The sequence below is a fragment of the Odocoileus virginianus genome, chromosome 4 (assembly GCF_023699985.2).
Source record: "Odocoileus virginianus isolate 20LAN1187 ecotype Illinois chromosome 4, Ovbor_1.2, whole genome shotgun sequence".
Taxonomy (NCBI): Eukaryota; Metazoa; Chordata; class Mammalia; order Artiodactyla; family Cervidae; genus Odocoileus; species Odocoileus virginianus.
In genome coordinates this window covers 54,053,579-54,125,667 of record NC_069677.1, presented here as the reverse complement: position 1 = coordinate 54,125,667, position 72,089 = coordinate 54,053,579, and the positions used below count along the sequence as shown (strand labels likewise).

The 72,089-nt window shown below is 38.6% G+C and overlaps 1 long non-coding RNA gene across 1 annotated transcript; it reads right to left on the bottom strand.

Annotated features, from left to right (window-relative positions):
* Positions 1–26,049: 26,049 nt before the first annotated feature.
* Positions 26,050–42,474, bottom strand: LOC110125654 (uncharacterized). The gene is made up of 2 exons (XR_002310139.2): positions 42,378–42,474; positions 26,050–26,217 (listed from the first exon to the last, which is right to left on the bottom strand). It is a non-coding gene; the product is annotated as an uncharacterized lncRNA (long non-coding RNA).
* Between the last annotated feature and the right edge of the window lie 29,615 nt (positions 42,475–72,089).

Below are 72,089 nucleotides of genomic sequence, written 5' to 3'. Positions count from 1 at the left end.
GCAGGTTATAACAGAATCCATGCTGCCGTATTCTGTCACGAAGCTCTGTGGGGACATCTGTGTGGAGACTGAAGCTGTCCCTTTTGAGAGTCTGACACCGACCTCTCCCCAGTATCCCAGTCAGTTTTGCATTGGGCAGATAGTTTGTCCACTTTACTAGGCTGATTTGTGAGGCAATACCTTTCACTTCATACCTGGGTCTCCAACCTTGAAATGTCATTACAAGATAGGACTCTGCACCTTCCAATTGTCTGATGACCAAAGAAAGACGACACTTTACATGTATTTCTCTTTCTCAGGTTTCCCTGGCCTCCCTTGGCCAGACAAAGAGGAAGAGGGGTTACACGGCAGAAACTCAGATGTAGAGTTGTACCAGATACCAGTACAAGATGTAAATAAACTGTGCGTTTTGAGTGAAGTGAGAATGATGGATATCACAGCATCAGGTCAGGGCAAGTCTCATAATATGAATGCTTAACAAAGTTGGAAGCTAATATTCTATGGTGTTTAACTGTGAGACCTGGGATTTCCCTGTGGTCCAGTGGTTAAGACTCCACACTTCCAATGCAGCGGCCAGGATTCAATCCCTCTCAGGGAACTAGATCCCGCATGCTGCAACTAAAAAAAAAAGGTCCTGAGTGCCTCAACTAAGATCCAGCTCAGCCAAAAAAAAATAAAAGAGTGTGACTCAATTGGGTTCAAATCCTGGCACAGACAATTATTAAGCATGAGAAACTGCTTAATAAGATACTTAACCGGCAAGATACTTAACCATTCTGAGCCTCAGTCTTCTTATCCAAAAATAGGGTGAGTGGTGCCTAACTCATTGGGTTGTTATAAGATATGAATGAGATTATTTGAAACTCTGTACAACTGCCTGGCACTTAGGCAGTGCTCAGTGAAGAGGGGTCTGAGGCTGGGAACCCAGGAAGTGCAGTTGGGCACAGGATACCTGAGATGGTCGATGGAATTAGCTGTAGGGAGACGGAAACTTGAGAGACTTGGTGTCGATCTAAAAAGACTCAGCTCAAGGAGCCAGGACAGAATATCCAGGGGCGCAAAGAGGGGAAGGAGGAAACACAACATTGAAGAAACCCAGAGGAAGTAGTGGTAAGCAGGGATAAACGAGAAAAGAGAATGAGTGGAGAGAGACCAGAGAAATGGGCTTAGCAATAAAGAGATGGTTAGAGGGGAGGGGAAGTATTTAAGCCAGAGGGCAGAGGGTCAGGAAGTACATACTAAGAGACTTTGTGTTCTCAGGGATGGATCAAGAGAACTCTGAAAGGTCAAGCAGCAAAATGTATTGATTCTTAAGTGTGTTGTGAGTCTTTGTTTATATCTGCTGCTGTTGTTCAAATCTCAAACTCTAGAAGAACAAGCAGACCCTGGTTGCCAGGATATATTATTCCTACTGCCTCCAAATCCAATTCTGGCAAGCGCAGTCACTCCCCATGGTATTTCTGTTAGCGTTCATACAGCACTCATTAGGACTTGAAATCTTTTCAGCCTTGTCAAATTCCATTATATGGCACAGCAAATCTTAACTTGTAGATTGTAGTGTTTCTTTTCACATCTCCTCAGTTTTAAAATCAACTGCTAAAAGTAGTATTAATCTTTTTGTGTTCTTATATTGAATTTTTCTCCAAAATGAGAAAATTTTCACTTTATCAGTTATTTAGCAATTTAAAAAGCAAACTGTCCTTGTAAACTAAAATAAAATAGAAATGACAATGGATTTTTAAAACTCATTTCCTATACCTTTGTAAAATATTTCAACTAGTTCATTGTCTGCTATATATTTTACATCAGAAGTGTTCAAGTATCACTTTTGGTCTGCTAAAAGAGCAAGTCAATAAAAATACTGATAATATTTAATACCACAAATATCTAGAAATTTCAAAATCACTTTCTTTGAGGGGAAAAAAAAACTGGAGTGAAACTAGAGTTGGTCCTAATTGTATGCAAGTGATAATACTATGAGACCGCCTAATTACACCACTTGAACAATGTTAATTTCCCAGAATGCATTTAGCTCCATATAGCTACTATTATTTCTTCCCATATTACCTAAAATTAAGTCTGCCATGGTAAATAAGAGTACCCTCGAGTAACTTTCTCTTTGAAATGTTTGTTTTACAAATATTAGACAATGAATCTTAAAATACTATATTGTCATTAATAGAAGAGTATGTTCTTCAGTACAAATCATAAACTGAAGCAACTTCAGAGTTTCCAAATCTATAACAAATAAAAGCATAAATTTAAACTTTTTTGCAATATATTTAATACCACTTAGAAAAAAAATCTATCAAATTCTCTGAACACAAATGTATTTCATGAGGGAGAGACACATATGACTCTCAAATTTCTAGCTTGGGTGAATGGGGCAAAAGGTGGAGCCATTCATCAAGCCCGAGAAAAGGGATGGGAATTGACTGACTTCCTCTTTTGATTACTTGGGTCCAAAAGTGGTGCTCCAATAAATATCATTTTGTGTTTTCCAGCCTACTCATTTGCTTTTATTTAAAAGTGTCTTGTTATAAACAGAGCAAGATTTAAATATTCTGAAGAAATACTGGTGAGAGGGCAGTTGAAATTGTTATAGGATTGCTAAATATAACTGTAGAGTCATCTGGTTTAGAATTGGGTCAAGTATCCAACTTTGTCAAGGAAAGAAATCATTTTTTTCTACATTCAACAGATAAGACTTTTTTAAATTTATTTTTTTATTGAAGATAATTGCTTTACAGAATTTTGCTGTTTTCTGTCAAACCTCAGCGTGAATCAGCCATAGGTGTACAAATGTCCCCTCCCTTTTGAACCTCCCTCCCATCTCCCTCCCCTTCCCACCCTTCTAGGTTGATACAGAGCTTCTGTTTGAGGGTCCTGAGCCACACAGCAAATTCCCATTGGCTCTCTATTTTACACACGGGAATGTAAGTTTCCACGTTACTCTTCCCATACATCTCCCCCTCTCCTTCCCTCTCCCCATGTCCGTAAGTCTGTTCACTGTGTCTGTTTACACTCAACACACAGATTTTGAGTGCGCTGTGTATCAGCACCACTGAGAACTGGGGATGTAGCAGGAGGAGTAAAGACACAACTCCTGCTCTCCCTGTATTTACAATCCACTCCCAAAACAGAAACGATGAGTAGACACTAAGATAAAGTGATCTCTGAAAGTTACGCATGCTGTGAAGAATGTAAAACTAGTAGACAGCACAGTAAAAGAGTGACTGGAATGAGGATGATATGTCTTCCTGAAGGGCTGGCATTTGACCTGAGCCTTGAATGATGCAGTCAGCTGTGAGGAGAAACAGAGGAAGAACTTTTAGCCATGGATCCCAGAGTTCGTCTACTGAAGCGGTGATCTGGTTGGAAGAAGTTTGAGAGGACCTTTTTGGGAAGTGACATTTGCATAGAAAAAAATACTGTTTACTTATAGTGCATTTTTATTTGAGATGGAGGAAGCTGATACAAACAAACAAACACCCACCTCTCTTCACACCTAGAGTGGTACTTTGGGTTACCAACAGTTCCAAGCAGAGCAAAGACCACAAGAAAAAGGCACAAAAGCAGAAACTAGTCTGGCTCTCCCAGGAGCTGGGACAGGTAAAGAAGCAGAGGCATGAGGAATAAGAGATGAGCTCAGAAAGCAGTTGCGGGGGAGGGCCACATCACGCCTGGCCCCGCAGACACTAGTAAGAGGATTAGAGGGTCTGAGCAGGGAAGTGATTGATGGGGGTGTATATTCTGTTTTATATATTAAATCCTCAAGTCGTCATCTGGTACAGTTACTGTTTTTAGAACACACTGCGAGAAAAAAAGTACATTTAGAAGAGAAAAGGCAAAATATTCGTTGTTTTATTTTCTATGTTTTTATGTAAAATGCTTGCCTTCCTCGTGTGAATATCATCTAAGAGATAAGCCATATTACTGCTTATCATTAACACCTTCCAAATTTGCGTAAAGGGCTAGTGACCAGAAGGAGAAGTATAGCATTGTCTCAAAATGGTATTTACTGACTGAAAAGTGTACTTACATTTTGGAGAAGTGTTCTGTTTGTTGCCTTAGTGATAATAATACACTTAAGATTTGTGGAACTCCTTGTTAAAGATAACTGGCATAGATCTAAGGCAAGTTAAAAAAAAAACAACAGACAAACCCTATGAATGGTGAAACCATGTATTTGCCTTAATTCAGTAACGGTACCAAATATCTGATGATGTTGAAGCATTTTCTTTGGGTCAGTGTAGGAAGACTCCATTTTAAAATTATTCCTTGACTTTTTCTACAAATATGGGGAAATCTCTCATCTGCTGTAGCAATTTCTGATTATATGTATAACTAGAGAGATGAATGGCCTAAGAACATCATGATGATTTTCTTAAACAATATTGTGAAAATATATGGAAGTGACATTTGCACAAAAATGACTATATTGTCACTTCCCAAATGTCACTTTCCAATATATTGGGGGAAAAAAGTTTTATTTTTTTAAGTTGCAGAATCTATAACAATAAAAATGGGATCATTAATAGCAAAAAATTTATTTTCTCTCTTGAAAACCCAAACCTAAGGACTTTAGGGTGGAAAAAATGTTTTTAAGCTCTGGTTAATGCCATGCACTTGAGTCAATTAACTGATTAACTGGACCATTGATTCGGGCTTCCCTGGTGGTTAAAATGGTAAAGAATCTGCCTGCGATGCAGGAGACCAGAGTTTGATCCCTGGGTCGGGAAGATGTCCTGGAGAAGGGAATGGCTACCCACTCCAATATTCTTGCCTGGAGAATCCCATGGACAGAGGAGCCTGGTGGGCTACGGTCCACGGGGTCACAAAGAGTTAGACATGACTGAACCACTAAGTACTGCCAGCAGCACATTGATTCATTGATTCATTCTACAAACAGTTACGTATCTACTGCTATTTTGGATGATATCCAGGAAAAAAATCATTAAAGGTATCATTTGTATAATCAGATTGTTCGCAGCCAACCTGATGAAGCAAAACAGAAACATATAAAATGTGTACGTGCAGGAGAATTAATATGAAACAACAGAAGAAGAGATATCCCTAGGCCGTGCAGGTTTTGCGTACCAGATAGCCCTATAGATCATTTGGGCAGTTGGAGCCTTTAGAAAGCCGAATTCATTCTACTGGGCTTTTTCCTGTCTGGACATTTTCTCAAAGCATGCAGACAGGTTTCTTCAACAGTATACACATGACTGAGGTCAGATTGGGGTTAAAGTTTACATTTGAATGGCAGAAAAGATACAGGTCCCAAGTCAGTTTCACCATAACAGTTCTATATCCTTAAAAGGGAATGCTTTTTCACCCATAATCAAAAAGATCTTTCATATATTCCATACTCTATTATTTTCTTTAGTGAACAGACACTTTAAATTGCATATTTATGAAGCTTCTGAAAGAAGCCTTTCAGAAATCCATCATTAGTCTTCTCTCCTTCAAAGGACTAGATCCTCCCTCAGTGTTCTTTAATGCAGACTCAGGAGGCAGACATAGACAAGCACTAAGATTTATTTAAAGGAAAATTTAAATAAAGTTCTCACCAGTAAGCTCAAATAGGGACTTCCCAGGTGGCGCAGTGGTAAAGAATCCGCCTGCCAATGCAGGAAATGCAAGAGAGGTGGGTTCAATCCCCGGGTTGGGAAGATCTCCTCGAGTAGGAAATGGTAACCCACTCCAGTATTCTTGCCAGAGAACTCCGTGGACAGGGGAAGTGGAGGGCTACGGTCCATGGGCTCACAGAGTCAGACACAACTGAGTGTGTGCGTGTGCACGCACACACACACACACACATGCACACACACACACACAAGCTCAGATAGATTTGAATTGCCTGAGAGTGACTTGATGGTTTTCTCATATGAAATTGAGAAAACATCAGAGAAAAAAAATTTAAGTTGCGGCATCTTAAGGCTACATAATTTATTGTCAAGCTGTAACTTTGGATCATTTCCCCTCTCTTTTCCTCTACTCCCCTCATCTCTCCTTCCTGAACAATTTAGTTCGAAAGCCGTTAGGCGGAACAGAGTGAGGTAGGCATTTGTGCCAGTCTGGGGGAGATGCAGTGGTCAAGATCGGGGTACCAGAACCCCAGTGGATTGAGACAGCATAGGTGTAGGAAGGCAGTCAGGCGTGGGGTGTAGAAGTTTAAGGAAAGTGAGGCGGGTGTCCATAGGACTAGTTGTCCCTGCATGGCCCAATGAGGATCAGTATGGGTGCCAAAATAAATAGAAAAGGCAAAGAACAACTATAACCCACTGAATAATACAGAAAACTGTGAGTCCATTCAGATACAAATAAGTGAATAAAGTGAGGGTTCGCTATGGAATAAAACAGCAACCCAGTTTCAAAGTACCAGCCCACAAAATACTACAAGGAAAACTATAGCAGAGAAGTTTTGCAGACTCCACCTTAATTTAGTGGCTAAAGTGAACTTCTTTATTAAAGAAAAACTGAAACTGATCAAAATTGTGTGCTGATAGATTACAACAAAAAGAACACAGCATTTCACGTGTGATATTTCTGCCAAAGATATACAACTTGAACCTAATCATGAGGAAACATCAGACAAACCCAAACATTCTAAGAGACAGAAGAACATTCTATCAAATAGCCGGCCTTTAAATTTCAAGGTCATGATGGTCGAAGAAAGACAGGAGTGTGTTCCAGGAAAAGGAGACTTAAAAAGACCTGACAACTAACTGTATCCTGTGATTCAAACCTAGATCCTATTGCTATAAAGACCATTATTGGGACAATTGGTGAAATTTAAATGAACTCTGAGGATTAAATGTTAGTGATGTTTTTGTAGTAATTTCTTGACTCCAATGGTTTTATTAGAGTTGTACAGCAAAGGTGCTTGTTTGTAAGAAATATACATCACGGTGTTCTGGAATAATGGGACACCAGCTTGGCAACTTGTTCCAAACAGTTCAGGAAAATAAAAAGTTTCTTGTACTGTTACCTTCAACTTTTCTGTCCTTGATTGTTTTAAAATCATAATTTTGAATTTACTTTGACAGTCAATGGCAGTCCTTCAGAATGGATCATGCGTATTATTGCTTATATATCACATTGTTTAGATAGATAATCCAAGGGGCATTGTAAAGCATTTTATATGATCATTCGATGATGAGGACAGCACTGAGCGTCATTGGAGTTTTACTAGTATTCATGGTCAGGAAGCATATTCTCGCTCCGTTTTAAAAAAGAAACATCTTGGTGATAAAGTGTACTGTTAAATAGAAAATAAGATAATTTGTTTTAGCATTATAAATTTATTTTCAGTATTGAATTGAAAATATGTGATTTTCTTTCAGAGGCAGTTTTATGTTCACAAAAGGTCATTTTTACTCATTGAAGAAATCAGAGCCAAATAAGACATATATTGCAACCTTGGCTAACTTACCACCCCAACCCAATTTTATAAATTAATTTTATAATTTCTTTTATAATTTCAAAATTATTCTTGCTTTTGCCCTTTAAAAAGACATAGAAATTGAATTAAATTGGACCAGTGATAAAAGTATCTACCTAAAAAGATTCAAATAGAAATTATAACCCCAAATCAAAAGTAGTAAGAACAACTAACATTAATCAAATGGTCCCAACTGAAAGGATTTTTCCCTCTAGATAGACAGGTACACACATATGTGGATACAAATATACATCATATATAATATTTATAATATAATAAATCTCACAACACTGTGTGTAATATACTATTATTAGACCTACATCATAAATAAATAAATTGAAGTCTAGGAGTTGCATAAAGTCATATGTTATATAAGTTGAAAGGCATGTCATGTAAAAATGTGTCTCAACTATCCATGCTCACACATATCTTCACTATCCAGGCTTCTCAGATGTTAATAGTATGGCTGTCTTTGGAATTGCATAGGACCCAGAGCAGTTATGCCTCTAAACCGCTATACCCAACTAATCCCAGGTATTAGTATTCCTAAGGAATTCAGTTAAGCGCCCTATCTAAAGAAACTCAGAGTGGAAAGAGGTAATACAAGAACAACGCCAAGCCTCTTATAGGTGGACAAATGAAATAACTCATTTGAGGGATGGTGGGAATTGTGGGTTGATTGTATTTGTGTCTTTTTGACACAAATGCACTGACATATCATTTTTCCCCAATTAATAGCCACCTTGATTCACTGCCCTAAACAAACAGAAGCTCCAAAGGAAGGGACCCAATATAATCTTCACGTTCCCCCACCCACTCCAATCCCCATAGTCATCTGCATTTACAATGACGGTGGAAGGAGGTCACATTTAGGGAAACTGATTATCTTTATAATTTCAAGCCCAATCTATTTTGGAAATTTTATATATCAGTTTAATTTGAAGTAAGCTAAGAATGCTAATAGAATTCCATGTTATGGCCTGCATTTAGCAATACATAAAGCAGTAATTGCTGGTTTATTTCTTAATAAACTTTCATGGGTATTTCCTATTTTAAATATAAATGTACTGTGATAAAAGTATTCTTGAGTAAAGTTTAGAATAATTTTATTTTGCTAATCTAGTCAGGAGAAGAGTAGTTGCCTACTATGGACTGAATGTGTCCTCCTCAATTCATGTGTTGAAGTCCTAAACTCCAGGTGCCACTATTTGGATATAGGGCTTCTAGGAAGCAGTGAAAGGAAGGAGTTCTAACTGAATGGAATTGTTGGTCTGATGAGAAGAGGAAGAGCTGTCTTTGTTTTCAAAACCAGATGCACATTGAGGAAGGGCCATGTGAACACAGTGAGAAGACAGCCGTCTGCTAACCTGATCCCAACCGTGCAGCCTGATCTTGAACTTCTAGCCTCCAGAACGGTGAGAATATTTCTGTTTCTCATTTCTGCTCTTTAAGCCATGTAGTCTATGATATTTTGTTATGGAGGTTGGCTTACCCAAAATATTTCCTAAATTGACCTTCATTTTAAAGAGAGGACTTCTATGTGATTGCATTTAATTCCTAGTTTCACTTTCAGAAGCTACTGAACTCATTACTTCTTTTACAAAAATCTCCATTTCTTTATTCTCTTTCACAAGAAGAAACTTAGTTAGATTTCTTTCCCTTTGACAGAGTTGCCACACATTGCTATTAGAATCATATCTGATGCAAAATATCTTCATACCGCCACTGTTCAGAAGCTATGCAGTATTTCAGGAGGATGATTTTTAAGCTTACGAAACAGGAGTTACATCTGTTCCAGTAAGTGAATCAGCAAGATGCTAATGAGGTTAGAGAGGGGACTGGTCTGGTCACAACTAAAGGAAGGATTGGCTAAGTTCCTTTCAGACCCAGAACATCTTGGAATCTGATTCTCAGACTTTGTGTGCAAAATTTGGGAAGTGGGTCATTTCTTTCAGATTAAGTTACTTTGCCAATTCAGTAGTTATTACTCAAGTGTAATGAAAGTGACACAAAAACTCATGAGACTCCAAAATTAGGCAATTGACTAGCCTATGGGCTAATAGCATAGACTTCCTTTAGGGATGGTAGTTAGGAGGAAACACTCTGGTGCCAGATGCCACAGTTAGCATCCCAGCTTAGAGTCCCACTTCTTGTTACTAACCTGAGGCAACTTCACTGAGCTTCTGTTTCCTCACCTGCAAAGTGGGGATGGTAGTGCCTACTGCTGCTGCTAAGTTGCTTCAGTCATGTCCGACTCTGTGCGACCCCATAGACGGCAGCCCACCAGGCTCCCCGTCCCTGGGATTCTCCAGGCAAGAACACTGGAGTGGGTTGCCATTTCCTTCTCCAATGCAGGAAAGTGAAAAGTGAAAATGAAGTCGCTCAGTCATGTCTGACTCTTCACGACCCCGTGGACTGCAGCCTACCAGGCTCCTCCATCCAGGGGATTTTCCAGGCAAGAGTACTGGAGTGGGGTGCCATTGCCTTTTCCGATATTGCCACTACTGAAGAATAGATGAGTAAATTCACGTGACACCATTGGAAAAGTCCCTTGCACATACCACTCAAGAAGTGTGAGCTAATTCAAGTAGTAGAAACAACTCTGAATGTGAGTGCCTACATACATAGAACATGCATGAAGCAATTCCATTTTACACATTATACATGAGTGGCTTTGTAAGTTTATGTAAATGCAGAAAAGTATGCTCTTTACTTCTATAGCTAAAGAGCTCGTTCCTGTTATTTAAACAATGTTTAAAGACAATGTTAAGGTAAGATACTCTGCTGGCTGGCCTCCATTTGTCCCTCCAGATCCATCCTCCACCCTTTCCTGCTTACTAAGTCCTAGAGATTAACCTCTCCTCTCTTCTACACCTGGACTCCTGCCTTCAGCGTTCTGTGGGTTTGGTCAATAACAAGCATTGATAGGAGATTTGAGGTTGGAAGGAGAAAACGATCAGAGTCCGTGGCAACTCTGTTTCCAAGGTTTCAGTTGTGAAGGTCTTCCTCCAGGTGAGGGGCAGCCCCTTTGCACTTCTAACACCTGGTCGGTAAGCCTTCCTTCTCCTGCCCCTTCCAATTTAGGGGTGCTAACACTCCCCCATTGTTTCTAGTCCCTGAGTAAAGGTGCTCACAATCTCTCATTCCCTTGTCTTTTTGTTAAATGTTATGTTAAATATTATTCAGTTATTTTTTTCCATCTGCTATGGATTTTGACTGAAAATAGATACTTTTGGTTTACTTATATGTTTGTTGAATTTGATGGTATTCTTGGAGGTCACCTTTGATTGTCTTATTTCTAAGTTACATATTTCATATCACAATATACTACTTAGAATTATAAAGTGAATCAACTGGAAATTATCATAATGCTCAGATAGTTTAACTTCTCCAATGTAAGAATTCTTTCTGTGTATTGTAAGAATTTTTTAAATCTGTAATTATATAATGTATTAATATCATTCAAGAATAAATCTGAAAATAGTAGTTCAAAAAGATACATGCACCCCAATATTTATAGCAGCATTAATTACAATAATGAAGATTTGGAAACAACTTAAGTGTCCATCAATGTATAAATGGGCAAAGAAGATATAGTGTATACATACAATGGAATACTACTCAGTTATAAAAGAAGAGCAACATTTCTGTCATTTGGAACAGGAATGGACCTAGGTGGTATCATACTAAGTGAAATAAGTCAGACAAAGGCAAATACCCTATGTTACTACTTACATGTAGAGTTTAAAATATAAAACAAACAAATGAATATAACAATGGAAACAGAATTACAGATATAGAGAACAAACTAGTGTTTACCACTGAGTGGAGGGAAGGGGAGAGGAATAAAAGAGGGGTAAGGGGTTAGGAGGTACAAACTACCATGCATACAATAAATAAGCATCAAAGACACACTGCATAATACAGGAAAACATAGTCATTATTTTGTAATAACTTTAATTTGCATATAACCTATAAAAATATTGCATCACTATGTCGCACACCTGAAACTAACATAATATTGTAAATAATCTATATTGCAACAAAATAGGCCGGAATATTGATTGATTAAAACCAATTCCAGAATAGAAACAAGCATTTATTTAAAATGAGAGTGTAGCAAACTCTTTCACCTTGTCATGAAGGTTAAAAGAAACCAAAAACTGACTCACCCAATTACAGGCACCATCATGGTTGGCATGTAACCATATACGTATAATCTCACTGTAAGTAAATTATCCCATTCAGTTCTTGGGTATTCTTCCACCTAAAGATGTAGTTTGAAAAATGTAAGTAGCTAAGCATTTTTTTTAATATAAGAGAGAGTAAACTAGTAGATTAAGTTTTTCTTTTTGTCCTGAAGCTAAGAAGCTGAATTATGACTGTCCTAGAAAAGCGAAACAAATACATTGAATTGAGAAAATAGTGTGAAATCCAGGTATAATCCCCCTAAAGTATGTGACTTACCAAACTAGATGGTTTTAATCCTTCTATACAGTTTCCCAGGTGGCACAGTGGTAAAAGAATCTGCCGCCAATGCAGGAGATGCAAGAGTTGCGGATTTGATCCCTGGGTCCAGAAGATACCCTAGAGGAGGAAAGAGCAACCCACACCAGTTTTTCTTGCCTGGAAGTTTCCATGGACAGAGCCTGGTGGGCGATAGTCAATGGAATCACAAAGAGTTGGACATGACTGAACATAAGCAGAAATAACACACAGAACACAGTGCGATAATTGACAACATCTCAGAAGAGACCAGAGCCATGGTATTATAGATGGCATAGCACTTCAACTGGGTTCTTAAATGAACACAAAGCAAAATATCTCTTAACAGTAGCTAGAAGGGCAAAAGAAACTTGGTTCAACTGTACCAGGAAGAATCATGTGTATACTCACATAATATCACAAAAAAACATCTGAATAGAACCACTCAATTTTGAACAATGTGAAAGAAAGTTCCATGGCAATAATGCAAACATACTACAGCAAAACAAAATATGCAGAAGAGAAAAGTAAGCAAGAAAGAAATGTGCCTTTCCAAGGAAGATAAGGATCCTAAAGGTGAAAGAAAACATACTTCAAAGCACAAGAAAATTCATCACAATAATCCTAACTTAGAGAATAACTTAGTAAGAATATGAATTCAGAAACTCAAAGATAAGATGTCAGAACAATAAAAATAGATGAAAAAGGGAAGTGTAGATTTAAGAAAATAAAAGAAGGCTAAAGTATTATCACAAAAATAGCTAAATTAAAGAAAGCAGAGTAAAAAGTAAACTTCACTAAAAATCAAAATACTGACTAGAAGAAGAGTTCAAGATAATTTTAATAAATGCATATGAAAGAGGCAAAAAAAATGTTTTAAACAACCACAGAATGGCTAATAGATATTGAAGACAAGGAAAATCCAACATGCGCATATACAGCACTCCTTAAATAAGGAATCTGACCAAAGAAAAGCAGATATATCTGTAAAGAAAAGAATGCTGTTGCCATTTCAGTTCTACAAGAATCAAAGCCAGGAGATACTGCTGTCGCCTAGGGACAAGTGCACCCTGAGAGGAATTTGCAATGAAGAAAAACAGAAAGCCTTCTGTGCTTTGGATACACCGGCCCCTAGATCGTTAAGATGCATATCTAAGGAAAATTTCAATGACCTCAGATTCTTGCATCTTCCCATACTTAGATCAGCGCTAAAATCATTAACTTGAGATGTCTATTCTTTGTGATTAGACTACATGTTGTGTGTATGTGTGTGTGTTTTTTTTCCCCCAGCAGAAAATTGATATACATTCTGGCCCGTCCCTTACTTCTTTGGAGCCACTGCTCAGATCTATCTGAGTGGCTGCCTCTCGGGTTAGAGTCTTCAGTAAGGTCCCAACGGAACTTAACTTGCAGCTTTTCTATTGTGTGTTTTTCTTTCAGTTGACATAAGAAATTTCTTCCTGAAATGAAGAATTCACAAAATTTGTCTCTCTACACATATGCATACACATGTCTACACAGACACATGGAAACACACATCCACTTTATTTAATGGGAATGGTATTCACCTAAACATATTGATGACTACTAAAGGATGGTCAAATTTAGAATGATTTTAATATATAGCATTTTAACTTTTCTAACTTGCTCAAGGTAGACATGTTTCATCTTTATAAAAAAATTGATTTACCTAAAAAATTCAGTGATACACATTGTCGGTACTACACCCAAATCTCTCTAACGCTTCTGTGTGTTCCAGTTGACTCCCTGCTGCCACTACCCACATTTCTGTGCTCAAGTGCCATCCTCCAGCCCATGGAAGGCTGCTGTGCCCTCTATACATGGAAAATGACCTACAGGTGCTGCGGGATTAACACACACAAACACCCCCACAGTGGCCCTGGGGCTTCCCCGGTGGCTCAGCAGTAAAGAATTCTCTGGCAGTTTAAGAGATGCAGGAGATGCAGGTTCAATCCCTGGGAAGACCCCCTGGAGAAGGGCACAGCAGCCCACTCCAGTACTCTTGCCTGGAGAATCCCATGGACGGAGGAGCCTGACAGGCTACAGTCCATGGGGTCACAAAGAGTCGGACACGACTGAAGCAACTTAGCATGCACGCACACCAGCAGTCCTAAAGCCAGCCCTCTTGAACTTCAGATGAGATTATCAAGACCTGGTATTTGTTTGTTTTCATACTATTTCCCAGAGTCTTTCCAAGGGCCGAACTCCAGTTACCCACCATAGATGTGGGTTGACTAAAGTATTCTTTCTTAGCTGCTTCCCCTTCTCTCACTATCCAACTGCCCTTCTAGTGTCCCCTGCTCAGCTCACATAAACTATTTGCACTCAAATAATTGTTGGAGGATATTCTTCTGGAAGAATACAGACTAATATATACATTATGTACAAATAATAAAAACAAACACTAGAATTCCAAAACTAACTCAATGAATCTGGGTAATGAGTATAATTATTTTATTAATTATTAATTAAGTATTATTTTATTAATTATTTTCTTTAAGGTATACTTTCATTTTTAATTATAAAGAAAAAGATACAGACTAAAAGTAAAAAACAGGAGCAGACATTATCAGCGTAAAATAGCAACCAATGTCTATAACTAAGTAAAACTATAAATTGTCAGTACATTCTGCCCCTTAAAACCAATTCCTTTGTGCAAAATTAATTTTATATAACAAATCTGGAGGTCAAGGCTACCCATCACTGTACCTAGGTCTATATTTTCTTCCCTATTTTCCTCTCTTCCCATATCAACTATTTTGATACCATTAATTTCTCATTACAGTGCTATATCTACTTCTGTGCTTATTAGTGCATTGTATATATCACTAAAATCTATTTTTTAAAAAGGCAAACATAGCACCTAAACATATGATAATATTACAAATTCATTAATACTATTTATCCCAGTTCAATAATTTTTATAAATTCTATCCAGAAACATAATGGGGTTTATTCAAGGTCAACAGCTACTCAAAATCAGCTAGAACTAGAACGAAACCAGGTCTTCTGAATTCTTGCCTAATTATTTCCAAATATCACTCAATTCCAAATCTCCTTCTAAACCTATTTCCTTTTCCAGATGCCTGGTAAACAGTGACGTCAAGCAAACAGGCAGGAGGCAAAGAAAAGGTGATTGGAGGTAAAAGCAATAGATAGACCTTGAAAAGGTAAAGGTCTGGATTCAGCATGATTCACTGATCTCTCCTAGACAGAGATGGGTGGGTCTGATGAGAATGTTTACGCAAGGAGCAGCAAGTCTGAACGAGCTAAACCAGCACATGCATCCATGTCTGGCCAGTTCGTCTTTCAGGTTAAGGTTTAATCACAGTCCTTGCTACAACTCTTCTTTCTCTTTTGTCCCAGAAGTTAAAGGCTCTTCAGTTAAGAAAAATAAACCATCTAAGTTTTCAGATCTTTTGAAATGAAGTTCAAAGGACAAAGTTATTCTGCAATCCTCATGTCAGTTTGAAGTTGGATTCTTTAGAAGCAATTGCCTGCAAATTAAGGACAGGAAAACAAAGTCACGGCTCTTAATGTTTCTGAAGGAGAAAGAAAGGCTAAAAGTTATCTCCCTTTAATGGATTATTGTGCATTTTGAATAGTGTAGTTCTAGTTATATTTTCTTCAGAAGAAGCATAGAAATAAGTAAAAATAATATTATATTCCATTTAAGGTCAAACAGGGTCACAAAAGTTCTCTTGTGTATGCTCACAGGATAGTGGCATATTTATATTCTATTACCTGTCACAATCTTCTCAAGATTTGAAACTTTGAAATCAAAGTTCTAATGTCATGCATTCATGAATTGTGTTCACAAATTTTGAGTTATGTATTATACATAATATAGTGCCAGTCTGTATGAGTGGTTTAGAGATGAGTAAAACACCATCCTAGCAGATAGAAGTTTATATTTGGTGAAGACTATAATTAGCATTAATAAATAAATAAATGCTTTTGAAAGAGCAGCTTTATTTACAAACTCAAACCTTCATGCTGGAGTGGGCCACTGACCTGATCCACGGCAAAGCCCTTTGTTTCCTTCCTGCCTCTCTTGAGTTTGTGTGAATGCTTTGTTTTAAAGTTCCAATCTTGATTGGACTGTGATGAGAGAATTAAGGAAAGAAGACCCATGTGAAATCCTCCTGGGAGGAAGGTGGATGACTGCAGACCAGAGCTCAGAACTTCAGACCCATCTTCACACCCTGCAGGTGGAGGTCTTCTTTCTTTACTCACGCTGAGAAATCTGGGTTTGCTTTTAATGTACCAACTTTAGATGTTTCTGTTTAAAGAAAAGATACTTAGCATGATTACAGAGGGAAAAGTGACTACTCCCAACTGGAGAGTCAAGTAAGGAAGGCTCATCAACAGATTCCATGTTTGAGCTCAGACTGGAAGAAGCTTTTCTGCTGTGAACACACGAGACAGTGCAATCTTAGGCAGCGGCACCAGCAAAGGCAGAGGGGTAGGCAGGAGACAGCCGCGGAATACCTCGTATTGCACTGAGGCTGACTCTTACGTTTCCAGCCTGGATATGTTGGTGAGCGAAGCGCTATTAACTAGGATTGGAGCAAAGATGATGAATTTGGTTTGGGGCATTACAAGTTAGGGAAAGTCCGGTCTGTGTTGTAGCAAGTGTGCACATCTCCTTCCAAGTCTGCGTTCACTGATGTTAAGATGGTAGCTAGGAAACAGGCCGTGTTGAAAGTATTTACACTATGAAGTGAAGTGAAGTCGCTCAGTCGTGTCCGACTCTTTGCGGCCCCATGGACTGTAGCCCACCTGGCTCCTCTGTCCATGGGATTCTCCAGGCATGAATACTGGAGTGGGTTGCCGTTTCCTTCTCCAGGGGATCTTCCTGACCCAGGGATCGAACCCGGGTCTCCCGCATTGTAGGCAGATGCTTTACCGTCTGAGCTAGCAGGGATAGACACTGACAAATGCTTACAAATAGCTTTTCATGTCTTTTATGTATTTATTTGCTTTTGGCAGCACTGGGTCTTCGCTGCTGCGTGTGTGCTTTCTCTGGTTTTGGTGAGCGGGGCCTACTCTCTAGCTGCACTTGTGTGGGCGTCTCATTGCCATGGCTTCTCTCGCTGCAGAGAGGGAACTCTAGCGCACAGGCTTCGTTACCCTGAGACCTGTGGGGTGTTCACAGACCAGGAATCAAACCTGTGTGCCCTGCATTGTCTGGTGGATTCTTCACTGCTGGGCCACCAGCTGCTGTTGCTGCTGCTAAGTCGCTTCCGTCGTGTCCGACTCTGTGCAACCCCAGAGACGGCAGCCCGCCAGCCTCCCCTGTCCCTGGGATTCTCCAGGCAAGAACACTGGAGTGGCTTGCCATTTCCTTCTCCAGTGCATGAAAGACAGTCCATAAATAATGTTTCTGAGAGCCAGTTTACCAGCGCTTCACTGGTTGGAGTAATGGTGGGACATCTCCCTGAAGTTTGCCTGTCAGACTGGAGACTTGGAGATAAGTCAGGGCCAGAGAGAGGGCCTTTGAACTATCTGAAAAAACATATATATCTAAAGATGTAAAGAATTTTAGATATTGTTTTTGTGCCTGGAGAATTCCATGAACAGAGGAGGGCTCTGGTCCACTGGGTTGCAAAGAGCTGGACACTGAGCATGCATGCTTGCATGGGCGAGGTTGTATCGTGAGAAGCTAAATAGCAACCAGGTAGATCTTTGAGGAATATTTACTTAAAATGGGCACATAGAGTGTTTGTGCTTAGGCCAGTCTGACTCTTTGCTACCCCTATGGACTGTAGCTTACCAGGCATCTCTGTCCATGGGATTTTTCAGGAAAGAATACCAGAGCGGTTGCTATGCCCTCCTTGAGGGGATCTTCCCAACCCAGATATTGAACCCGCGTCTCTTGTGTCTACTGTATCACCCACAGATTCTTTACTGCTGAGCTATCTAGCTGCATAGAGTGGCATCCAATAAATTGCAGTTACCTTCTGTCTACTCATGAAGACTACTTGCCTCACCCCTTCCAGATGGATCTATAGGTCTGTGCCATAAGAGACGCCTGGCCAGAAGTTCTCCTGGGTCACAACTCCCGAATTCTAAGAGACTTTAACCTCAGAGGAAACTATGCCTCAGAAATAGTTTGTCTCTTCCTCAAACTCCTATACGGGTTCTACGTATTTGATAGGTTTAAAGGTGTGTAAAACACTACAAAAGTTGAAACAAGTTGTTGAACACCTACTGTATGTTTACTCATATCTCAATTCCTGTAAAGATCTTAATAACCAATCATAACCCTTAAAGAAAGAGGTAGATAAAGAAAAGTCCTATGGAGAAAGAATACTTACAGAAGTAGGAAAGAAACATTAGAATAAGGAAACCTATCAGTGATTAAAGACCAAAATTTAAGTGGAGCAAAACAAATGTTTAAGTGGAGCCATCATTACCATCATCATCATCACTACCACCATTAGCAGCTCACATTTATCAAACTATTTATGCCAAGAAATGTACTGTGTATTCTTCTGTGTCATCTAATTTAAATCTCAAAAATCATAAGACATAATTACTCCTATCTGAGTTTGCCAGAGGAGGAAACTGAGGCTGACAATGTTTAAATAGTTTGTGCAAAATGAAATAATTTATAAATGACATGGCCCAGACTCATACTAAGGTCTGTATTGGCCCAAACTTTGTTTTCAGAAACAATTTGAATTTATTTCACAGACTATTCAATCATAACAGACCACTGAAACCTCACATAGTTTTATTTCCTGGTCATTTCTTTTTTTATACATATTTTTATTTATTTATTTACTTGTCTGCTCCAGGTCTTAGTTGTGACATGTGGGGTCTAGTTCCCCAACTAGGGATCCGACCCAGGCCCACCGAACTGAGAAGGCAGAATCTTAGCCACTAGACCACGAAGTCCTTAATTCCTGGCCATCTTTATCTTTGCTAATAAAAATTGTGGTAGAAAATTATAAAACAGAGAAAATCTGTATCTTTGTTTTTAGTTTGCAGTTCCAACCAAAAATAAATTTTAAAACTTGAAAACGGGAGAGACTTAAATAATAAACTTTTAGAATTTTTTGTGAACATTAATTATCCAGAGTACATTTCCCAATTATCACAGCTAATTAAAAGTTTGGATACTATCCACTGCTTTATTTAAAGTCCTCTCAATTATTCTTCATATGACTTGCCTTATAATATGATAGAAACTCTCCAGTCAGTTTAACTGAGTCATCATGAATTTCAAGTGCGAAAACTTTAACAACTTAAAGAAAAGCATTTTAGTGAATAAACAGTTGAGGGAAGGATTTTTTAGTCTTAATAACTTATTTGGGTTATTAGAAATAGTACTCTTTTCGTAGCTGAGCGCTTTCTTGAAATCTTAAGGTATTTTTTTCTAAGTATATCTTATAAGATTTTTATTTTATTACTATCAAACTTTAACTTCTTGCAAGCTTTTTTCCTGCATTTACTGCACATGCATTGGCCTCCAGCTGTGTATAATATGAGTGAGACCTATAATAATGTAAGATGAGACTTTATAGCTCTTACCTTGTCATGGGTGCTGTTTTAAGGGCCTTATATATATTAACTATTTGGTACAATATTTTGTGAAGCAGGTACTTTTAATATGCTCATTTTACAGATGGAAAAAGCAGAGGCATATTAGGCATGACTTGGCCAAGATTTCACTGTTAATATAAGAGGAGCAGGGATTCAAATCCAGACAGCCTTCTTCCGAATAATGTTCTCTTCACCACCAGGCAAGTCTTTTATAAAGATTAATATTATGCAACTGGCATTTAGAGAGTTAAATCTGATTGTACAATATACAAATTCATCCCATTCTAATGAATTTTAATTTGTAAACAGCTAAAATCATAAATTAGAAGAACTCAAAGCTGATTTACCTGATTATTTTTCAACAAAGTATGCTGTACAAGTGTTTTAAGGTGTGCCAATTGATGCATAATTCACTTATTTACTCAAAGCAGGCAAAATATATAATACAAGTCCAAAAATTGTTTCTGAATTTTTTGTAGAAAGCTTACAATATATTCTCCATAATTTGCTACATTACACAGAAGCTGATAGAAGCAAGGTCCAATGCTGTAAAGAGCAATATTGCATAGGAACCTGGAATGTTAGGTCCATGAATCAAGGCAAATTGGAAGTGGTCAAACAGGAGATGGCAAGAGTGAATGTTGACATTCTAGGAATCGGCAAACTAAAATGGACCAGAATGGGTGAATTTAACTCAGATGACAGTTATATCTACTAGTGTGGGCAGGAATCCCTTAGAAGAAATGGAGTAGCCATCATAGTCAACAAAAGAGTCTGAAATGCAGTACTTGGATGCAATCTCAAAAAACAGCAGAATGCTCTGTTCGTTTCCAAGGCAAACCACTCAATATCACAGTAATCCAAGCCTATGCCCCAACTAGTGATGCTGAAGAAGCTGAAGTTGAATGGTTCTCTGAAGACCTACAAGACCTTTTAGAACTAACACCCCAAAAATATGTCCTTTTCATTATAGGGGACAGGAATGAAAAAGTAGGAAGTTAAGAAACACCTGGAGTAACAGGCAAATTTGGCCTTGGAGTACAGAATGAAGCAGGGCAAAGGCTAATAGAGTTTTGCCAAGAGAATGCACTGGTCATAGAAAACATCCTCTTCCAACAACACAAGATAAGACTCTACACATGGACATCACCAGATGGTCAACACTGAAATCAGATTGATTATATTCTTTTTTTTTTTTCATTTATTTTTATTAGTTGGAGGCTAATTACTTTACAATATTGTAGTGGTTTTTGTCATACATTGACATGAATCAGTCATGGATTTACAAGTATTCCCCATCCCGATCCCCCCTCCCACCTCCCTTTCCACATGATTCCTCTGGGTCTTCACAGTGCACCAGGCCCGAGCACTTGTCTCATGCATCCAGTCTGGGCTGGTGATCTGTTTCACCCTAGATAATATACATGTTTTGATGCTATTCTCTCAAAACATCCCACCCTCACCTTCTCCCAGAGTCCAAAAGTCTGTTCTGTACATCTGTGTCTCTTTTTCTGTTTTGCATATAGGGTTATCATTACCATCTTTCTAAATTCCATATATATGTGTTAGTATACTGTATTGGTCTTTATCTTTCTGGCTTACTTCACTCTGTATAATGGGCTCCAGTTTCATCCATCTCATTAGAACTGATTCAAATGAATTCTTTTTAATGGCTGAGTAATATTCCATGGTGTATATGTAGCACAGCTTCTTCATCCATTCGTCTGCTGATGGGCATCTAGGTTGCTTCCATGTCCTGGCTATTATAAACAGTGCTTCGATGAACATTGGGGTGCACGCACGTGTCTCTTTCAGATCTGGTTTCCTCAGTGTGTATGCCCAGAAGTGGGATTACTGGGTCATATGGCAGTTCTAATTCCAGTTTTTTAAGAAATCTCCACACTGTTCTCCATAGCGGCTGTACTAGTTTGCATTCCCACCAACAGTGTAAGAGGGTTCCCTTTTCTCCACACCCTCTCCAGCACAATGAGGTACCATTACATGCCAGTCAGGATGGCTGCTATCCAAAAGTCTACAAGCAACAGATTGATTATACTCTTTGCAGCCAAAGATAGAGAAGCTCTATACAGTCAGCAAAAACAAGACCAGGAGCTGACTGTGGCTCAGATCACAAACTCCTTATTGCCAAATTCAGACTTAAACTGAAGAAAGTAGGGAAAAGCAAGACCATTCAGGTATGACCTAAATCAAATCCCTTATAACTATACAGTGGAAGTGAGAAATAGATTTAAGGGACTAGATCTGATAGACAGAGAGCCTGATGAACTATGGACGGAGGTTCGTGACATTGTACAGGAGACAAGGATCAAGACCATCCCCATGGAAAAGAAATGCAAAAAGGCAAAATGGTTGTCTGAAGAGGCCTTACAAATAGCTGTGAAAAGAAGAGAAGTGAAAAGCAAAGGAGAAAAGGAAAGATATTCCCATTTGAATGCAGAGTTCCAAAGAATAGCAAGTAGAGGTAAGAAAGCCTTCCTCAGCGATCAGTGCAAAGAAATAGAGGAAAACAACAGAACGGGAAAGACTAGAGATATCTTCAAGAAAATTAGAGATATCAAGGGAACATTTCAGGCAAAGATGGGTTCAATAAAGGACAGAAATGGTAGGGACCTAACAGAAGCAGAAGATATTAAGAAGAGGTGGCAAAAATACACAGAACTGTACAAAAAAGATCTTCACGAGCCAGATAATCACAATGGTGTGATCACTCACGTAGAGCCAGACACCTGGAATGTGAAGTCAAGTGGACCTTAGAAAGCATCACAAGGAACAAAGCTAGTGGAGGTGTTGAGCTCCTGTTGAGCTATTTCAAATCCTGAAAAATGATGCTGTGAAAGTGCTGCACTCAATATGCCAGCAAATTTGGAAAACTCAGTAGTGGCCACAGGACTGGAAAAGGTCAGTTTTCATTCCAATCCCTAAGAAAGGCAATCCCAAAGAATGCTCAAACTACCGCACAATTGCACTCATCTCACGCACTAGTAAAGTAATGCTCAAAATTCTCCAAGCCAGGCTTCAGCAATATGTGAACTGAGAACTTCCAGATGTTCAAGCTGGTTTTAGAAGAAGCAGAGGAACTAGAGATCAAATTGCCAATGTCCGCTGGATCATTGAAAAAGCAAGCGAGTTACAGAAAAACATCTATTTCTGCTTTATTGACTATGCCAAAGCCTTCGACTGTGTGGATCACAATAAACTGTGGAAAATTCTGAAAGAGATGGGAATACCAGATCACCTGAGCTGCCTCTTGAGAAACCTGTATGCAGGTCAGGAAGCAACAGTTAGAACTGGACATGGAACAACAGACTGTTTCCAAATAGGAAAAGGAGTACGTCAAGGTTGTATTTTGTCACCCTGTTTATTTAACTTATATGCAGAATACATCATGAGAAATGCTGGGCTGGAGGAAGCACAAGCTGGAATCAAGATTGCTGGGAGAAATATCAATAACCTCAGATATACAGATGACACCACCCTTATGGCAGAAAGTGAAGAGGAACTGAAAAGCCTCTTGATGAAAGTGAAAAAGGAGAGTGAAAAAGTTGGCTTAAAGCTTAACATTCAGAAAACTAAGATCATGGCATCTGGTCCCATCACCTCATGGGAAATAGATGGGGAGACAATAGAAACAGTGTCAGACTTTATTTTTTTGGGCTCCAAAATCACTGCAGATGGTGATTGCAGCCATGAAATTAAAAGATGCTTACTCCTTGGAAGGAAAGTTATGACCAACCTAGACAGCATATTAAAAAGCAGAGACATTACTTTGCCAACAAAGGTCTATCTGGTCAAGGCTATGGTTTTTCCAGTGGTCATGTATGGATGTGAGAGTTGGACTGTGAAGAAAGCTGAGCGCTGAAAAATTGATGCTTTTGAACTGTGGTGTTGGAGAAGACTCTTGAGAGTCCCTTGGACTGCAAGGAGATCCAATCAGTCCATCCTAAAGGAGATCAGTCTTGGGTGTTCATTGGAAGGACTGATGCTGAGGCTTAAACTCCAATACTTTGGCCACCTCATGCGAAGAGTTGACTTATTGGAAAAGACCCTGATGCTGGGAGGGATTGGGGGCAGGAGGAGAAGGGGATGACAAAGGATGCGATGGTTGGATGGCATCACTGACTCAATGGGCATGAGTTTGAGTAAACCCCAGGAGTTTGTGATGGACAGAGAGGCCCGGTATGCTACAACTCATGGGGTCACAAAGAGTCGGGCATGACTGAGCGACTGAACTGAACTGATTGAACTCCACCTTGCTATTGTTCTGTTCGTGTTTGCTTTTATGGCATTTTCAAAGGTAACTCTGCAGTCAAGAAAAGCTTTCTTATCCATTCGTCTGCTGATGGGCATCTAGGTTGCTTCCATGTCCTGGCTGTTATAAACAGTGCTGTGATGAACATTGGGGTGCACGTGTCTCTAAGGAAGCTGTGGTACATATACACCATGGAATATTACTCAGCCATTAAAAAGAATTCATTTGAATCAGTTCTAATGAGATGGATGAAACTGGAGCCCATTATACAGAGTGAAGTAAGCCAGAAAGATAAAGACCATTACAGTATACTAACACATATATATGGAATTTAGAAAGATGGTAATGAAAACCCTAAGTGCAAAACAGAAAAAGATACTCAGATGTACAGAACAGACTTTTGGACTCTGTGGGAGAAGGTAGGATGTTTCGAGAGAACAGCATCAAAACATGTATATTATCTAGGGTGAAACAGATCACCAGCCCAGACTGGATGCATGAGACAAGTGCTCGGGCCTGGTGCACTGGGAAGACCCAGAGGGATCGGGGGGAGAGGGAGGTGGGAGGGGGGATCGGGATGGGGAATACTTGTAACTCCATGGCTGATTCATGTCAACGTATGACAAAACCCACTACAATATTGTAAAGTAATTAGCCTCCAACTAATAAAAATAAATGAAAAAAAAAAAAAGCTTTCAAATACATGTTGTGCTCCTGGAAAAATACAGTTCACATTAGAGAAATTCTGTGAGTTCTTGTTTCTTGTCTTAACTGTATTGCTAGAATTAAGGTTAGAAGTGAAAAATCCAAATTCAGATCAAAATATTAATGGTAGAATTCTAGTTTCTCCGTTATTTAAATGAAAAACTGTCTTTTCAGGCACCTATATTTTTGATGTTGTGTATACAGCATATGGGGATGAGAGTAAAATGCATTCACCTTTCCTTTGGATATTTGAGATTGGATCGATGCTGTCAACATTAGTCTTGATGTAGAAGGTATGTGTTTTGAAATACAGTTACTAAGACAATTACTCTCACTTTGTCTTAGCTGATATATGGCACACAACCCGTCACACAACCATAATCATGAGAAATAATTATCTTTTACTGAGTAATAGTTGCTTGGGTAAAATATCTTATGCTTTTGTAAGTAATGGTAATTGCAGTTAATTGCTATAGCTAATGACTAACTTCTCAACACCATCACAGTTTCCTCTTCATATTAATTCTCTTCCCTTTGCTGTCAAGTCCATTTTGCTTTTCTGACTAATGTACACTGCCACTGAGATTTGGGAGGTCTGCATTTCAATCCTGATTCTACTGGAGGTTATTCAGTTCAGCTCTCTTGTGGTTTTTTGCACCTGCATCCTTCCTTTTGAACTCAAGATATCTTAAGGGGGATCAAGCATTAACTCATTAAAAATTCCCTAACTGAAGGACTTTCAATGGCTTTTTAGTAATTACAGACTTGAGAAGTGTACAAATTACAAGTATTTAACCTTTTTAAACAACTAACTCACTGAACAAAATCTGCATTTATATATTCAGTCATACAGAGTGAGGTCTGGTAGAACACTTGCTTTATGTTCAGAAATCCACTGCGTAAAACTTCAAAATTCTGGGTTAGTACCCATCCTTTTATGTTACATTATTTTTTCCCTGAAATCTTGGTTGTCAAAAGTACCTTGTCTTCATTTGTGACAAAGACTTAATTATCTTTTGAAAGATAGAAAGATCTTTATCTCTTTCTGTCTCTATTCATGAAGCTGGACTTTATCTTACCATCTGTGTTCTGTTTTCCCTTTTAAATTATATAGCCGGTTCTTTCCTTCTACCACCAATTACACTAACAAAATCTAAATGGTGAATAGAAAAATTCTTGTGAAAGAGAATCACCCCAGAGATCTTGGAATCTATTAACATTAAGGTGAAAGAAATCCTCATGATTCTCTGTGATATTTGAAACAACAGGATTGATAGTTTACAACTCTTATGAGGCTTTCAGTTTCAATGAAATACAACAATTTGTATCATGTATGAAAGTCCATAGAAAAAATTTAGAAGGATCCCACACAAATTTCTGATAACATTTCATACACAGCAAAGTCACTGTCATACTGTCATAAATATCTAAGATGTAAGCAAGCAATGTGAAATTGAAACTTTTAGGAGCTTTCCTGGTAGTAGTCTCTCTGGGAAATGATGTTAAAACAATAGGGCTAAGAAAGTGCACCATATTCCAAAGCTGTAAGAGACAAATTAGACTACATCAGTCATATCCCCAACTCTTGGCTTTTTACTTCAACTTTCATATCTGCTATTCTTGACTTTGGCACCTTTTTGGACTTCACTTCTCACATTTTGGATATTGGTCCTCCTGCTGGTGATGACTTCCTTGTCTCCCCATCTATCTCATCTTCACAGACCAGCCATTGATTTTTCTGTGAAAATAAAGGATTTGGAATAATTCTCTAGTGCTTCATGGAAATTTCCAAATAAATGTCTCAAAAGAACCTTAAATTCAACATGTTCAAAACTACACTAATTTTTTTTCCCTTTGAAACAAATCCCATCCTTCTCCTGACTTCTGCATTTCTGACAATATTCTCCCATTCTGACACCATTCTCCCAGTTATGACACCACTCTTCGTTATTCAACCTTCTTTTTCATTTTCTCCTCAGGATATCAAGTCATAGAGGTTCTAACTTAAATTTCTCACATCCTTTGCAGCTTTTCCTTTCCCAAGCTCAACAACCTCATGGCCAGCTTTCCAACCATCAGCTCTTACTATTTCATTAGTCCTATGAGCCACTTCCAGAACAGACTGTGCATGCATGCTCTCACATCAGTCATGTCCAATTCTTTGCAAGCCCATGGACTGTAGCCCTCCAGACTCCTCTGTCCATGGGATTCTCCAGGCAAGAATACTGGAGTGGGTTGCCATGCCCTCCTCCAGGGGAAGGATCAAACCACCATCTCTTATGCCTCCTGCATTGGCAGGCATGTTCTTTACCACTAGCACCACCTGGGAAGGCCATCCAATAACATAATTCCTTAATGAAAAATCCTCCATGTTTCTCAATGCATTCCATGTTCACATAAATTCTACTTGTTGGCATTTAACATCATCAAAAATATATCTGGCACATACTTATCATGTCCAACATAACAGCAAGGACTTTATGCTATCACCAAGTTCAACACCCTGATCTTCTCTGAACAGACCTGAACATTGTTTCCTTGCTGCTTTCCCTGTTTTCATAGTCCCTTCTGTCCAGAATATCTTCCCTTGTAGCTCAGTCGGTAAAGAATCTGCCTGCAGTGAAAGAGATCCAGGTTTGATCCCTGGGTCTGGAAGATCCCCTGGAGAAGGAAATGGCAACCCACTCCAGTATCCTTGCCTGAAAAAGGATACTTGCCTCTTCTCATGGACAGAAGAGCCTGGTAGGCTGCAGTCCATGGGGTCGCAGAGTCGGGCACGACTGGGCAACTAACACTTACTTACTTACTTATTCTGCCCAGAATACCTCTCTTTAATAGAACTTTCTGTAATAACAGAAATGCTCTGTACGTCTGTGCTGACCAGTATGGTAGCCAGAAGCCATACGTAGTTATTGAACCCTTGGCATGTGGCTAGTGAAACTGAGGAACAGAATTCTTAATTTTATTTGATGCTAATGAATTTAAATTTAAAAATTCTCATGTTTTCATGGTTACCAGAAAATATGGGTCTGGATTTTGGAACCATCTCTCAGAATCCTTTCCATTCCACGGTGTCCAGGGCAACCATCTATAATCTCATGCCTCTATTGAGATTTCCCTAGTTGGAATAATTCCTTCTTTAACCCATACAACAATTTAGCTATATCTTTCTACAACTTGTATCACTCAATAAGATAATAGGAAAATAAATGATTAAAAGCCTCTGGATACACACTACCATATACTAGCTATGTAACTTTGGGCAGCTTCCCTAGCTTCTCCCACCCTCATTTTCATCATTTGACAGTTGCTTCCTCAGAGTTGTGAGGATTAAATAGAAAAAAAGAGTGTCATGCTTAGCTTTAAGTTGTCTATGTGCAGATGACTAATTGATTCTTTAGAAATGTGAATTAAGTATCTAGTGAGCATTCACTCACCGCTTCGGAAGCCACAACAAACAAAATACAGTTCCTGCCATTCTTGAACTCACAGAGCGCTGTGGGCACATTTCCTATCTTATCATTCCTTCTGGATTTTGAGCCCTGAGGAGCAGAAATTATATTTCTTTATCTTTATAGTTGGTTAAGAACCTTTCACAACACCTGGTATATGGGAGACTATCAATAAATATTTAATCAATGAATTTATCTATCCTCTTTCTCCTCCCCACTCCTTCTCCCTTTTTAACATGGATAGAATTATTTTTGACTCTGATGGCACATTTTACTAGTCTTTTATTGTAGCGACTTGTATACATTTTCTATTCTTCCTCCCTCTCTTCCCCAAATACTAAGCAATCAATAAACCCTTAAGAAGAGCAACTATCTTGCTGCTTTTCCTCACCCATGCTTACTTGGAGATAATTTTCTATGAAGTCAAATATCCCCTGGAGGGTTGAGAATAAAACAAATAAAAATTTTAGTTTTCGTTAAAAATAATTTTGTGAACATTGTTAAAACATGGTATATCATTTTAAATTCCCATGGATCACAATGCTCTGACATTAGAGCTACAACTTTAGCTCCTTAAGACTTGAGCAGAGAACATATTTCATGTTTTTTATTTAGTTTTCCTATGTAACTGCTAACAACTGTCTGCTGTTCACCCATATAAAACTTACTTGTTGAAAGATTTTTGGTGAAATAGAGTTCTTTGCCTAGCCATGAGTTTTGTTTTTCCTTCTAAATTTTATTTTACAATTTTAATTTCTATTATGTAAATGCATAGATCTCATTTGTATTGCCCACATTGAAATCAACATTTTACTCTCTAAAATACCAAGTGATTCTGAATCATGAAACTGTGTTAAATACTTTTCCCCTTAATTTATGATTAAAAATTATTCCTGGTTTTCCATCTTGGAACAGTACATAAATAAATTGTGAAATACAACAACCACCAAATAGTTTGTAACTGATGAACTTCTTTAAATATAAAGAGTAAAAAAATAATAAATTAAAAAAATTATAAAGAGTAAATGGGATTAGCCAAAGGTTTTAAAAAATGAAAATTATGCTTATAGAAATAAAAATTAAAGTCATATTTCTTATGCATAGGTCAGCAAAACAGAAATAGTGTGAAGCTATGAATATGATTGAAGTTACGGATAAGCATCACTGGATGAGTTCAATGTTCTTTCTGATACTCTCTGCAATGAAAAATACACTTAAACATCAAACAAGAATTTTAGTTTGGGGTTTGGGCAATACTTAAATTCTTAAAATTATTTATCATTGTTAATTAAATTTTAACCTCAGTAGAATGTAATAAACTTTGATGTTTATCAGTACTTTTGTAAAATCCAATTAGTAGTTCATAGACCTGTCTTACATAGGCTTTGCACTTCTCATACTTATTCACAAAAGGTAATTGCATATGGAGAAAGCCCTATCCATCTATCAGGTAAAATTTGAAAGCAAATGGGTATTAGAATGCGAGGCACTTTTGTCATATTTATATGATTTATGTTGTGTCATAAATTTCTCAAGCTTATATTTATACTACTCTTCAGGAGATTAGATAGTTTCAGTCTTATCAACTAGGTGACCTTCCAAATCTGTTGGAATATTTATTATCCTTAAACCCTTACTTGTGTGAAAGTAAAAGTTGCTCAGTCATGTCCAACTCTTTGCAAACCCATGACTATACATATAGTCCATGGAATTCTCCAGGCCAGAATACAGGAGTGAGTAGCCTTTCCCTTCTTCAGGGGATCTTCCCAACCCAGGGATGGAACCCAGGTCTCCCACATTGCAGGGAGATTCTTTACCAGCTGAGACACAAGGGAAACCCCTTAACTTGTGTACCAGCACAAAATTAATAAAAATTTGTGACTGAGTGATCGTTTGGATAAAAACTGATAGAAATTTGTTTCTCAGCTGCTTTTATGATTTTTCAAAATGAAAATGCCTTATAGAGTGTATTTTCACTTAGAGAATGTTGAAAGAGAAATTGTTTCCTTAATATGGGAAATTAGAAATATGTAAAAGGTATCTTAAAATATTGAAATAACATTTAGCAGAGAAGTAATTTAAAAGAAAATGGATGTAATTGCATTAAACATAGCTAACTCAAAAACTGCAACCTGTTCAAATCAGTTTTTACATTAAGCTGGAATTTTATTTACTTATTGAATTGATTTCTTGTTGAATTATGAGTGTCCTATTTAATAACCTGAATAAGGAATAACTATAAAAAGTCAGGTTTACCAAAATAATGAAAATTTAATTTCCTTAAAATCTCTGATGCATACTTTTCTAAGCTTATTTTACTAAAGAGATTTAAAATGATCTCAAAGGCTTATCAAGCTTTAATGCTGAAACAGCTTACCCACTGCTATTCTCTTCTTTTCTAGAAGATAAAGCAGAGGCCCAAATAAATAAAATAACTGGGTCAAAACATAGACCATGTGTATTACTCCACTTCCTTTCAACTTTTAGAAGGTTTTGGTCCAAGTGTTTTAGCCCTCAGCTGCTGATGGTTCTAAGATTCTGAATAACCTCTCTTTTTTTAAATTTCCTGTATTCTCCTTCTCTCATGAGCTTAGCTTCTGAAAATACTTAACTATTACTTCTGTATTCTTTTCCCTAAGAACATTAGTCTTTCATATTTTACATTCATCTTTGACAAGTACTAACATTTTTCACAACATACTGTTTAGTTCACTGATTTGTCTCCAAATTTGGAGACAGAATTTTATTTGACAGAATTTTATCAGTTTGCTGCTGCCAGCATATGCTGCATAAGAAAGCTCTAAGTCCCCAAACTCAGTGACCTATAGCAACAAGCATGTATTTTCTGCTCACATATCTTCAAGTTGTTAGAATTTTGTTGGTCTGGAATGGGTTCACTGTGCTGGGTGCCAAACTGTAGGATAGATCCAAATCTACTTTATGGATCTCTCATTTCTCCTGGGCTGGCTACCCAGACATTTTATTTTTGTGGCAAAAGTCAAAAGGCTACATCCAATCTCACAAGCACTTTCAAATTTCTGCCAGTCATCTCACCTACATCCAATCAGCCAAAACACATCACACAGCCAAACCCATTATCCACAGCACAGAGAAGACATTCCTCCCAAAGACGTGGGAGCACTAGGCAGTGAGTGAACATTTGCTGAAAAATCATTTCGTTTTCCACATCAGTCCTGGAACTTCTCAAAATTTACTGACATTGCATTCTCTTCATCAGATATATTCAAATAATTTTCAATAAATACTTTTTGGACATAAATAAATATTTCTGTGCCAGCACTCTCCCATCCCTTGTTTCTGGAACTCTCTGTGAAGACTTTGGGATCAAAGAACTCATAACAATTTCTTTGGATTTCTTTCTAGATGGATTGGATGTATATAATTTGGTGGAAAATAATGAACACTGGAACAAATCTGAGTTCATTTTGGGGGAGAATTTTACAAGTAGGGTTTCAATTAACCATCAGGAAAACCAGAAATGATTGTTGCATACTCCTTTCCAGAGTAGAGAGTTTAGGTATGAAAGAGGGATGGCCTTGCCCAGGAAAACATGTAAGCTAGCTCAGCAGTTTGCAAGCCTGGAAATATCCACTGTCAATATCCTTTGTGATCAAATGCCTGCCTAAATCACACCATACTCTGCCTTATAATTTTTTCTCCACTTATTTTAAATGCACATGTAATTGGGTACCCATTCAATGACAGCTGAATATTTCATTTCAGATTTTTACTATAAGTAATGATGTGAGGAACATCCTTGTGTATACATTGTCTGTATCTCAGATGGTTTCTTAGGCTAGCTCAGGGAAAGGATTATTGGATGACAGGATGTAATTTTTATAAGGCATTTGACACATTGCAGGGGAGGCTCTTTATGCAAAGTTTTTTTCTTATGGTTTGGTTTTTTGCATTGTAGAAAGGGTGTGACCTATACAAATTATTTTTTCTTGTGTGGTCTACTATAGATTTGTTGACCTACTTCTATATTTAACTGACACTGATGCTTATCATCAATCTTTTATAGCATAACTTTCTCAGAAAGTTTTACATTTTAGACATCTTTCAGTTGGCTACACACATCTTCAAGTAATTTTCTTTGCATTAGTATAAGTGAGTGAAATGTTTCTGGAATCTTTGCATATTTGAAAAGCTTAGTGTGTGGCTAATTTGAAAATATTTCAAAATCTTTTGAAGATCTTTCAAATCTGCATTTGAAAATGTAGGTACCGTACATCCACAAGAACTGTGCTGGGTACAGTCTCCTCCTTCACGATGATGTGGATGCGGCCCTGCCCCTGTTGCCCTTCATTTTTACCAAGAGGAAACCGAAGCAGGCTAGTTTCTTTCTTCTGTAGGTAACTTGCATTTTCTGTGTGGCTGCTTTTAAGACTATTTCCCCTTGTGGTTCAAAAATTTCTCTGATGGTCTACTAAACGTTTCAGATATGAGCGGTCCTTGCGTTCACTTCAAGAAAGTGACACTTAGTTATGTTTTTGGTTGTCGCTACCAGTTCAGTTTTTAAAAAATTTTTCCCACAGGAATAGCTGAACCAGTTTGAGGCTATTCCCAGCTCACAGCCCACTCACAGTCAAAACACAGTTGCCTGTGAAGCGCCTGTAGCCGTGGCCCCAGGGGCCTCGTTTTTCCCTCCACTCTGACATGGCTTATGTGCCCTCCTTTCCTCACAAACATACCTGGGTCCTGACTCTCTGCTTAGGCCCCTGCAACCGACGCTTCAGCGGAGCAGGCTGCCTACATTCTGCGGGGGGGGCCACCTTGTTTGCCATCTTCTTCCTGGTTCTAGAGCCCAAATCTGGCTGAAAGCAGGCCCCCGAGAGGCAAAGCCAGGTCTCCTGCCGCAGAACTTCCTTATTCAGACACTCCTAAGAGTCAACTTTCACAAATATGTGGGGGTTTTTTTTTCTTTTTCCCTTTGTGAAGGAAATAGAATCAGTATTCATTAGTTGTCTTATGTACATGACCTTTTCACAGAAATTTCTAAAATGTTTTGAAAAAAAAATTTCAGAGAAACAATTGGCTTTAAAAAAAAAATTAGTTGAATTCAAACAACCAGGTTTATCTCGGAGAAGGCAATGGCACCCCACTCCAGTGCTCTTGCCTGGAAAATCCCATGGACAGAGGAGCCTGGTGGGCTGCAGTCCATGGGGTCGCTAAGAAGCGGACACCACTGAGCGGCTTCATTTTCACTTTTCACTTTCACGCATTGGAGAAGGAAATGGCAACTCACTCCAGTGTTCTTGCCTGGAGAATCCCGGGGACGGGGGAGCCTGGTGGGCTGCCGTCTAGGGGGTCGCACAGAGTCGATACGACTGAAGCGACTCAGCAGCAGCAGCAGCATTTTTATCCACTAAACAGTTGCCAAACTTTTATTTCAAATGATCCATTTAAATATTTAATTTTCTTTTTTTTTCATTTATTTTTATTAGTTGGAGGCTAATTACTTTACAATATTGTAGTGGGTTTTGTCATACATTGACATGAATCAGCCATAGATTTACATGTATTCCCCATCCCGATCCCCCCTCCCACCTCCCTCTCCATCCCATGCCTCTGGGTCTTCCCAGGACAATACTATTTTAATAAAAAATTAAACTGAAAACATTAAACAATACTGTGGCATTCCCACATCCTCGTTCCCGTGCTAAGAAGCTTGGCTTTTTTATCCCTGAGTGTCCACTGGAATATTATAATCTGGTTGCTGGGAGTTACCAAGTTGGATTTGAATGTGCAAAGGAGCATTTTGTCAGCACCTTGGAGAAAGAACTAGAGAGAAAAAAGCAAGCAAGAGTGGTGGCAGAGAGAATTAGTGTTCCAACCCCCCCGAAAGATGATGAGGCCATGTTCAGAGGAATGGATCAGAAAGAAGTATGTAGATAATTCGGAGGTTGAACGGAGAAGATTTGGAAAGTGGCAGCCATGGAAATGTACTTCTCAGATCTCCTGCAGTGTGTAGAGTATAATGGCCAGTGGCCCCAGGGGCCATCACACCGGGTCCACCACTTTATTCATGACAAGGTCGTGCTTCCCGTGGGCTGCTCCCAACCAATGAATGAGCTTGGCTGGGCCCGTGCAGGCCATTCCTATAGAGCGTAAAACTCCTAGATCACAGTAAGATAGTACTAATTAAATGTAGGGAAATTGGAAGAGGCAGATTCTAAAGGATTCTCAGGTTAATACTAGGAAAAGATAATCAATTCTGGTAACAATGATAAGGACTATGATGAGAGTCTGGGAAACACCAGGTCAGTTTTGCATGTGTCGTCTTGCAGGATTCTTGGGCACTGAGGGACAGATTTCCCACACTCCCACCTGTATGCTGTCGTGTGTGACTATTTGCAGCTTCACGGACTGCATCCTGCTAGGCTCCTCTGTCCATGGGATTCCCCAGGCAAAACTGTTGGAGTAGGTTGCCCTTTGCCCCTCCAGGGGATCTTCCCAACCCAGAGATCAAACCCACGTCTCTCGCTTCTGCATTAGCAGGTGGATTTTTTCTTTTTTTCTTACCACTGGTGCCACCTGGGAAGCCCTGCAGAGAACTGTATTATAAATCAAGAATTCAGAAGAGAAGTCAGAGACACAGATATAGATTTGAGAGTTATCATATATCAGTGGTGGTCTGTGCTGTAGTTATGAATGAGAATAACAAGGATATTGGTTAGTATGAGGAGTAAGTATAAAACTGAGAAAAATCATGGAGGATACAATGAAGGAGGCTAAAAAATGGCCCCAAAATGACAAAAACTCATGCACACATATGAAATTCTCTGCATAAAGCAATGGAGGAAAAAGTGAATGAAGGTTAGTCAAATACTCCTTAGTAGCAAATGAGTTAGAAAATAAAATGATTCTCCTAGGATCAAGTGTGTTAACTGAGCTAAACAGAAGTTATTCATTAGAGTGACTGGAAAATGCCCAGGTGTGAAATGCTTAAAAGGGTGTGGGAAGTAAAGATGCTGGACAATAGCATTTGAAAACTTAGGGTGTGAAAGAATGAGAAGAGGTGGGGTAATAGTGGGAGGATATAGAGAGGCATTTCTGCTGGGTTTGGGGTATTTTTTTAAGATGCAAGAGACTTGAATGGATTGACAGGCAAGCAGTAAGGATCCAGAACTAACACATAATGAAAGGATGGACAGAAGTGATCTGGAAATGTTCTAGACAGTGTGGATTAGATTAAAAACACAAGAGGCATGTTTAGCTTGGTCAAGATGGTGCCCTGGTCCTTTTCCTGTGAGTCAGGGGCAGCACAGATGCCTAACTGTCAAGGCTCAACGGAGGGGAGGTAAGGCTATTTCCACATGGCAGTTATTGTTTCTTCTATGAAGGATGATGCTGAGAAAGGGGGTGGTACTGCAAAGGCAAAGGCTCAGGTGCCTTTTGTAAAAGAGGTTTTTAAAGGAGGATGGCGTCTAAGAGGGGTATACTGACACTTAGGACTTCAGAGCTCCTCTTCATGACTCTGAAGAGGCCCACGGTGAAACCGGAAGCACAGAAAGCAGGAAGCCATAATGGACAGCTCGTTCACAGGGGCGTGAAGTCTGTTGGGATTCTGACAGGATTCAAGATGGAGGAAAACGCAGAGGCATCACCAGTCCCCAGTGACAATACGGTTGTGATTAAGCGACAACAATGAGGAAAACAGCGCTTGGGTCAATGGTAAGAATCTGAAAACACAAGGAGTGTTCACAGGAAGAAAGAAAATGATATATCAACAACAGTGGGTATCTGGGAGAAGACAATCATTTTGTCCCCGTGAGGACAGCTGAGGCATCATAGACAACAGGAAGCTTCCCTTTGAGAGAACCACAAGATAGTGTGTCCTCTGAGCAGAGTCAGGTTTCAGTTAATAATTATTGTGATTGTGATGAAAATGTCTATTGACACATTACATTCTAGGCACTGCTCTTAGTATTTTTATATTTATTAATTTATTTATGTCTAGCGGGTGGAGGGGATGATCTGTGAAAAAGCTGAGGATGTAAAGGTGTTTGTTTTTGATGAAATAAGCAAATTAAAAATGGCAAAAAGAAAAAAGTGACAGGGTCAGTAGTGAAAGGACAGAAGAACATGCAGAGCATTGTGATAATTAGAATATTAGTTGTGATGATAGTCTTGGCCATAAACAGAGTCTCTGAATTCTGTTTTCTCACAGATACCTCTGGTGGATTCCCAAAGAGGGTATATACAGATACAAGAATTTAAAAAAAAAAAACTATTAAAATAACACAATTTGTAACTAGTTTAGGTTTCAGCCTTAAGGCTTACGTGGAACATTTATAGTTGCTCAGTCATATCTGACTCTTTGTGACCCCATGGACTGTAGCCCACTAGGTTCCTCTGTCCATGAAATTCTCCAGGCAAGAATACTAGAGTGTGTGGCCATTTGCTTCTCTGGGGGATCTAGTATGTGACCATTTCCTTCTCCAGGGGATCTTCCTGACCCATGGATCAAACCCAGGTCTCCTGCGTTGGCAGGCATATTCTTTACCGTCTGAGCCACCAGGAAGCCCCAGGGTTAGCAAGATATTATGGAAACATGAGCCACAATGATTAATTTTTGACACTGGTTTAAAATACAGACTAACAGCAAACCAAGGTCATCTACTTGACTCTCCCTCCCTCAGTTCACACTCTCATCTCTTAAATAGAGATTACAAACTGGGAGGTTCCTGGACCAAGTTTAGGCATTGTTTTATCCATAGGTTATTGTTCAGATTTGAGTTAATTCCCAACATTAGAAGATTTTATATAATGAAGAAAGGAAAATTAGAAAGAAGGAGGTTCAAATATAGTAACATCTGGCTATGTTGAGTAGAAGCTAGGGTGGCCAACTCATGCCAGTTGCCCAGGAATTTCCAGTTTTAGTACTGAGAATCCCACATTTGAAAATTCCCTTAATCTATAAAGCCTGTTGGAAACCCTAGGAGGAGCCACTCTTTTTAGACTGATGCAATGTGGTTTGGAGTTCACCAGAGTCACTACCAGAGCAGCAGTAATTATCTGGCTGGTTCCTGTAAGTCTCTGAGTTTTCTAGGTTTTGGCTCATCAAAAGTTTATGAACAGCTGAAGTCCTCCCACTTCTTGGCACTATCTCCCAAAAGGAGAGTGGCTGACCTACTTAAAGAATCTTAGAGGCGCATACAAAGAAAAATAATCCATGTAGATGAATGCTTATAGAAGATCAATGTCCACAGTCTACACCACAACGGAGTTTGTCAGTTTCTAGCCCATTCATTCATTATGCACTAAGGTCTAAGCTCAATAATGGCTTACCTCAAGTCCTTAGCTTCTTGTGGATAGACCTAGTAGGAAGTAAATCTTGGGTTCCCTATTGTGGTTGGAATCAAGCTCCAACAACAGGACTGGTTGAGTTTAAGGGCAGTGAGAAAGAAAGAAATGAGAAATATAGATGCAATTAGTTGGACCAAGTTTTTCCTTAGAACCCTGGACCTAAAGAATCAGCTTGGACACTGGCAATCAAGGGCCACCCTTGGGTGCCAGGGCTGCCGTAGTATGAAGTTGTGTGTTGTTCCTTATGAGGCTCCAATTGCATAGTATTCCAAAACCGGCCCAAAGAGACGCCAGTCTTGGTTTATGAGCCACAGAGAACAAAATGAAATAGTTTGCTAGGGTTCCAGAATTCTCCAGCTTCAGATAGTCTGAGAGACTTATTAAACCTATAACATCTGCATCATGACTGATAAGTAATTCTTCCACCTCCAATCAGTTCCACTTTTTGAAATATGGATCCTGTGCTGTGCTATGCTAAGTCACTTCAGTCTTGTCCAACTTTTTGCAACCCTATGAACCATAGCCCGCCAGGATCCTCTGTCCATGGGATTCTCCAGGCAAGAATATTGGAGTGGGTTGCCATGCCTTGCTCCAGGGGTAAATACTGCATAATGATCTATTATATAGTAACTATAAAATTTCTGTGTCAAATAGATGTAAAAATCTGGACTGATTTTAAATACATTAAAGGTGACTGTATTTCAATTGAACAAGGTTCCCCAATGTTAAGATATGTGTGGTATTTTAAAGCCACCTTTAGAACTTTCTCATAAATATACAGGTATGGATGCAGCCTCTGAAAAATTAATCTTGTCAATTGTATAAGCAATAATTCAGATTAAATAATAATTGCTTTAGGTAAAGTTTAAGAGGCTGAGGGGCATGGAAATGAAATAACAACACATAAATGCTGGTGTGGCTGGTAATTGTCATGCTACACCCTCCAGCTTCCCTAATTCACTGATCTCAAGAGGGAAGGCTGGACTGTGTTTATTACACATAGCACTTCCAGCTGTCAGGGAGGCTTCCTGATCACACACTTGCCACAGACTTCAGTTTTCTACCAGGAAAGAAGCTGAGATCTCATAGTCTATTTAGGCTTGACCGAGGCTAAATGGACCATTACTCTATTAATGGAACAAATGAGAAAGTGATTCAGAAAAACAATGCAGATAGTAAGATTCATTCCATAAAAAGGACTATTTTTCTTACAGCAGATTAGAACCTATTGAGTGGCAGGGTATCTGTCAATATTTGTTGAACTGATATTTACTGAATAAATTATTTGGTCAAGTTGTTTCTGTAATCAATAATGGTCTTAATAATTAAACTAATTTGAAGGGTGAACAAATTAAAGTTGGCAGAGCTATATTATTGGAACAATAATCTTTCCTGCTTTTTGGCATAACAACAAATCTAATCACTTACATCTATTATTCCTATAAGTAATCCGAAGCAAATGCTCTTGTCTTTAATATTAATCTGTCAGTTTAATACCTAGAAATAGTTGTGCTCTTTTAAACTTTTTCTCATCTTTTGCTATGCCAGTATCACTGATGAGCAAATAAGACTATGTAAAACAACATCAAAATGAAACTAATTAGTAAAATCATTACAGAATGGAGTTGATTAGACTCAAATGAAATCATTTTAATAGCTTTATTGAAGTATAATTCATATACAAAGAATTATACCAATTTAATGTGCACAGTTTGATAAGTTTCACATAGACAAAGACCCCTGACACCATCACCACAATCAAGGTAAAGGACATATCCAACACCTCCCAAAGTTTCCTTGTGTTCCTTTGGCTGTGTGTGTGGGGGTGTGTGTGTGTGTGTGTATGTGTTAAGAACAGTTGACATGAGATCTGCCCTCTTAACAAACACTTGGAAATTAAACACCACGGTTCTCAACAATCCATAGGTCAGAAAAGAAATCTCAAAGGAAACTTAAAAACACATGGAAGTGAATGAAAATGAGTATAAAACATACCAAAATTCATGGAATGCAGCTAAATCAGAGCTGAGAAGGACATTTATAGCATTAAATCCTTGTATTAGAAAAGAGAAAAACTACCCAGACAAAATAAATATCTAGTCCCTTTGACAGTTATATTTCTAATGATAAATTCATTTGTCTATTTTCCATCAGTCTTCCATTTTACTGTTTCTTTTTTTTTCTCCATTTTACTGTTTCTAATAAGTTTTACTTAGAGGCATTACATCATGAGTGGTCATCTTGGTTTAATCAATACTTAGCCAGTTTCCTGTTGTAGTCATCTTCAATTTTTCTCTGCAGTCATCATACCATCTTGAAAATCATGATAGATATAACTCGAATCAGGAATTTTCCATTTAAATTCCAGATATGAAAAGTTGTTTCCTTCTTATTTCAACAAATGCTTTGAAACCCCATAGTCAAAAACCTTATTAATTTTCCACATGTGTTATTGTTGAGTTTAATAGCTTAACAGTTACCATTATCATGACAATAATAAACTTTTATTCATCTCAGAGTATGAAAGTGAAAGTGTTGGTCATTCAGTCGTGTCCAACTCTTTGTGACCCCATGGACTGTAGCCCACCAGTTTCCTCAGTCCATGGAATTCTCCAAGCAAGAATAGTGGAGTGGGTAGCCATTTCCTTCTCCAGGGGAATATTCCCAACCCAGGGATCGACCCTGGGTCTCTCCTACACTGAAGGCAGATTCTTTATGTCTGAGCCGCCAGAGAAGCCCATCTTAGAGTATATAAATAGCATACTGTGTTTTTAGAGTACAAACTGCAGTTCGGATTAAAGGAAACAATAATTCTTTCCAAAGATTCAAAAAAAACCCTATGAACTTTCACAATACATAATCAGTCCATTATCTACAATGGCCTTTGGAGATTTTAAGAGATATTCTAGATAATTAACCATAGCATATTGAGACATACACTGTAGAGACAGCAGAAGAAAATAGAAAATAATGAGAACATGTCTTTCAATTGCTCTAGCATTTGCAAAATTTCCCCAACATCAAAGAATTTTTTCTTTTTTGCCTTCAGTAAGTAAACTGGATATTCAAAGCCAACAGATGAAGGGTATTTAAACATGACATCTTCATATAACTTAATAAAAAGTAGATTTTCTCCCTAAATAATTCAGAAAATTGCTTTATCTTCCTACTGTGAAAGTTTTCTTACAATGTTCTCTTATCTTCTTTTTTTTAAAAATGAATTTTCCACATCTAAATTCTATTTACTCAGCTAGAGGGGTTGATTGTTGGAAATAGACCTTCTTTTGGAATTTGTTTTTTCAAAAGCAGTCATGGGCCTCCCTGGTGGTCTAGTAGCTGAGAGTCTGCCTGACAATGCAGAGGACATGGGTTGGATCCCTGCTCCAGGAAGATCCCGCATGCTACAGAGCAACTAAGCCCATGTACCACAACTGTCAAGCCTGTGCTCTAGAGACCAGGAGTCACAGCTGCTGAGCCCAAGCGTTGCAACTACTGAAGCCTGCGTTAGCTGCTGAAGCCCACGCACCCTAGAGTCTCTGCTCTGCAAGAAGCCACTGCAATGAGATGCCCACACACCGCAATGAAGAGTAGCCCACGCTCTCTGCAACTAGAGAAAGCCCATGTGCAGCAATGAAGACTCAGCGTAGCCAAAAAATATATATATAAATAAATCTTTAAAAAATTTTTAAAGATAATTTTGTGTTAAAAAAAAAAAGCATTCGTACACTGTATTGGTCTTTATCTTTCTGGCTTACTTCACTCTGTATGATGAATGTATATGGAATTTAGAAAGATGGTAACGATAACCCTATATGCAAAACAGAAAAAGAGACACAGATGTACAGAACAGACTTTTGGACTCTGTGGGAGAAGGTAAAGGTGGGATGTTTTGAGAGAACAGCATCAAAACATGTATATTATCTAGGGTGAAACAGATCACCAGCCCAGGCTGGATGCATGAGACAGGTGCTCGGGCCTGGTGCACTGGGAAGACCCAGAGGGATCGGGTGGAGAAGGAGGTGGGAGGGGGGATCGGGATGGGGAATGCATGTAAATCTATGGCTGATTCATGTCAGTGTATGACAAAAACCACTACAATATTGTAAACTAATTAGCCTCCAACTAATAAAAATAAATGGAAAAAAAATTAAAAAAAAAAAAGCAGTCATATCTTCTGACAAAGAATTGGAGGACTGGGGAGGCTGATGACATATCAGTGAAGCCAAAAAGCTTTAAGGACTGTAACACGTTATTTGAAAGAATCAGTCAGTAATAAACAGTAACTAAAATAGAGCTCAATACTGTAAATTCAAATAGGTGTTAATGAAGTCCATCATAACAAGTAAAATACAAAAAATAAATTTCTGCATAACCCAGAAATTTTAGGACCCAGCTGGCAAGCATTTTAAGAAACATTTCACTAGATAGTATTTCAGTGTAAGTCACAAACATTTACTACATATCAAGCACCATGCTAAAAACTTTACATGTTTTACAACATTTCATTCTTACAATGACCCTATAGTGTAGGGTCTATTAGGGAAGAAGAAATTAATACTCCAAGAATTTATGTAACTTGCTCAGTATCACATTACTAGTAAAATATTCAGTCAAATCCAGGCAGCCTTTTCCAGCATTTAAGTTGGTTTCTTCTCTTGTAGAGCTAATACTCTTGACCTATAAAATAATCTACAGTTTTATTGAGTGTTCATCAGCTCTTTACTATGTTATTATGTCTCGCTCTAAAGGATAATAATTAAGGGGTTACAGAAGACTTTTTCAAAGATGGATTAAAGAGACTTGTTTCAATTTGAGGAAGACAAAAATGGTAGCAGAACTAGAAATCAATAAAACATTATTACCAGAATGTTGTACTACTCCCAACAAGAATTTTTAAAAGTAGAGTTAGCCTGCAAATTGTGGTTTAATTTTAAAGTGAGAGAAGGAAAATTTTAAGTATCAAATTTTTACTCACCTTAGTCTTAGAAAGTGACTTATAGTTTATGTACCTCAGTGAGACAGGACCCAACTCCCCTGACTCCTATCCAGGGCTGCCTACACTTTACCACACTACCATTTAGAGTCATATTACAAGATTTCTTAAGATCCTTACCTTATGCTCCAATTGTACAAACTGTGATTTGCATAAATATGCAGAGATACAGTCTCTACCAGCTTTAATAAAGAGGAAGAAAATAATTTCTCTCTCATACACACACATACTCACATAGCTGTTGAGAGTATGACATCAGGCTGCTTTGCTATTCCTGTCATCTAGAAATAGCAGAGGAACCTTGGGTGCCCCTGACAGTTCTCTAAGAGGCATGCCCAAGAGCTGAACTCGGCTGCCACACACAGTGATTCAGCAATTTACTAGCAGAATATATGACAGAGAGAAGGAGAATTTTTTCATCCTGGATTTAGGTAGGCAACATTTCTCATTGTGGGCAGATAAAGAAATACCTAGAGTTGTTGATGTGTTCTTTATTCCAGAGCTGCTAATGTGTATAACTGGTTAATTTCAGACAGGAAAAAAAGAAAACAACCTTATATGCGTTAACTGAACATTTAGAATGTGGAAACTGATTTTCATAAGTTCAAACCAAAAAGAAAAGAAAATTTAAGTTAAATTAAGCGGTGATTACAGAAATGTACCTATATCATGTGGCTAAAGACATGAGAGATTTTTTTCTTGGTTATGAGATGTGTGTCCTCGTTCTTTCCAACAGACATCTGGGAGACAGATTGTTTTACAGAAGAGGAGAAGGAGGCAACAAAACATTAAAGGAATACTCCTTAAGCCATGTGACAGGAGGTATCACGTGTATAGCATTGCTTCCTGAAATCAGACTGTGCCTCTCCAGACAATACCCATTTTATTAAAATGAAATATCAAGTCTTCCTCAAACTGTCAAGTTAAAAAAAGCAAACTTTAATGTGAACTCTATCAATCTTTCTACTAAACAATTCATTGTAGATGTGAAATGCCTCCATGAAGGGATAAAAGGTAATGGCCTCTGAAAAACAACTTTTTTTCCCAAGAAAACATTGGCCTTCTAAAAGACGGCTGTTTGTGACAGCTTGGTTGTGTGGCTTGTTTAAGAGGGGAAAAAAAGTGCAGCTCTCCAAGAGGAAAATGGAAATCAGTAGTGGAGAGAAAAAGAAAGACTTTCAAAGCTTGTCTCTAAATTCCTTTTTGAGATTCACATGAGTACTTTAGCTCTAGAACAATGTTTCCAGAAACACAATCTATCAATAATGACATTTATAGGTCAATTACTATTACCTGGGGAATTTGGTCTACTCTTATTTTACAGTATATCTGCCAAAAAAAAAAAAAAATCATATAAGGCATGTTTTGACTTGGCTCTAAGCTTTCTAAAAGCTTTTCTTTCTTCTTCAGCTGAAACTCTGAAACTTACCTGCTACCCTTCTGGCCCAAAGCCAGTTCATCACTAAATCTCTACTGTGCATATTCCAGCCAGCCTCCTGTTTCAGATTTTGGCACAAATGACAAAGTGCTGATAGAGAAGCCACAAAGTGTTAAGATGAGGTCATCTGGGAAGAAGCAGGGAAATGAAAGTATGGAATTTCTTGTTTGAAGCCCGAGAAAGGCCAAGTAAGCAAGAGCACTCCATTGCTGAAGAACCAACAGACAAGCTTGCCTTGGAGCCACTGTGATGATGAGCCTCTGTCTTCACAGTTGCTAAGACAACTTGATCAATGGACTTAGAAGGACCACTTTTCTGTCTCCTGGGAGAAAGACAGTTAGGGAATCTTTTTTATTATTCATTCATAGGTTGCCCTAATGTTAAAGAACCCGCCTGCCAATGCAGGAGACATTAAGAGCTGCGGGTTTGACCCTGGGCCAGGAAGATCCCCTGGAAGACACCCATTCCAGTGTCTTGTCTAGAGAATCCCGTGGAAGAGAAGGCTGGGAGCTGCAGCCCATAGGGTCGTGAAGAGTCAGACACGACTGAAGCAACTTAGCACACATTTATTTCTTTATCCAGCCATCCCTTTACTAACTAACTCAACCAGTGATTTAAGATCAATTTTATTTTGAATAGTATACAATAATGCATCTAAAAATTCAATGGAAGTGCAAATTACTTGGGAATCCTGTTAAAATACAGTCTTGGATTCAGGAATCTGGGCTGGGCTCAAAGTCCTGCATTTCTCCTCAGCTCCCAGATGATGCCTACATTGTTCCTCCAACGGAAGGAAAGAAAGAAAGTTGATTCTTGAACAGCAAAGGGGTTGCAGGTGCCAACCCTCTGCGCAGTCAAAAATCTGTGTGCATAACTTATTCTCGGCCCTTTGTTCATGAGATTCCTCTGCATCTGTGATTCTGTGGATTTAACCTGCCACAAGCTGTATAGGATGGTAGTACTTACTATTGAAAAAATGTCATAAAAGTGGACCCAGTTCAAACCTGCTTTGTTTAAGGGTCAAAGTGTACATTCATTTTACTTTCTGTTCCCCTACACCACTGGTTTTCAAACTTGTGAAAAAATGCAAATTCTTAGGCCCAAGAATCCAAATCTGAGTTTGGATTCAGCAGCCGTTCATTTTTTGAGCCCCAAGGTGATTCTGTTGTATGCTCAAGTTTCAGAACCATTGTTCTTAAAAGTGGGCTGTTCATTAGAATCACTTAAGGAGCTTGCAGGTTGAATTGTTTCCCACAGAAAAAGAGAGATTGAGGTCCTAGCTCAAGATACCCCTGACTGTGACCTTATTTGGAGATAGACTTTGCAAATGGAATCAAGATGAGGTCAGACTTGACGTGTGTGGGTCCCAAATGCCATGGGGGCTTCCCAGGTGGCTCAGTGGTAAAGCATTTGCTTGCCAATGTAGACTTAGACACAGGTTCCATCCCTGGGTCAGGAAGATCCCCTGGAGGAGGAAATAGCAACCCATTCCAGTATTCCTCCCTGGAGAATCCCAAGGACAGAGAAGCCCAGCCTTCTGTCCCCCTTTCTTATTTCACAACCCATCTGAGTTACTCTGAAGCTACATCTGTACTTAAAAAAAAAAAATAATTTATTTACTTTAATTACAGACTAATTACTTTACAATATTGTGGTGGTTTTTGCCATACACTGACATGAATCAGCCATGGGTGTACATGTGTCCCCATCCTGAACCCACCTCCCTCCCCATCCTATCCCTCTGGGTCATCCCAGTGCACCAGCCCTGAGCACCCTGCCTCATGCATCAAACCTGGACTGGTGATCTGTTTCTTATATGATAGTATACATGTTTCAATGCTGTTCTCTCAAATCATCCCACCCTCACCTTCTCCCACAGAGTCCAAAAGTCTATTCTTTACATCTGTGTCTCTTCTGCTGTCTCGCATATAGGGTCATCGTTACCATCTTTCTAAATCCCATATATATGTGTCAATATACCGTATTGGTGTTTTTTCTTCCTGACTTACTTCACTCTGTATATTAGGCTCCAGTTTCATCCACCTCATTAGAATGGATTCAAATGCATTCTTTTTAATGGCTGAGTAATATTCCATAGTGTTTATATACCACAGCTTTCTTATCCATTCATCTGCCAATGGACATCTAGGTTGCTTCCATGTCCTGGCTATTATAAACAGTGCTGCGATGAACATTGGGGTGCACGTGTCTCTTTCAGATCTGGTTTCCTCGGTGTGTATGCCCAGCAGTGCGATTGCTGGGTCATATGGCAGTTCTATTTCCAGGTTTTTAAGGAATCTCCATACTATTCTCCATAGTGGCTGTACTAGTTTGCATTCCCACCAACAGTGTAAGAGGGTTCCCTTTTCTCCACATCCTCTCCAGCATTTATTGCTTGTAGACTTTTGGATAGCAGCCATTCTGACTGGTGCATGAGATGGTACCTCATTGTGGTTTTGATTTGCATTTCTCTGATAATGAGTGATGTTGAGCATCTTTTCATGTGTTTGTTAGCCATCTGTATATCTTCTTGGGAGAAATGTCTGTTTAGTTCTTTGGCCCATTTTTTGATTGGGTCATTTATTTTTCTGGAATTGAACTGCAGGAGTTGCTTGTATATTTTTGAGATTAATCCTTTGTCTGTTGCTTCATTTGCTATTATTTTCTCACATTCTGAGGGCTGTCTTTTTACCTTGTTTATGGTTTCCTTTGTTGTGCAAAAGCTTTTAAGTTTAATTAGGCCCCATTTGTTTATTTTTGCTTTTATTTCCATTTCTCTGTGAGGTGGGTCATAGAGGATCCTCCTGTGATTTATGTCAGATAATGTTTTGCCTATGTTTTCCTCTAAGAGTTTTATAGTCTCTGGTCTTACATTTAGATCTTTAATCCATGTTGAGTTTATTTTTGTGTATGGTGTTAGAAAGTATTCTGATTTCATTCTTTTACAAGTGGTTGACCAATTTTCCCAGCACCACTTGTTAAAGAGATTGTCCTTTCTCCATTGTATATTCTTGCCTCCTTTGTCAAAGATAAGGTTCCATAGGTGCATGGATTTATCTCTGGGCTTTCTATTCTGTTCCATTGATCTATATTTCTGTCTTTGTGCTGGTACCATACTGTCTTGATGACTGTGGCTTTGTAGTAGAGCCTGAAGTCAGGCAGGTTGATTCCTCCAGTTCCATTCTTCTTTCTCAAGATTGCTTTGGCCGCTTGAGGGTTTTTTGTATTTCCACAGAAATTGTGAAATTATTTGCTGTAGTTCCCTGAAAAATACCATTGGTAGCTTGACAGATATCCCACTGACTCTATAGATTGCACTTTTTATGCAGCTTCTGCCTCTTTCAACTCTGTGACATCCAGGTTACTCTCTGGGCAATTTCTTTTTTTGCTCTCTGCTTCTTATATTTTCTTTCTCTTTCTTCCTGAGCCCTCTTCCCAGCTTTTTATAGTGCGAGCAGTTATCACTTTCTAGGCATACCCAGGGCCCATTTAGAAGATCTCAAGCCAAGTCTGTTGGAACTCTTTCAGAAGCATCAATAGAACGAATTAGGTCCCCGAAATTGCTATTTTGAAAGGTATTTGCTTGAGAGCATGAAACTAACTCTAAAGGTTTCAACAGATTTGTTAATTCACAAATAATTATTGAACATCTAGACATAGTCCCCGCTTGCAAAGAGCTCAAAATTTGCGAGGAGGAAACAAAATGGCAAAAAGGAAACAACAAATCATAACAAAAAGCCTTCAGTACAGTGTTGTTCTTACAAAGAGAAATAATAATATGGGCATAAAATCATTCGGAAAGGACAGGGAAGACGTCATTGAAAGGGGAATTTTTACCAAGCTCTTGAATGATAAATAAATGTTCTCTGGGGAAGGTGGGAGTGAGTATTGAAGGAAACATGTCCAAACTGGGAGGCATGGAAAAGTGTGGTAGATTTAGGAAAATTGCACATTCTTGGAACTAAGGGTGTGAGAAGTTACCCTGATTGCTGAATACGTAGTCAGGAACGCCAAACATGGAACTGAGGAATCCTGACTTTATCTCATTGGCGATAAGGAGCCATGAGAGTGTTAGTTGCAAAAAAAAAAAGAAAGAAAGTGTTAGTTGCTTAGTCATGTCTGACTCTTTGTGACCCTATGGACTGTATCCCACCAGGCTCCTCTGTCATAGGATTTTCCAGGCAAGAATACTGGAGTGTGTTGCCATACCCTCCTCCAGGGGATCTTCCCAGCCCAGGGATTGAACCCAGGTCTCCTGAACTGCAGGTAGGAGTCATAGAAAGGTATCAATAGGAATTAATAATCAGGTCTCTGTGCTTAAAATATTAATATAAATAATGTACTGCTGTGGACAAAACAATACTCAGGAAGATAAGTTAAAATGACATTATAGCAATCCAGTTAAGAGGTCTTAATGTGAGAACAGACCAATAGTATGGGAGAGGAAGCGTTGAGGTCAGTTAGTAGTTGAGAAAACTACCTAAATATCAAGAAAAATGAGATTTTTAGTCATTTTTAAAGAGCCATTTTCTAATAAATTTCTGCACTGATAACATAGGTCATTAGATGGGGTGGATTGAGTGTGGAAATCAGAAAAGCCTACACTTGAGACCTACATCCATCACTTCCAAGATGGATTATTCATGGTCAGACACCCGTCTGAACCTCAGTGAACTGGAGGTAATTCCTGCTTTGCAAGATGTTTAAATGTTGGGATGTTTAAATAAATTATGAACAGTATTTGGTGCACATGGATAGCCAATTAGCTTGCTTTCTGCCCTATTTTTCACCTCTAAAATCCATGGGAATGAATTCTTTAAAATAAAAAGACTTCTTTTTTGGAATTGGCAGTCTGAGAGCCTAATTTTCTTTAATAAGCAATTTATATTTTTCCTGGTAGGATCAAGCCCAGAGCACCACTCTATAATGAAATTTCCAAGTGACAGTTACATTGTGTTACAAAATGGTAATATGCCTAGAGCTGACATATTCTAGTCAACATACTAGTTGGACAAAACGCCAGATTCAATAAAGCCATTCAATGCCACTTGCATTGCCAATCGGATTGTAAATGATTTCTGATAATCACTGAAAATCCCCAATGTGGAAACAGTTATTCTAAGCCAAATTCTGTTGAAAAAAGTTGTTTGCTATCTCCTGAAAAGCTTTCAGAAATAGCTTTGAATTAAATCTGTCCCACTGTGTAAGATAAGCAACTATCAAATACACCAATAGGAAAAAGCTAATATCTAAAAGGGAGATTTGCTATTGATGATTGCTATCATTAGTAAATGTCATTTTGATGAAAACTTTCTACACTAGGCCAAGACACTTTTTACATCCACAGCTGTACTTACAAGATAATACAAAGAGAAAAATTAGCCTTCAAAAAACCACTGATATTGAATCAGAAATTACCAAACTATATCAAAAATTTTATGGTCTTCCCAAGTTAAGCTTCAAAATCACTGCAGATGGTAACTGCAGTCATGAAATTAAAAGACGCTTGCTCCTTAGTAGAAGAGCTATGATAGCATATTAAAAAGCAGAGATATTACTTTGCCAACGAAGGTCTGTCTAGTCAAAGCTGTGGTTTTCCCAGTAGTCATGTATGGATGTGAGAGTTGGACTCAAAGAATTGATGCTTTTGAACTGTGGTGTTGGAGCAAACTCTTGAGACTCCCTTGGACTGCAAGGAAATCAAACCAAAAGGAAATCAATCCTGAATATCCATTGGAAGGACGGATGCTAAAGCTGAAATTCCAATACTTTGGCCACCTGATGTGGAGAGCTGACTTATTAGAAAAGACCCCGATGCTGGGAAAGACTGAAGGCAGGAAGAGGGGGGATGGCAGAGGATGAGATGGTTGGATGGCCTCGCCAACTCAATGGACATGAATTTGAGCAAGCTCTAGAAGATGGTGAAGGACAGGGAAACCTGGTGTGCTACAGTCCATGGGTTTCCAAAGAGTGGACATGTCTGAGTGACTGAACAACAACAAGTGGTGCTAGAGGTAAGGAATCTACCTGCCAATGCAGGAGACATGGGTTTGATCCCTGGGTCAGAAAAATCCCCTGGAGGAAGCAATGGCAACCCGCTCCAGTATTCTTGCCTGGAAAATGCCATGGACAGAGGAGTTGCCAAAGACTATGACTTGTAGGGACTTCTTGGGACATAAAACTAACATTTTTAAAAAATTAACCTCTCTGGTTGATACTATGATAATTATTTTAAAAGCAGCATTATTTACAATACAGAAATCCTATGTGGCAGTAGGAAACACTAAGCCTTGGAGAGTTTAGATAACTTGTCCAAACTCACGCAGCTAAAAGTAAGTTTACATGACTTACACAGCAAAAAGGAGTTCAAGAAATTTGCTCAAATTCCCACAGTATTTGAACTCATGGCTATTTAATTTGAAATTTCTTCTGTTCTCACTATCTTGAGTATTATCTTTTAAAGGTTCAGTGTCATCACCTTCAAAATGGGAATGACACATATTTCTAGATGTATTAGTCAGGATTTCGACAGGAAACTGATATACACCCAAATTAAATAATTGAAGATTCCAATAAAGGGACTATTTACTAGAGGGTGAGTACATATATAGAAAAAGGGAAAATGCCCTGGCTAGGTGCCACCTCATGGCCTTCAAGGGCAGAAAAGACAATGATTAATGGAAGCGGAGAATGTAGAGAGAGAGGCCTTCTGGCCCAGAGCTGAGAGTTACCACAAGAAAACACAGCCAACATCAACTCGATAGCAGGGGGAGGTTTTTGCGGGGGACTGATATTCTACCACCATTCTCCTTTTACCCTATGATGTCCTCTGATTGCCTTTCAACTGGGCACTATCCTCACATAGCCCATAAGGTCAGCTGCCCAGGCCCAGAGCAGAATGGAGAATGGATCTGGGGGGGCAAACAGAGAGTATCCAGCACACTGGTATTAAATGAGCAAATGTTCTGAGAACATACTCTAGTGATGATATTGCAACAGTAGTAGTTTGAATGTAGAGAGTTTATTATATGCTAGGAATCAAAGTATTTTTATATGGTATTTTTTGATGTTCACAGCCAACTTATGAGATGGGAACTATTATCTTCATTTCTAAGGTGAAGAAATGAGACTTACAGAGGTGATATCATTTGGCCAAAGTAATAAGTACTAAGGCTGGGATAAGAACCAAGTCTGTAGGACCCCAGGTCTCACACTCTTTATCACTGTTGTATCACAAGGTGTATGTAAGGTTTGAGTAATTATGGCAGATGACTAGCAGTATAAACCTACTCCTTATATCTGACTCTTTTTATTAGTCTACTAACAACCCCATGAAGGACTGTTATTCCCATTTTATAGATAACGAATGTAAGTTTTCAGTTGTTTAATCAGTTGTAAATGATCCAGGCCATGTTATGGCCTAGAACCTTTCCAGATTTCTTATCTTCTTACCCTTTGAGCTGTGCTGTCTCCCAAAGGGCAGTACATAAACCATCTGTTTCACAGTCACTCAGGCAATATTGATTGGGCATCTGTTTCATGTGCTAGACTCTGAAGATATAAAGAAATCATGATCCTTTTCCATACAGGTAGCACATAGTCAGCCCTGGTCCCAAAATCCACAGATTCTTCACCTGAATTACTGTAAGAATCTCTCAACTAATCTCACTGCTCCTGTCCTTTCCCTCACAGTCCATTAAAAAGCTAGAGAAATTCTTTGAAATCACAAGTCAGATCATATTACTCAGTGGTTCACACTTCTTCAATGCCTTCCCATCTTAGTCAGAATGCTGGTCAAAATCCTACACTGGCCTAAAATACCCAAAATAAATTACACATAAGAATTATCACAGGATCTATTTAAAAATATCTGGGCCCACTCCCTCTAAAAAGTGGACCTTAAATCTACCCCCCTAACTATTCTAAAATTAAAAGCTTATTAAACCTTGAAAAAAAATGATAGAGAAACAAACAACAACAAATATCAATGCCTGGGCTCTACTCCAAGTTATTAAATTTAGACTCTCTTGGGATGAGACTGGGATGTCCTACATTTTTTTAAGTTCACCAGTTTTCTCTAATGTACAGCCTTATTGAGAACCATTGTTCTGCTTGAACATCCTGTGACACTTCTCTAATGCCATCTTCTACTCCTCTCTCCCTCACAGAGTGTATGTACGATAGCTATTCTGCCTTCCTTGCTATTCCCACAAATGTGCCAGGAATATTTTTGTTTCACACCTTTTGCATGTTTAATTACCTCTGCCTCTGCCTAGAACACAGCTTCACTTAAACACCAGTATTGCTTGTATTTCTTGCTTACTTCAAATCTATGTAAAAAATAAACAGCAACAACAAAAACCCCCTGCCGTCTCATTAAAGGGTCTCTCAGGACAATCTTTCTAAAAATAAACCACTTTGTTTGTAAAAGCAACCACTTTCCTCACCAGAACTTATTCCCTGTTTACCTTACCCTGTTGAGTTTTTTTTTTTTCATAGCATTTAAGATTGCCTGGCATTTTATTGTATGTTTATGTGTTATTGCTTTTTGTGTCCCCCCTAGAAGCTAAGTTCCATGAAAGCTGGTAGTTTTTCTGTTCATTGTTTGTCCTCAGTGCCTCAAAGAGTGACTGTCATGTGGTTAATATTCATTCAGTATTTGTGCAATGCTTGAATGAATGAATGATAAAAACTGACAAGTAGACAATTAGGATGTAGTATCAAAACTGCTATGATACACAGAGGCATGGAGTCCTTGGGAAAGGGTTTGATGGACAGTGAGTGCAGACTGGGGAAGTTCTTGGGCCTTTCAGAAGACATGTTTCTGAAACAAGTTGTGAAGGTCAAAAGACTGAGGATAGACTTTCAGACAGAGAAGCTATCATAAACAAAGGCCCAAAAGGTCCAATGTGCAAATAGTTCAGTGTGACTGGTGCTTGGAGAAATATAAGTTGGGGTGTGTGGTTCAAGGTGAGGCTCCATTGGTAGGCAATAAAGGGGCTTATGAACCAAGAGAAGGAATACGGACTTTATCTTGAAGGCAATGAGGAACCACCAAAGGATTTCACAACAAATCAGGAGGTACTTTAATAGGAAAAATTTATTACATTTTTTATATTATGAAGTGGTAAAATAATTATTTGTCAAATGATATCTGTATTTTATACTAAACTTTTTGTTAGAAATGAATTTTCAGGATGAATTTATATTGCTAAATTTAACTGAGTTTTATTGACTGAAATGGGGGATTGTTTTAGATACTTTCTCACTGTAAGGTACTTTTTTGAAGGACTGATGCTGAAGTTGAAGCTCCAACATACTTTGGCCACCTGATGTGAAGAACCGATTCTTAGAAAAGACACTGACACTGGGAAAGACTGAAGGCAGGAGGAGAAGGGGACGACAGAGGATGAGATGGTTGGATGGCATCACCTGACTCAATGGACATGAACTTAGGCAAACTCCTGGAGTTGGTGAGGGACAGCCTGGTATGCTACGGTCCATGGGGTCGCGAAGAGTCAGACATGACTTGGTGACTGAACAACAACAAGGGTAACATTTAAGATGATCCTACAAAATATTTTTTGATAATTTTTGTGTCCTCCAAATAAATCTTTTAAGAGATCAAACATTGGAAAAAGGAGACATTGCCTTGAAGCCTTTTCCTGGAAGGCAGAAATTAAATTTTAATTCTTATCTGCAAATGCCTTTCCATGTGCCTTGATATGTTTCACACCTTTCTTATAAATATAGTTAACTCCTTGCTTCCATGAAAGATATTTCTGAAAATGTGGGCCTGGGAATCCCCTAAATTCATAGGTATAGAAAAAAAAAATGGCAGGTAGATTACTTAGAGCTAAGCCACAAGGGAAGCCTGAATCAAGTTTGGACAAAATTCAAAATGTGATCCAATCATGCTTCCATTACAGTGAGCATGCATTATACACAGTTTCAAGTTCAACTGTCTCCTTTCCTACTTCATGACCACATTTCATAAGTAACAAAGGTTGATTATAAAATAACTTTATTCCAATTATTGTAAATACATCCCAGAAGGAAGAAGACAAAGGTGCCTTGAGATGTGGATGCTGAATACTCAATTGGACTTATCCATTTGCTCACTGTTGGCTCAGTGGTAAACAATCTGCCTGCCAATGCAGCAGACGTGGGTTCAATCTCTGGGTCAGAAAGATGCCCTGGAGAAGGAAATGACAACACATTCCAGGATTCTTGCGTGGGAAATCCCATGGATAGAGAGAGGAGACTGGCGGGCTACAGTCTATGATGTTGCAAAGAGTAAGACATGGCTTAGTGACTAAACAACAGCAAACAATTTGCTCACTAGCTAATCCAAACTTTCTGGCTTTGCTGCATGTTGAAGTGACATTTATGCCTCAGTAAAGAAATATAAAACACTGCCAGTCAGGGTCTAATAATATCACAAAAGACTAGGTAGAACCATGACTGTGAAATCCAAGAATGCCAAACTGCTTACATGTTGCTCTATACCCGTTATTTACTCTTCAAGGATAAAGAGACCTGTTCCTTCTCTTCATCCATACACAAATGAGGAGTTGCTTTGATGCGTTCCTCATAAATACGACTCAAGATACAGGGTGTTACTGAGATAACTCTAGAAGACCCTAGCTATCCTGGTGATTTTATTTCTTATTCAGAACAAAAGAGTCTTGTCTTCCATACAACGCTGCACTCAGAATGTATGCAAGTGAACTAAAAATCCACTTTATATCTAAGTCGGCTAGCCTGGGAGAGAATCAGATCCAGAACAGGTCTCTTTAGTATGTTTAAAACTAGAAAGAACTCTTACCCTGGAGAATTTAGAGCTGATTTGTGTGTAAGAACAATTCACATGTTCAGATTCCATATGCCATAAGAAAAATAGGACTCCTTCAAAGTTTCTCCTCTGAGGGATTATTGCACAAAGCAGCCTATACTCTCTGTCATCTAGAGACTAGGAAGATTTATCTGAAATACTTTGCTCAGAAGAATAATGTCATGTTAAATCTTATCCTAATGTTTAGAGTCCCTGAGTTCTTTGAGCTTGTGTGAGTGAGTCCAGGACTGTGTCATTTAGGCTTCGAGCTAGAATTTATAGTTGTAGTCCTAGTCAGTCATCTCGAGAGTTAAATATGAACCATCACAAGAACAACTGGGGATGGCTCCATCCCCATGACCATACTCTAAAAACAACAAAAAGAACACAGTCTTCAGACATGGCTACATTAATAAGCATTTCATCCTATGTGGAGTTTACACATTTAGAGTAAAATGAAATGCTTTTGGAGAGTTGCCACTTAAAAGATTTCTCTAAGTAATGATTTTCTTAATTGAATAAATCTCTGGTAATGCTACTAATCACCCACCAAAGAGCCTGTTTTCAAAATCCAGGGTTTTGTTTTTAGGAAAATACACACTGTTATTTCCACAAATCTGGGGTCCCAACATTTTTTTGAAGATAAAATTCTTTTTATTTTTCCTAAAGTTTTGACATTACAGTGAAAGAAATGAGGCTGCTATTAGTTAAACTCAATGTGTGGGCAGAAGTGGCATAAGGATGTGTTTGAGTACACAGTTGACCCGTGAACAACACCGAGTTTGAACTGTGTAGATCCACTTATGAGGCTTCCCTGGTAGCTCAGATGGTAAAGAATCTACCTGCAATGTGGGAGACCTGGGTTTGATCCCTGGGTTGGGAAGATCCCCTGGATAAGGGATAGGCTACCCACTCCAGAATTCTTGCCACAGTCCATGGGGTTACAAAGAGTTGACACAACTGAGCGACTTTCAGACACACACACACACACACACACACACACACACACACACACACACAGATCCACTTATGTATGGATTTTTTAAAGAGTAAATACTGCAGTGCTACATGATTCATAGTTGCTTGAATCTGTAAATTTGGAGCCTTGGATGCAGAGTAACCATGGGTGTAGAAAGCCAACTGTAAGTTACCCTAGGATTTTCCACTGGGCAGTGCGGGTGCCCTTAACCCATGCATTGTTCAAGGGTCAACTGTAATAGTTTCCAGTCTGCATTTGACAACAAAACCGTCACTATCCAGTAGGGGATCATTTGATTTTCTACTAATCTTATAAGAAAGTTGTCTGGTTTCCCCTCTCCCCCCAAATTATGCTCACTACATGTCCTATTCCTTTGGAACCGATATAATCATAGAGCAAACAGAGTCTCAGTTCAGTTCAGTCGCTCAGTCATGTCCGACTCTTTGTGACCCCACAGACTGCAGCACGCCAGGCTTCCCTGTCCATCACCAACTCCCAGAACTTGCTCAAGCTCATGTCCATTGAGTTGGTGATGCCATCCAACCGTCTCATCCTCTGTCGTCCCCTTTTCCTCCTGCTCTCAATCTTTTGCAGCATCAGGGTCTTTTCCAATGAGTCAGTTCTTCGCATCAGGTGGACAAAGTATTGGAGTTTCAACTTCAGCATCAGTCCTTCCAATGATTATTCAGGAATGATTTCCTTTAGGATGGACTGGTTGGATTTCCTTGCTGTCCATGGGACTCTCAAAGAGTCTTCTCTTAACACTATAGCTCAAAAGCATCAATTCTTCAGCACTCAGCTTTCTTTATGGTCCAACTCTCACATCCATACATGACTACTGGAAAGACCATAGCAATGACTGTGATGGACCTTTGTCAGCAAAGAATGTCTCTGCTTTTTAATACGCTGTTTAGGATGGTCATAGCTTTTCTACCAAGGAGCAAGCATCTCTTAATTTCATGACTGCAGTCACCATCTGCAGTGATTTTGAAGCCCAAAAAAATAGTCTGTCACTGTTTCCATTGTTACCCCATTTATTTGCCATGAAGTGATGGGACCGGATGCCATGATCTTAGTTTTCTGAATGTTGAGCTTTAAGCCAACTTTTTCACTCTCCTCTTTCACTTTCATCAAGAGGCTCTTTAGTCCTTTGTTTTCTGCCATAAGGGTGGTGCCATCTGCATATTTGAGGTTTCTTATATTTCTCCCAGCAATCTTGATTCCAGCTCGTGCTTTTTCCAGCCCAGCATTTCTCATGATGTACTCTGCATATAAGTTAAATAAGCAGGGTGACAATATACAGCCTTGATATAGTCCTTTTCCTGTTTGGAACCAGTCTGTTGTTCCATGTCCAGTTCTGTTGCTTCCTGACCTGCATACTGATTTCTCAGGAGGCAGGTCAAGTGGTCTGGTATTCCCGTCTCTTTCAGAATTTTCCACAGTTTATTGTGATCCACACCGTCAAAGGCTTTGGCATAGTCAAAAAATCAGAATTAGATGTTTTTCTGGAACTCTCTATTGCTTTTTCAATGATCCAATGGATGTTGGCAATTTGATCTCTGACAGAATATAGAGCTATAATAAAGTCATAGATCCAGAATGTCAACTTATATCTCATGCTTGAAGCTTCATTTTCAGCTTGCCACCAAATGAGCATCTAATCCTTCCTTCTGATGATGGGAAATTTACCCTTCCTATAGTTCACCTCTCCATCTAGGCAACTTGGTCTTTTAAAATGTCATCTCTATGTTGAATCAAAATCTCTTTCCCTCTTTTCTCTTCTATTTTCCTGGCTCTCATAAACACATGATGGTTTGTCACCACTGGATGGTTGTCACCACTGTCCTCCTCAATGCTATTTTTGGCATTTATACAATGTGAAAGACATTGTACTAAGCATCGTATTTAATTCTTCCCTAAACATTGTGGCTTCCCTGGTGGCTCAGACAGTAAAGCATCGGCCTACAATGCGGGAGACTGGGGTTCAATCCCTGGGTTGGGGAGATCCTCCTGGAGAAGGAAATGGCAACCCACTCCAGTATTCTTGCCTGGAAAATCCCATGGATGAAGGAACCTGGTAGGCTACAGTCCGTGGGGTCACAAAGAGTCGGACACGACTAAACGACTTCACTTTCACTAAACATTGTGGGGGCATGTATTGTTATCTCCACTTCATAGATTAGAAGCCTCTGAGGCTTTCAGAGGTTCAGTAAATTTGACCAATGTCATATATTGAAGGTGACAAAACTGGATTTGAACACAGGGCTGTCTGACATGGGTTGAATTGAGTTGACACATTCAGTTTTCAGAAAATTCTGTTTTCTAATTTCTGAATCTACTTCCTAGATTCTCATATATATTGAATTAGAAAATTTCAAAGGCTTTTCATTGATTATATGGCTTGATCTCTCCATGACCCTCCAACACTGTTGACTACTTCCTGACCTTCCATTAGTGATGTGTCAATTATTACCAAGATGATATTTATAAGCAAGAACTCTACTTTTCACTGTAGGCACACTGTCAGCATGCTCTGATTTTGTTACACATCAACAGCCTAAATTGAAAACTTCCAGAAGTAGTTCCTGTTCATCCCTCCCCAGTCAACACATCTAGAAATCTCTCTGCCCTTTGATCTTTTTCTCCCCGCTGTGCTCAATCTCACATTCAGCTGGTCTTGAAGATGTGACCTAGCTTACCTTAGCAAAAGGCAGGAGCTCCATAAATGCTTGTTGAATGAATATAGCTGATGATCATAAGCAATAACATTTGGTTAATTTCTCATACTGAAAGTGTTCATTCATACTAGTTTCTAAATATAGATCCTTTATATATCTCTCTAGATATAGATCCTTCACAAGAACATATTTAACAATGTAAAAATATCTTAGGTGAAATAAAAGCCTTTTTGTATAATTTCAATGAGATTTTTAAGACTTCTAACTCTTTTGTCCTCTTGTTCTTTATCATTCTTATTGTTATTCTCTTTGCATTTGCAACTGTTTGAATTAATAGATAATTTAAATTTTATTTCTGATTTCAATGTTAATACAAAAAAAGGAAAAAATATGCCTTTCAGAGTAGAGACAAACTCTTGTTCATTTTTGTGTCACTCTACTTAGAGGTCATATCATATACTAAGTGTGAGTTGAAGAATAAAAAGTAAAAATAAAAATAATTCAAAATTAAATAGACTGAAATAACCCCTTTTAAACTTCTGAAATATATTTTGCATGTTTCATTAATAAAAGTGAAAATGATCCAAATGTGAAATAACATGCTAGACAAGTGAGGCAGCCTCTATTGTCTGTAGTTTCAGGCTTTAAATTCACTCATTTTCAGTTATTTAGTCATTCATTCTTTAGATAGATAGATAGATAGATAGTAATCTGTCAGGACTTTGACCAGCCACAGTGCACATGATGATGGGAAAACTTAGCGTATTTCCTACCTATCTTCAGCTTATAAGAGAGCACACAGACAAATATAAAATTTCACAGTGAAAAATGTTACAAAGGAGAGTTTGACTGTCCTCAGAGAGCATGTAACAGTGAGATCTGAGCCAGTCAAGGCAAGGTTCCCTGGGGAAGTGAAGAATAATATGGGATCTGAAGAAGGAGTAGGAGGGAAGCCCAGGAAAGCCAAGTGTCACAGCAGCCAGGGAAACCGTAGGCTGGCCAAGAAGGTCAGATGATGTTAAGAGGACAAGAAAGGTGAGGACTGAAAACTTTCAATAGATTTAGTACCGTGGTCACCTTAACAAGACACAGTCTGGTAGGGTTTTGAAACAGAAGCTAGATCAGATAGTCTAAGGAATGAGTGTAGAAAAGGAACTGGAGACAGGGTGTGTTTTATGTGTTTCATGAATCATTTCATGAAGCTTAACTATAAAAGGGAAGAAAGCTACAGTGAGCTGGAGAAACTTGTGAGTCTGGGAGTGATTGTTTTGTTTTTCATTCTTGTTAATGGGAGAGGCCTGGATGCGTTTTAAAACCTAGGGAAAGATTAAGATGGGTATCTGAATATATCATAGAAAGCACTGAGAGTGTAAGATTCAGGAGAAACTGGAGGGAGGAGAACAGGGTAGAACAGGAGAACATAGGAATTTCTCATATCCCTGAAACTAAATACAGGAGCCTATCTCATAGTTTCTATTTTCTATATAAACTATTAGATGGGGTCACCAGCTAAGAGAGGGTATAGTTGGAATTAATCGAGAGGGTCAGAGATTTAAAGATTGTGGAGAAGATTTGAAACGATGTCTAAGATGGATGAGGGTGAGTTGACGAAAGAAATGTAGTAGGATTGCCTACCACTGAGGGCTTATTTGAAGTTGGTACCCTTGGATTTCTAATGACACATCTTTATGCTGTGAAATGTTAGTTTTACTCTTTCTCCACTAAAATTATGAATTATATTGTGCAGTATCTGGTTCAAGGCTCTCTCTTCAACCTCAGGCTTTTTGAGTTTCACTCTGAGGTTCTCCTTTCCTCACTGTAGACTACATTCTTCGTAGGAATTTCATTCATGTTTACAGTTGGCAGTACCGTCCACAATAGAGGTATCCATTGATTTAATGAGGCCAGGCAACTGATTTGCTTTGGCTCACAAGTTTTTAATCTTACACTAACTCAAGATTGGGAAGGCCTATAATAAAATTCAGGTTTCTGGTTTCCCTTTTTGAAGAAGTTGCCAGCTCTGGCCCCCCCAGAGTCCCACATCAATAACCTATTATACCTGAGTAGCAGCTATCCCCCATAGACAGGGCATGCTCTCTCCAGCTCATGACAGCCCCTAAAATCCCTTATTATCCACTTTACTCATTTACTTTGTCTACTTAGTAACTGTAACCTGTAGACATTTGATTTTTTGATTCACATCCCTTATGCCCAGAGATTTAGCTCAGGCATCTCTGCTATATTCCAGATATCAATAACCAATTGGATGGTCTTTGGGTGACTGAAACTCAGGTATGCAGAGGTAAATAATGTCTAAACTTGCTGTGCCTCCTATTACTTACATCCTGACTTTAGTGCCGCCATCTACTCTGTTTAGCAAACAAAATCTAGCAGTCTGCTTCCTGAGTACTCCCTCTCCCTGAGTACTCCCTCTTCCTGAGTACTCCCTCTTCCTGAGTACTCCTCCCTCTTCCTGAGTACTCCCTCTTCCTGAGTACTCCCTCTTTCCTGTTCTCGTCCCTTCTTCGTCCCTGTTGTAGTGACTTCAGTTCAGACACTCATCATATTTCACCTGGGCTTAAAAAAGAACTCCCAGTCAACGACCTTCACTTTCTCCTCTCTTCTGATACTTCCTCTGAACAGCCACAACAATGACCCGTCCAAGCTTGGCATCTTTGCGGGCACATTATTTGAATTATAGCAAATTTCTCATAATTTTCCAATGTGCTGGCATCCTTCACAAGTGCATCTTGCCAACTGCTGCTCTATTGACCTGCAATGCCTCCTCCCTCTGTCTTCTGGGTGAATCCCCATTTATCCTCCAAGACACAGCTCAAATATCTCCACCTCTGGGAGCACTCACTGGCACAAAGGTAACTTAGGCAGAGCTTAATGGCATAGGCTTTACCATAGTGTTCTGGAGGTGTCTGCTTGTATTCACAACCCTCTCCCCGGCCCCACCCCAGCTAGGCCATGAGCTTGAGGATAGAGACTATAGATCTTTATAGTTCAGTTATCCACAGTTCCTAGTTCCTGGTAATAATTGGCACTCAATAAGAACTTTAATAAATATATCTCTAAATTCAGAAATACAGTGACATTGTATTCAAGAAAGCTATCCTAATTTTAAAAGAAAGAAGATTATTGATCTATTGCAAACATTTTAAACTTCAGATTCACTCTGTAAGAATTAATCCCAGACTCCAATTCAGAGAATGTGACATGTTCCAAAATTATTTGTTTGTGTTTGTTGGGAGTGTGTGTTCCTAACATATGAGAAATCTGGGATCCTTATATCATGCTATGTACTAAAATACATTTCAAATAAATGTAAAAGCTAAATAGACCCATAAAGAAAAGAGAAGAGTATATTTAGAAGAGTGATTGTGCATTATTGGTGAGAGAATAGCTATTCAAAGCATTATACCCAAAGCAAAAAAGGCAAAGTGAAGAAAACAGATAGTTTAAACAATGTATATATAAAACTTCCATGACTATAAAGAAACTTCCAAACAAATTAAATAACAAACAGAAAATTCTTGAAACCTATGTGATAAGTAAAGGTTTTATTTATATTTTATATCCTATTTCATATATGAAGCAGTCAATAAACAGAAAAAAATTAAAAATTAAAATGCATTAACTTAGCTAAAGTATTTTTTATGTACTACATGTTTCTCTACTATCTTCTTAACTAATGTTTGCCTGATATCTGATTTCATGGATAGTTAAAGAATTTAGGTATGGATATATCTTAGCTTTTGGCTTTATTTCTATGTTTTAAGCAGTTTTATTGAAGGCAAAGGGACTATTGCATACCTTTTGGAAAATTCATAAAATTCAAGATGTGTAATCACTTCCTGCTCTGGATACTGTGTACACTACTAAAGGAAGATGAGAAGAGAATAAGTAACAGTTTCTGCTTCAGTTCTCATATGCCTATTATTCAATCCACAGAAATTTGGGGGGGATTAATGATACAGTTAAAAGAAATTTTCTGAACATGCTTTCTCCCAAAGAAACCTTTTCAGAGCCTCTGATCTCTTTGCAGAAAGGACTGCATATAAGGGAGAAGTATATATTTAGAACAGTTAATTATACAATAAAATTTAAAAGAATAAGAGTGAAATGAATAAACAGGGTAGTAAGCACATATTATAGGAGAAGGATGGAATCCTGAGACAGCCAAGTAGAAATTCAAAGGAGCTAGATCTCCTGTTGTACAATTCTTCAGGCTAACTTCAGAGCATTGCTCTTAGCTCAGGGTTTGGATAAAATTTGTTTTTCTCCACACAGTCTGCATTTCTCCTAGCAGAAGTTTTAATCTATAGAGACAGTTTAGAGCCTCAAGGGTCATTGCACTTGGGTATGACTGTTGCTTTTCTCTATGTGGTCTTTGAAAGCATAGATTCCAGGCTAGGATTACGCAAGTGAAGGAGGAACAAGAACCCAAAACTATCTAAAATAAATTATAAAGCTTAGGTTGTGGATTTTCAAAAGAAATGTATTGTTCAGATTAATCTTTTTGAATCCTTTTGAATATTTTAGAATTCAATCAAGTGCATCATGTCTAAGTCACTACAAATATTAAGCCCTCCTCTCCTCATTACAATGTGATGCATACAATACTGGCTTCAGAAGGGCAGGCAAAGTTTTACCGAAAAAAATCTATATGGGAAAGGGTGTAAAGTATATATCTGCTGTGATTCTACACAGTGCCCAGTAACTTGGAATATGAAATTATATTTGTTTGCTTGTGGAATATTCTAATCCAGTAGGAATATTCTAAACTTCCTCCAAGTTCTGTGGATTGAATAATAGGCAGGTGAGAACTAAAGCAGAAAATTGTCATTTACTCTCTTCTCATAAATAGCCATGCTTTTATTCTTGAACTTGAATTTCTACATGTTGAGCATCAAACAATACTGGTTTATCTTATTTTTCAAATTATTCACTAAAAAAGAAAAATGTATTTTTTAGATGTGAGATTTCAGAAATCCGCAACCATTTAGAACCCATCAGCGAACTTGGATTTAAACAAAAAGTACTTTTGAGTGATGAATGCTATGGCAAAACAGTTATGATAAAGCCAGAGTAGTTCACTCTAAGAGAAAAAGCTTTCAAACTGGGAAATTACAGTTGTAAGAAGCCAACAAATTAGAAACAAGGAAACAGAAGAGAAAAAATGCCCAAAGAATAAGACAAAAAATTTTTCTAAAATCTGATAAAGCTACAGAAGTAGAATATGTAGGGTCCATTTGGTCTGAAGAAAATCTTTTAATCCTTCACATTCTGGTGGAGCCCCAGGTCATTACTAAAGACAATGCATTATGATGGTTTTGAATCATCCTCTCAGGGAAAGAAGGAGTGATTATTAAATTCAGAATCCTCCATTGGCAAATCAGTGTGTTAGGCCATGTATTTCAAAAAGTAGTTCTGCTGCTTCTATTATCTAGAAATTTGATCTATGGGAACCAGTTTCCTGGTGGTGCTGGATAAGTGGAGCATCATAGGATATAGATTTGCTGAAGAGCTATGGATTTGACAAAACCCTTCAAGTTATCCATTTAGAATAAATGGCTCATAAGCAGGTAGCTAACCAACTTCCTCTCTTCTCTTAGTTTTATCATTGCTACAGTTTTAATTTTAGGCTTAGAGGATTCAGTTCTTAAATAAAACCCTCATAGGGTCACCCTCAAAACATTTTTCAGGCTTAAAGAATAGCCCTTGAGACTGACTTTGCCTAGAGCTGGAAGATGTGCCAAAGTAGGCACTTTCTCATCAGCTGCAGCAGTAACCCAACTTTCAAAAAGTCTCACCTGGACAGCATCGAAACATGTATATCTAGGGTGAAACAGATCACCAGCCCAGGTTGGATGCATGAGACAAGTGCTCGGGCCTGGTGTACTGGGAAGACCCAGAGGGATGGGGTGGAGAGAGGTGGGAGGGGGGACCAGGATGGGGAATACATGTAAATCCATGGCTAATTCATTTCAATGTATGACAAAAACCACTGCAATGTTGTAAAGTAATTAGCCTCCAACTAATAAAAATAAATGGAAAAAAAAAAGTCTCACCTGGTAAATATTAAGAATCGCCTCCAGTTCAGAGAAGATAGACTGGAGTCATGTGTCTTTTTAATTTGTTAGTATAGCTTGTACACAGCTTGATTACACTTTGATCAATATATTGACTCACAGAGATTAGGGAAACACGCATTTTGTGTCCTGTCTTCCTGACACAGGAAAATGAGAGTAAGGGAAGTGATGAATCAAGCAGGAGCTGGATTAGACTCCTCACATTAAGAATTTTAATTGTTGTGCAGTTTGGTTACATGTTCCTACCGTCTGTCTGTTTCCAGAGTATCACCTGCCCCTGTGAGGAAGTATTAACCGTTGTGACCATTCCTAAAGCCAACGTGGGACATCGCCTCTCTCACTCCTGTCCTCTAAGGCTTCCGGTCTTGAAATTGCACCAACCACACCGCTAATCCATTTTTCCTGAACTTAAACAACTGTTTCTAATATTTTAATCAAACAGACACTATTGGGTATGTGGTCTGACATACGCGCTATGGTCATGGAATACTTTTCAATAGTTTTGCTGATGCTTGAACTAGAGGATTACACAAGACGTCATTAGCTTACAATTTCTGCTCAAACTCATGACTTGGGTTACTTCTATTGTCTCAGGTGACATTTCCATTAGTCATTATGATCATGTTTTCAGTGTTTGTAGTCATGATTCTTTCAATTTTTAAAAAGATTTTCTTATATGCACCACTTTTAAAGTCTTTATTGAATTTGTTACAATATAGCTTCTGTTTTATGGTTTAGTGTTTTGGCTGTGAGGCATGTGGGATCTTAGTATCCCAACCAGGGATCAAACTTGAAGCCCCTGCATTGGAAGGTGAAGTTTTAACCACTAGGCCACCAGGGAAGTGCCTGGCCATGACTTCTTTACTCGCGTTTTACACTGCACCTCTCATATTCTTCACTAGAAGTGAATTTTTATGCCCTTCCCTCAGTGTCTCTTTTACTGCTACCCATCCCAGGAAATTTTAACTCTAACTTACTTTTTTCCAGTTTTAGCTTTTTTCACATTGCCATAAATTGTTTAAATAATAAAATTTACTTCAAATAACATTGTCTTTTATCAAATTATTTTTTACTTAACCGATACCTTGATTCACTTATCTGAAAGTTTTGTTTTCCTGCTTAGCAACCGTTTCCAGATTCTGTCTAACCATACAGTGTGCTTTTCTAGCAACCTTTATGTTTTTTTTATACTTTCTGTTCTTTGACTTAAGTTTAGAGACATTATTCTTCTTGAACAAACCTATTTTCTGGCTCCAGTGCCCACTTTCAAACATCACAGACTAGTCCCCTGCAAAATGTTACCCAAGTGTTCCATTCATTCACTTTTTTCATTTGCACTGAGATTTATCCAATATCTGGGAACCTACTCTGCTGGGCACTGGGCACAGATTATTGAAAACAACAGGCAGAGACCTTACACCTCACAGTCCACTAAACGGACAGTTCAGTTCAGTTGCCCAGTCATGTCTGATTCTTTGTGACCCCATGGACTGCAGCATGCCAGGCCTCCCTGTCCATCACCAACTCCCGGAGCTTGCTCAAACTCATGTCCATTGAGTTGGTGATGCCATCTAGCCATCTCATCCTCTGTTGTCCCCTTCTCCTCCTGCCTTCAATCTTTCCCATCATCAGGGTGTTTTTCAATGAGTCAGTTCTTCACATAAGGTGGCCAAAATATTGGAGTTTCAGCTTCAGCATCAGTCCTTCCAATGAATATTCAGGAATGATTTCCTTTAGGATGGACTGATTGGATTTCCTTGCAGTCCAAGGGACTCTCAAGAGTCTTCTCCAACACCACAGTTCCGAAGCATCAATTCTTCGGTGCTCAGCTTTCTTTATGGTCTAATTTTCACATCCATACATGACTACTGGAAAAACCAAAGCTTTGACTATATGGACATTTGTTGGCAAAGTAATGTCTCTGCTTTTTAATATGCTATCGTAACTTTTGGTTGATATAACTTTTTATATAGGTTGGTCATAACTTTTCTTCCAAGGAGCAAGCATCTTTTAATTTCAGGGCTACAGTCACCATCTGCAGTGATTTTGGAGCCCAAAAAAATAAAGTCTGCCACAGTTTCCATTGTTTCCCCATCTATTTGCCATGAAGTGATGGGACCAGATGCCATGATCTTAGTTTTCTGAATGTTGAGTTTTAAGCCAACTTTTTCACTCTCCTCTTTCACTTTCATCAAGAGGCTCTTTAGTTCTTCACTTTCTGCCATAAGGGTGGTGCCATCTGCATATCTGAGGTTATTGGTATTTCTCCCGGCATTGATTCCAGCTTGTGCTTCAGTCAGCCCAGCATTTTGCATGATGTACTCTGAATATAAGTTAAATAAACAGGGTAACAATATACAGCCTTGATATATCCCTTTCCCGATTTGGCACAAGTCTGTTGTTCCATGTCCAGTTCTAACTGTTTCTTCTTGACCTGCATACAGATTTCTCAGGAGGTAGGTAAGGTGGTCTGGTATTCCCATCTCTTTCAGAATTTTCCACAGTTTACTGTGATCCACAGAGTCAAAGGCTTTGGTATAGTCAATAAAGCAGAAATAGATGTTTTTCTGAAACTCTCTTGCTTTTTCAGCGATCCAGCAGATGTTGGCAATTTGATCTCTGGTTCCTCTGCCTTTTCTAAATCCAGCTTGAACATCTGAAGTTCACAGTTCACGTACTGCTGAAGCCTGGCTTGGAGAATTTTGAGCATTACTTTGCTAGAGTGTGAGATGAGTGCAATTGTGCAATAGTTTGAGCATTCTTTGGCATTGCCTTTCTTAGGGATTGGAGTGAAAACTGACCTTTTCCAGTCCTGTGGCCACTGCTGAGTTTTCCAAATTTGCTGGCATATTGAGTGCAGCACTTTCACAGCATCATCTTTTAGGATTTGAAATAGCTCAACTGGAATTCCATCACCCCCACTAGCTTTGTTCGTAGTGATGCTTCCTAAGGCCCACTTGACTTCGCTTTCCAGGATGTCTGGCTCTAGGTGAGTGATCACACCATCATGATTATCTGGGTCATGAAGAGGACAGGTCAAAAACAAATACACAGACATATAAAATAACTGGAGAGGTGATAAATCCTACAAGGGAAATGAATATTACCAGCTAGGAAAGATATAGTAGAAGGGAGTCAGGAACTATATTTTTGACAGGGTGGCCAGAGACTTGTGTCTCATGGGGAGAAAACTCAAGCTGTGTAAGAGCATCATGGGTGAGCAAACACATAGAGCCATAAATGCACTTTTTCCACGCTATTTTCTAAGAGTTCAGAGCTGAGTTTTGTAATCAGATAAAAAAGGATATGGGATGAATGGGTCCCGTGTCTCTCAAGCTTCTTTTCTATATGTATGTGTTTCATGCTTATATGTTGATTAAGAATTACATAGTCTGGATTTTATTTTTTCTTCATTTTTATTAAAATTTATCTATGATTTATGGGCTTTCCAGATGGCACTAGTGGTAAAGAATCTGCCTGCCAATGCAGGAGATGTAAGAGATGTGAGTTCAATTCCTGGGTGGGGAACACACCCTGGAGGAGGGAATGGCAACCCAGTCCAGTATTCCTGCCAGGAAAATCCCACAGACAGAGGACCCTGGAAGGCTCGCATGGGGTCGCAGAGTCAGATGTAACTGAGCACCTGAGCACAAGCAAGCACATCCATAATTATATACACACATCTATAGAACAGAGAGAGAAACTGATCTATCAAATCTGATCCAGTCAATTACTGGCTAAACTGAGATTTCCACTTAATCTATTGTTCATTCCAAAAATACTAGTTAACATTCTTAATACTGAATTATGGTTGAATGGGAAATAAGGATCAAAAAGTAGTTATTGGTAAGCCCTATATGGAACAAAACACAGGTTTCTGGGACACTAGGTGTGGCAAGCTAGAAGAGGGCATTGACCACAGAACCAGGAGATGCTTAGCACCAACGAAAATCTGTTACTATTGGCAATTTTTCCTGAGATTGGCCTGATTGTTGCACATTATAATTATTTCCAGTAATGTGTTTTACTCTTTAGCCATCTTTGCTTGCTCTTTCTTCATATACCATTTCCTAAGAACTGTCTTGATTTTTGCTTATGAAAATTCATATATATTTACATATATGTGAATATATATTAGTTTATGTTTATAAAAGCTAAGTCATTCTATTTCCTTTCTAAAAAACTTTTTATTTTGTGTTAGGATATATAGCCAATTAACAAACAATGTTGTGATAGTTTCAGGTGAAAGGCAAAGGGACTCAGCTTATATACATATATACATATATATATGTGTGTATATATACATATACATGTATATACATGCACATGTACATGTATGTATATACCTGTACATATATATACATATATATACACACAGACACATATCCATTCTCCCTCATTTATTACCTTTTTTCACAAGATTTAAATGGGGATTCTAGAAGATAGTAACAATGGTGGGCATAGTCTCTGATACATCCCAAATCCCCATATAAAAACAGAGAAAATTGATAGCAAAACCAAAGACTGAAAGACAATATTTAGAATAACTAGGAGACAAGTTATCCTCATAAGGTCAAAAATGCGAGTGAATGAAGACAATCCGCCAGCATCCCTAAGACCCATATACTATGCAGGAGGAAGCAATGTCAAAGAAGCCAGTGTCTAAGAACACAGGAACCCTAAGAGAGCTAACATGTGCACAAAGCACCGTCGGTCAGGTCAGGAGCCACCACGGAAACCTCAGTGGGTCCTGTCTACTCTGGGCAGGTGGATGTAAGAGCTTGTCCTGGGACTACAAGGGATGCAAGCAGTCTCGTTTCTGTGACCTCTGAAGCCTGGCCTGATAGGCTCTCTTTCCAAAGTGAATCTCTACACTGAGTAAAACTGCTGAGCATAGAATCAAAATGAAATGGGATAAAGGACAAGACAGGCAATGGGAAGAATGTCATGATAGAAGTGGGAGGGGGAAAGAGTCAGAGAGAAGAAATATCTTACACGGGAGAGGAACTGTGTTGCGTTTGCTTTACTGCTGATGTCACCAACAACCCAGGACAACGTTAGAAACTTAACTTTCAGACTGACGGGTTTGTGGACCACATAAGTAGTTTCAATTCTGTCCCCTAATCATAAGTCCATGCCTCTGCCCAGTGCCAAGTCTATTACTATTTCCTTTCTCTCTTTTTCGGTTTTATTGTAATATGGTTTCTGTAGGTTTTAAGTATTTTTGAAGTGTAGTTAATTAACAGTGTTGTGTTAGTTTCAAGTGTTTAGTAGTGATTCAGTTTTATATATATATATATTTCAAATTCCTTACCATTATAGCAGGGGTCCCCACCTTCCAGGATCTAATGCCTGATGATCTGAGGTGGAGCTGATATGATAATAATAAAGTGCACAGTAAATGTAATGTGACTGAATCACCCCCAAACCGCATCCCCAACCTCAGTCCACGGAAAAATTGTTTTCCACAAAACTGATGCCTGGTACCAAACAGGTTGGCGACTGCCGCAGTAGAGATCATTAAAGCAACTGAGTATAATTCCTACTGACTATAGGTATACAGTGTCCTTGTTATCTACTTTATGTATAGTAGTGTGTATCTGTTAATCCCAAACTCCTACTATATCTCCTCACTCCCACCATCCAACCTATCCCCCAGAGGGGATATTTCCTTTCCAGTGGTGGGTTGATTTATCCTAATGAGCTGTGGCTTAGTGGTAAAGAATCTGCCTGTCATTCAGGACACATGGGTTCAACCCCTGGGTTGGGAAGATCCCCTGGTGGAGGAAACGGCAACCCACTCCAGTATTCTTGCCTGGAGAATCCCATGGACAGAGGAGCCTGGTGGGCTACAGTCCATGGGGTCACAAAAAAATCAAACATGACATAGTGACTAAACAACAAATGCACTTTCTAAGGGAGTAATTTCAAGTTTTGTTTTACTAAACTGTGTCATCTGTCCACCATATTCTAGGACCTTGCAGCTTGGTTTCCAGTCCTAAATATGTGGGCCCAGTTAAAAGCCAGGCTCTGAGCCCTCAGGAACTGAGATGCCCTCAGATCAAAAGAAACTCTAGATTTAGCTTACCACTGTGCAATCATTCTTTATTCTTTATCTGGCTTCTGACTGCTTTCATTACTAGAGCTCAGATGTATTTATTTAAAATTTATTATGTTTTATCTAGATGCTTTGCATTTTAGGTGTTCTATACCAGAAGGAATTTCTATAGATATTTAGTCTTGCAAATTGCTTAAAATAGAAACTTCACTTATCTATTTGCCATTATACATTCAGTCTCATGACTTCACATAGGTGCCCCCCCAAAAATGGACCTCTCGGTCAGAATTTCTCTGAACTCCAGATTCATCTAACTCCTCCCAAGCTTACTCCATATACAGTCTTAATATCTCAGGAAATGACCTCTGCAAATTTGCATTACTTAGTTCAAATATCTTGTAATAATTATTGTCTCTTCGTATTCCATCCTTTATTGTCACATATCCAAATCCTTGCTGGCTCTACCTTCTAAGCATATCTATCATTACCTGTTACCACTTCCACTGTTAATACCATGATCCAAATCAGCATCAACTGTCACATGGATTATTGCAATAATTGATACTCCTGTACCTTTTCCTTCTTACAGTCTCTTCTCAATGGAGCCAGACTGACACTGTTAAAACACTGAATTAGGTCATGCCACTCTTCTACTCAAAACTCTCTTGGCACTTATTTCATGCACATTAAAAATCTAAATCCTTGGTGCAACCACTATGAAAAACAGTGTGGAGTTTCCTCAAAAAAATTAAAAATAGGACTGTCAGATGATCCAGCAATTCTACTTCTGGGTATCTCACTGAAGAAAATGAAAAACACTAATTTGAAAAGATATATGGACCGCCATGTTCACTATTTAAAACAGCCAAGATATGAAAGCAACCTAAATGTCTACTGATGAGTGGATAAAGAATATGTGACTGTATGCATATATAATTATGTATATATATATACACATACATACACACAATGGAATATTATTCAGTCCTAAAAAAAGAATGAAATCTTGATATTTGCAACAACATGGATGAATCTAGAGGGCATTATGCTAGGTGAAATAAGTCAGACAAAGACAAATACCATATGATGCCATTTATGTGGAAAAATTGAAAACATAACAAAACAAACAAGCTCAAACTCAAAAATACAGAGAACCACCTCTGGGTGGTAACCAGAGGCAGAGTGGGGGCATGGAGTGAAGGGTGAAGGGTGTCAAAGGGGACACATTTCCAGCTATAAAATGTCATGGGGACATAATGTAGAGCATGTTGACCATAGTTACTAATACTGAATTGCATTATTTGAAAGTTTCTAAGACAGTAGATCTTAAAAATTTTCATCACAAGGAAAAAAATTCTGTATGTGTGGTGATGGGTGTTAACTAGACATACTATGCTGATCATTTCTTATTATACAGAAATATTGAGTCTACAGTATACACTTGAAACTAATGTTATTTTTAATTTTTTAATTTCTTAACTGAAGTGCAGTTGATTTACAATGTTTCAGGTATATTGCAAAGTGATTCAGAACCCACATCTCTTATGTACATTGGCAGGCAGGTTCTTTACCACTAGCGCCACCTGGGAAGCCTTACTATATACTATATATAATATAGTTATTTCTCAGGTTCATTTCCTGTTTCCCTGTACCAGAGAATGTAAACTTCATGAGGTCAGGGAGAGTGCCCTTATTGCTTTATTCTCTAGTGTGTCCATAATAGCTAGAAGAGTGCCTGGCCACATTG